Raw genomic sequence first — 72,089 nt, 5'->3', positions numbered from 1 at the left:
GTGGGGAGGTATCAGGAGATGAGGTCAGAGATGTATGGAGAGGACAGGTTGTGGACTGGGGGTTACATGTAAGAAGGTATCAGGAGATGTGGTCAGAGATGTATGGAGAGGACAGGTTGTGGACTGGAGATGACATGTGGGGAGGTATCAGGAGATGAGGTCAGAGGTGTATGGAGAGGACAGGTTGTAGACTGGAGTTGACATGTGGGGAGGTATCGGGAGATGAGTTTATAGATGTATGGAGAGGATAGGTTGTGGACTGGAGATGACATGTGGGGAGGTATCAGGAGATGAGGTCAGAGGTGTATGGAGAGGACAGGTTGTAGACTGGAGTTGACATGTGGGGAGGTATCGGGAGATGAGTTTAGAGATGTATGGAGAGGACAGGTTGGGTTGTAGCCTGGAGGTTACACGTAAGGAGGTATCAGGAGATGAGGTCAGAGATGTATGGAGAGGACAGGCTGTTGACTGGAGGTCACATGTGGGGAGGTATCAGAAAATTAGGTCAAAGATGTATGGAGAGGACAGGTTGTGGACTGGATTTCACATGTGGAGAAGTATCAGGAGATTAGGTCGGAGATGTATGGACTGGACAGGTTGTGAACAGTCTTGCATATCATTTTTAGTATTTCAATCTGAATTCGCTGGGCATTATGTTGCCAGTGATGGGGAGTGGCAGAGGGGAGATGTGTTTTAACCAGGCAGCAGAGTTGAGGATTGATTGGAGGGACCCAAGAGCGAGATGGGAGGCATCAGAGGAGGTTGCAGTAGTTCAGGCAGAAGATCATGAGGCCATTTCATAGTGCTCTGTGTATGGCCTCAGTGCTCCAGACTAAAAAAAAAATACCTAGGAGCCATTGACTCCAAATTGAAAAATTTAGGAACACATATAATTACATATACATATAATTAAAATAAAAAATAAAATAAAAAAAGACTTGGAGGAGAAGGTGAGACGCAGGGCACAGTAATGAGCAGCATACTGCCTTCCAGCACTAGGAAACATAAGGAGAATAAAGCATCACATACCTCTTACATCCAGTGACATCTGTCATGTAGACCTTCTCTTTCCTCATCTTCTCCATCTGACCCAGACCGCTATGACAAATTCTTTCAGTCGTGTCTTGTCTCTGCAGAGTTTGTTATACAGACATGTTAGATTTATTAATTTTTCCATCAATCTCCACACATTTTCAACACAAACTCCCCATTCTGGTGTCCCGACAATGTCATCCTTCTGCCACTCCCAATACTGTGGCCACTGTGTCCCCAAATACTATACTGCTGAGAAGATAGTGACCCTAGTAGAAATAGTGTCCCTACAGTTCCAGGCCAATTATAATGCCCCCTAGAGTGTCCCCCAGTAATAATAATGTCCGCTAAAATTCTCCCAGTATTAATTAAAAACCCTACATTGTGCTCCAGGTAATAATGCCTCTATAGTGTCCACAAAAATAATGTCCTCTAATATGCCCCTGTAATAGAAATGCCCCTACAATGCCTTCAGCGTTAACATCCACTATTTTACCCCCAGTAAAAATGCCATTATAGTGGCGCCAGTATTATAATGCCCCCAGTAATGCCCAATATAGTGCTCTCATAATGCCACCTGAAGTCCCCAGTGCCACCAGTAATGGCCCTTATACTGTTCCCTGTATTTAAAATTCCTCTAGAGTGCCCCAATAATTCTGGCTCTTATGTTCCCCATAGTGTCCCCCAAGTATTAATGTCCTTCACAGTGCCCCTCCAATAGTAACGTCCAGTGGAGGGCTGGCAGCCTTAGCCCTGGGGGGCAAATCCAGTCAAGTGGCCCATTTTTAGCCCCACCCATTATTAAAAGCCCCTCCTACCTATAATAGGCCACTCCCAATAAACACTGTACAGCTGAAATTCTATAGTTGCGGCCTGTCTCTACACATCATATGGAGGGGGGGGGGGGGGGCCCGTCCTGGCTGCACTGCCTGCTTCACATTATACAACAAACAGCCGGCTACAGCCAGGAAGCTCCTCCGCTCTCCTCCCTCCCCAGATCCTGCTCAAGGCTTGTGGTTTCCCCCACCATCTGCCACCCGCCCGTGGCCTGCTGCCCCCCTTGACCATCCTCACCCAGCTCTGAATCCTCCTTCTGCAAATGGCAGGGAAAGGAGCCGGAGCATCTCCTCTCCTACATAGCGCCCCCTACCTCTTACATCCAGTGATGTCACCTTTGTTGTAGACGTTCTCTTTCTTTATCTTCTCCATTCAGACCAGACCGCCATGATGATTTTTCAGCCATTTCCCGTCTCTGCAGAGATTGACAAACAGACATTAGTTTCCCACATTTCCATCATCTTCACATCTTCTGAACACCCTTTCCTGCTACCCCCAATACTGTGACCGCTGTGCCCCCAATACTACACTGCAGAAACAGTCCCCCTGGAAATACTGCTACCACACAGATAGTGCCCCCAATACTGTGCCCGCTGTGCCCCCAATACTATACTGCAGAAACAGTCCCCCTGGAAATACTACTACCACACAGATAGTGCCCCCAATACTGTGCCCGCTGTGCCCCCAATACTATACTGCAGAAACAGTACCCCTGGAAATACTACTGCCACACAGATAGTGCCCCCTCAACAATTATTGGCACACAGTGCTCTAAAAAATAACTGCGCTCAGACACTAATAGTATAAAGATAATGTCCCCCAAAAATAATTGTGCTAAGCTGATACTATGCCAGGGTGCCCCCCAAAGTAACAGGGCTCCCCAACATCCCACCAATAGAAATAATTATCTGCCAGAGCACACTTAGTAGTAATAATGCCCCTATAGTGCCCATACTAGTAATCATGTTCCTCATAGCCCCCCAGTAGTAGTAAAGCTCCCCATAATACCCCCTAGTAGTACTAATTTTCCCTATAATATGACAGTACATGAAATACCCCCGCTTAGTGCCCGCCGTTAAGCTAATGTCCCCATAATGTATGCCAGTATAAAATACCCCTATATAGTGCCCCAGTAAATGCCCTCATAGTGCTTCTCTCCCCCTTCCCCATAGTGTCCCCCATAATATGCCAGTAAAAAAATGCCCCTTCTTAGTGCCCCAGCAGATGCCCCTATAGTGCTCCTCTCCCTCATAATGTGCCAGTAAAAAATGCCCCTTCTTAGTGCCACCATATGCCCCAATAGTGCTCCACTCCCCCATAGTGCCCCCAAATAATCCCCAATAGTGCCGCTCTCTCCTATAGTGCCTCCCATAATGTGCCAGTAAAAAATGCCCCCTTAGTGCCACCAAATGCCATAGTGCCCCCATAATGTGCCAAAAAAGGCCCCTTTAGAGCCCCCACTTCCCCATAGTGCCCCCAAATAATGCCCCTTTAGTGACACCAGATACCCCATAGTGCCGCTCTCCCCTATAGTGCCCCCCATAATGTCCCAATAATAAAAAAAAAGCCCCTTTAGAGCCCCCAGATACCCCCATAGTGCTCCTCTCCCCCATGGTGCCCCCCCCTTTATGTGCCAGTAAGAAATGCCCCCATAGTGCCCCCCCCCCAAAATGGGCAAGAAATAAATGCCCCCAGAATGCCACCCAAAAAAAATGGGGCTGTAAGAAATGCCAGCCCCCCTCCATAGTGCCAGCTCCCCCCATAGTGCCAGCTCCCCCCATAGTGCCAGCTCCCCCCCCCCCCCCATAGTGCCAGCTCCCCCAGCAAAGAAAAAAAACCCAAAAAACACTAATACCTCCATCAGCAGCGATGCGATGCAAGCCTCTTCCGGCCTGTGTCCCGCGCTGTGTGCTGCCCGGCTCAGGCGTCGCGATGATAATGACGCCATCGCGCTGCCTGAGCCGGCCTCTGATGGCACTAATGCCTGCAGCCTATCAGAAGAACAGGGGAGGGAGACGCCTCTCCCTCCCCCGCCGCAGCACAGCCATCTGTATCGCTGTCCTTAGAACGGCGATACAGATGAATATGTAGATGAACGCTTCCACAATGGAAGCACTCATCTCCTACTGCCCGCCGCCACCCCCGCCGCAATTACATCCAGGGCCGCACCGCCTGTGGTGATCAGCTTTGTCACTGGTTACCAAGACGTGACATTGCGCCGTCCCTGGGAGCACGTACGGTCAGGTTGGCACAGTTTATACAGGCACAGGGAGGCATGAGGAGTGAATGAGGGTGGGCCGCGATACCTCCGGTGTGACTCCACATTTGCTCACAACCCTGACAGCTGAGAGAGCCCTTTCACTGCCCAGCCAGCCGGTTAGACTGCCACCAGTTCCTCGTTAGATATAAACCCGGTCCGCTAGCGGGATTATATCGGGTCAGAAACCAACCCCAACTAGCGTATAACTAGGCCGAAACACGGACGTGGGGATTCGTGATCAAGATACAAGAACAGCACAAGATTAAATTATATATTTCATTGCCTGAAGGGCGCACTAGACATAACACTATATACACACAGAAGATATACAATGGTCGGGCGTGCAAATACAGATGACGTGGTACAAACAGGGTGGATGAGTAGTCCTTTGTGTTAGGATGATGAGTAGCGTAAATATTCGAATCGTGAATTTTAATCACGAATATCGCCACTTTGAGAATTTGCGAAGATTTAGAATATAGTGATATATATTTGTATTGACGAATATTCTAGATGTCTTTTTTCATCAGTAACCTCCCTTCTTGCTTGTGGACCAATGAGAAGGCTGCAATGTCTTTGTCTGAGCTTAGCAACATCCCTAGCAACCAATAGGAAAGTTGCCGACCCCTTACTATATAAGAACCTCCTCGGCAGCCATTTTCTACAGTGTTTTGCAGATCTGAGAGAGAGCAGTGACATTGCTGTGCTCTACTGTGTAATTACATTAGATAGATAGTTAGTTAGTTAGTTAGATAGCTTATATATATATAATACAGATAGTCAGTGTAGGTTAGATAGTGATATAGTGGAGCTGATAGGTTCTGCTGTCCATACATACATGCTACAGACATAGTGCTGTGATGTCACAATAATACTTAGTGCACCAATCACTAATAAGTAGTCAGACCTGCTAAAATGTTAAATTGCACGTATTGCGCCAAAATATGCGCATCATTAATTGCAATTTTTGCGCAATCGCGAATATATAGGAGCACTCTATCTGCATATAAAGCTATTGTAATGTTCTGCCGTGCCGACCATTTTCTCCAGTCTCGGGAAACTTCTAGCAGCTTGAAAAAATGTAGCAAAAGTGACCCACGCCTGTATTGCGCGCATAATACGCGCCTATTACATTGCCGATTTTCGCAATCAAGAAAATAATGGTGAATTCTCGAATTTGTGAATTTATGACGAATATTCGCCCAAATATTTGTGAAAATATTGCAAATTCAAATATTGCCCCTGCCGCTCATCACTAATAATGAGTTATTGGTTGCTATAATCCTTAGCTGTAGTCACATGGGAGGCAGTGAGGACAGAGAGTTCCCAGGTCTCTCCAAACACGTTACACAACGTGACCCCCCTTCAGAGAAAGACCCTGGCCGGCACGGGTCTTTTCACCTTTAGTTGGCCACTCCCTTCCCTCCCCCTGGGAGGACCCCATTTCCCCTTTGTCCGGTGCGGCAGCTGAGAATCCGAAAACCCATTATGGGTCATAACTCCCCACCAGGAGATGGTTCTGGCAGCAACGTATCCGACTGGGTTCCGGCTACAAGTGGAGACCAAACATGGCGCTGTTATTATGTTCCTACTGGTAGACCTCTGTATCTCCCCTTCCTGGCATCCTACCTCCAAACGACGACCAGGGGCTTGTCCGTCTTGGTCCCAGCATTTCAGATATGTAACCAGTTTATTTCTGGGATGGACGGGCAATTCATAATACCTTATGAACTCCTGGTTCCATGATGGATTATTTTGTGATGTTGACCAACTCAGCCCCCCCCCCTTACTGGCATTCATCCTGCCAGAGAAGTTGAGTTGCCAGTGTGGCTGAGTGGGGTGTTGTCATGGTCTTACCTGCTTGCTGCTCTCCTTCGTTTGACATGTGCTGGCGGCCATCTTGGGTCCTGGGTTTCTTGTAGCCTTCCACCCTGCGGCTCCTCCTTCCCCTGGGAGGAGCTGGATGCCTAGCTCATATATATAGGAGGTCTGTGGCTTCAGTTCCTTGCTTGGTCCTCTTGTGTTCACATGCTTCTAAGACTGCTGCTGCTTCTGGTTCCTGATCCTGGCTTCGTCTGACTACCCTGCTGGTTCCTGATCCTGGCTTCGTCTGACTACCCTGCTGGTTCCTGATCCTGGCTTCGTCTGACTACCCTGCTGGTTCCTGATCCTGGCTTCGTCTGACTACCCTTCTGGTTCCTGACCTCTGGCTTCGCAAAGACTCTGCTCGGTTTCACCATCCGTTTGGACTTTTGCTTTACAGCTTTATTTTCAATAAAGCCTTCTATTTTCACTTATCTCTTGTTGTACGTCTGGTTCATGGTTCCGTGACATTAGGACCAAGCCATGAATTCTGACGGTACAGGGCCATCCTCGCTACCCACGCTGGTTGCCAGACTTGATCAGCAGGATCACCTGTTGGGTCGGTTCGCTGTGGCGTTGCAAACCCTGCTTGAACGCACGGCTCATTTCGCTCCCGTTGCCGATGGGTCGGTTGTCGCTCCTGGGCTCGCTCCTACTGCCGCTCCGGTTGTTGCGCCAGAGTCTACCCCGACACCTGTTGTTGCGCCTGCGGTGTTTCGGGGTATGACCGGTTCTGCCCCTCTTCCACGGCGCTTTGGGGGAGAGCCAACTCAGTGCCGAGGTTTCCTTAACCAGGTGGGCATTTATTTCGAGTTGCTGCCACATGCCTTTCCTACTGAGAGATCAAAGGTGGGCTTCTTGATCTCGCTGCTCTCGGACAAGGCCTTGGCCTGGGCCAGCCCTTTATGGGAGAACAACAATCCGGTGGTTGCCGAGTTTTCCGGTTTTGTTGCTTCTCTTCGGAAGGTATTCGATGTGCCGGCTCGTGCTGCCTCTGCTGCGAAGCTCCTTATGTCCATCAGACAGGGTTCACGATCCGTAGCTGAATACGCCATTGAGTTTCGTACCCTGGCAGCAGAGGTGGGCTGGAATAATGAGGCTCTGGTCGCTGCTTTCTCTCATGGTCTCTCGGATGCCTTGAAGGATGAGGTTGCAGCTAAGGACCTACCAGTTGAGCTCGAGTCTCTTATTTCTTTCCTGATTTTGATTGACACCAGACTCAGGGAGAGACCTTCCTTTAAGGAGAACCTGCGGAGGCCTTCTAACAGATTGGTGCCTACGTTTGCTGTCCCACCCGTGCCTCCCTCTCCTCCCACGCCTCCTGGGGATGACTTGTCTGGGGGTGAACCCATGCAGCTGGGGTTTGCTCGCCTGTCCGAGGGGGAGAGGGCACTCCGGAGACGCGAGGGCCGATGCATGTACTGTGGTCTCGGTGGGCATTTTCGGTTGGCATGTCCGAACCGTCCGGGAAACGCTCGTACCCTGAGATCCTGTCGGGGGCAGATCTTGGGTGGAGTCTCCTCGTCCCCGGTTTCCCGTGTTGACAAACCACTGATCACTGTTGTCCTCTCCTGGGTCGGGGGCTCGGTGACGACCCAGGCGTTGGTGGACTCTGGTGCTGGTGGTTTGTTCATTGATAGTGTGTTCGCTGCCGCCAATTCCATTCCTCTGCAGGCTCGAGGTTCCCCACTGGCTCTTGAGGCGATAGACGGCAGACCCCTTCTGCCGCCACACGTGACTCATGAGACCCTTCCAGTGGGGATAGCCATTGGTGCCGTTCACAGAGAGTCGGTCTGCCTCCAGGTTATTTCGTCTCCACACTACTCGGTGGTCTTGGGGTACCCCTGGCTCCAGAAGCATAATCCGACTTTCGATTGGAGATCGGTCGAGATCCTCTCGTGGTCACCGCAGTGTGGGGCTAGTTGCATCCATGGGTCTGTCAAGTTGCTGTGTACTTCCTCGGACTCTCTGTTGCCTCCTGAATACGAGGAGTACCGGGATGTATTCGATAAGGTGCGCGCGGTTGCCCTACCTCCGCACCGCCCATACGATTGTGCCATAGAGTTACAATCTGGTGCCGTTCCTCCTCGTGGCAAAGTCTATCCACTGTCGGTAGCGGAGAATGAGGCCATGGAGGAGTACGTGAGGGAGGCGCTTTCACGCGGACACATTCGCAAATCTTCGTCCCCGGCAGGGGCTGGATTTTTCTTTGTGAAAAAGAAGGGCGGTGAGTTGAGGCCTTGCATCGATTACAGGGGTCTCAATCGCATCACGATCAAGAACGCTTACCCGATACCCTTGATTTCCGAGCTGTTCGATCGCCTTAAAGGGGCCACGGTCTTTACCAAACTCGACCTGAGGGCGGCATATAACCTGGTAAGGATCAAGGCGGGCGATGAGTGGAAGACCGCGTTTAACACCAGGACCGGTCATTACGAATCCTTGGTTATGCCCTTTGGGTTGTGCAATGCGCCCGCAGTCTTTCAGGAATTCATCAACGATGTTTTCCGTGACCTGTTGCAGCAGTGTGTGGTAGTCTATTTGGATGACATCTTGGTATATTCTGAATCCATGGAGGCCCACATTCTGGATGTCAGACGAGTGTTGCAACGGTTACGAGAGAACAAGCTGTTCGGTAAGCTTGAGAAATGCGAATTTCACCGATCCCAGGTAACCTTCTTAGGTTACATCATTTCCGCTGAGGGGTTCTCCATGGATCCTGAGAAGGTTTCGGCTGTCTTACAGTGGCCCCAGCCCAGTGGTCTTCGTTCCCTGCAGCGCTTTTTGGGCTTCGCCAATTATTATCGGAAGTTCATCAGGGACTTTTCCATGCTGGCCAAGCCTCTCACGGATCTGACCAGGAAGGGCAGTAATTCCCAGGTCTGGCCGCTCGAGGCCATCCGAGCTTTTGAGGCCCTAAAGTCCGCCTTTGTGTCGGCTCCGATTCTGTCGCATCCCAACCCTGGGTTGCCCTTTGTCCTCGAGGTGGACGCGTCTGAGACGGGAGTAGGCGCCCTTCTGTCTCAGCGTAGAACACCAGAGGGTCCTCTGCTTCCTTGTGGGTTTTACTCCCGGAAACTGTCTTCCGCGGAGTGCAACTATCAGATTGGTGACAGGGAGTTATTGGCCATCGTGCAGGCCCTTAAAGAATGGAGGCACTTGCTCGAGGGTTCGGTGGTTCCGGTTCTCATCCTGACGGACCACAAGAATCTGACCTACCTTTCTGAGGCCAAGAGATTGACACCACGTCAGGCCAGATGGGCTCTGTTCTTGTCACGTTTTAATTACGTGGTCTCCTACCTACCCGGTTCCAAGAACATCAGGGCGGATGCCTTATCACGGCAGTACTCCGAGCTGTCCAGGGAGGAGTCGATTCCGACTTCGGTCATACCTCCGAATCAGATCCTGGCCGCCATTCGCACCAGCCTGACCTCTCCCCTGGGTGAGCAGATTTTGGCGGCTCAATCTGGTGCTCCCTCTGGGAGACCCAACGGCAGATGTTTTGTGCCTGAGGAGTTGCGCACTCGGTTGTTGCGAACCTACCATAACTCCAAGACCGCGGGGCATCCTGGAAAGAATCAGCTGTCCTGGGCTGTTTCACGTCTGTTCTGGTGGCCTTCCCTACGTTCCGACATCGCCGCATATGTAGCGGCATGCTCCGTTTGTGCCCAGAGTAAGTCCCCTCGGCACCTTCCGTTGGGCCTTCTGCAACCCATAGCCACCGGGGAGCGCCCATGGTCACACCTGGGGATGGATTTCATTGTGGACCTCCCTGCATCCCGAGGCCATACGGTCATTCTCATGATTGTGGATCGGTTTTCCAAAATGTGCCACTGTGTTCCTCTCAAGAAGTTACCCTCTGCACAAGAGTTGGCCACGATTTTTGCCAGGGAGGTCTTCCGGTTGCACGGTTTGCCTAAGGAGATTGTGTCGGATCGGGGGAGTCAGTTTGTGTCCAGGTTCTGGCGCGCCTTTTGCTCCCAGTTGGGGATTCATCTCTCCTTCTCCTCGGCCTACCACCCTCAGTCCAATGGGGCCGCAGAACGATCCAATCAGGCCTTGGAGCAATTCCTTCGTTGCTATGTCTCCGATCACCAAGACAATTGGGTTGACCTCCTGCCTTGGGCTGAGTTTGCCAGGAACACGGCGGTGAACTCTTCCTCTGGGACGTCTCCCTTCATGGCCAATTATGGGTTCCAACCTGCCGTGTTACCGGAGGTATTCTCTCCCCAGGATATTCCGGCTGTGGAGGATCACCTTTCCGCCCTACGTGCTTCTTGGGTACAGATCCAGAAGTCCCTTGAGGTCTCTGCGCAGCGCCAGAGATTCCAGGCTGATCGCAGACGAGCGCCTGCTCCTTCCTACCAGGTCGGAGACCGTGTATGGTTGTCCACCCGCAACCTCAACCTTCGAGTGCCCACTCCCAAGCTGGCGCCTCGCTTTGTTGGTCCCTTCCGAGTGCTTCGCAGGGTAAACCCGGTAGCCTATGCCCTTGCGCTTCCTCCTGGCATGCGGATCTCCAACGTGTTTCATGTCTCCCTGTTGAAGCCACTGGTGTGTAATCGTTTCACTTCCTCGGTTCCTCGGCCTCGTCCGGTCCAAGTGGGCAATCGTGAGGAATATGAGGTGAGCAATATCCTGGACTCACGCCTGGTCCGCGGTCGGTTGCAGTTTTTGGTCCATTGGCGTGGTTATGGTCCAGAGGAGCGTTCCTGGGTTCCCTCCGCAGATGTCCATGCTCCTGCCTTGCTCCGAGCCTTCCACGCACGCTTCCCTCAGAAACCGTTTTGTGCTCCGCGGAGGAGGGGCCCTTGAGGGGGAGGTACTGTCATGGTCTTACCTGCTTGCTGCTCTCCTTCGTTTGACATGTGCTGGCGGCCATCTTGGGTCCTGGGTTTCTTGTAGCCTTCCACCCTGCGGCTCCTCCTTCCCCTGGGAGGAGCTGGATGCCTAGCTCATATATATAGGAGGTCTGTGGCTTCAGTTCCTTGCTTGGTCCTCTTGTGTTCACATGCTTCTAAGACTGCTGCTGCTTCTGGTTCCTGATCCTGGCTTCGTCTGACTACCCTGCTGGTTCCTGATCCTGGCTTCGTCTGACTACCCTGCTGGTTCCTGATCCTGGCTTCGTCTGACTACCCTGCTGGTTCCTGATCCTGGCTTCGTCTGACTACCCTTCTGGTTCCTGACCTCTGGCTTCGCAAAGACTCTGCTCGGTTTCACCATCCGTTTGGACTTTTGCTTTACAGCTTTATTTTCAATAAAGCCTTCTATTTTCACTTATCTCTTGTTGTACGTCTGGTTCATGGTTCCGTGACAGGTGTGAAAGATAAACATGTGGAGCACTTTGAAGCAGGACCACCCTGTGGAGTTTGATTTCCTATGCCCACTCCTGGAGCAAATGGCCGGAATTAAATAACTCCCCATTCCTCACATCCCTCCAATAGCAATTCCCCCCACAGAGCCCCTCCAGTATTAATGTTCCCTACAGTGCCCCTCCAATAGTAATTTCCCCCGACTGCGCCTCTCCAGTAGTAATGTCCCCCACAGTAATGAACCTCAAAGTGCTCTCCTTCTCGCTCCTCAGTGGTATCCCCCACATTTCCCCCCCAGTAATGTCCCTCATAGTTCTCACCCCCCCATGAGTAATGTCCCCCAAAGTGCCCCTTCAGTATTATGTCCCACAATGCCCGCCTACAGTGCGCTCCATCCTGTCAGTAATGTCCCCCAAGTGGGCATTGAAAAAAAGGCAAAAAAAAACTAATATTCAGCCGTATCCCATGTTCACCAGCATACAAGATGCAAACTCTTCTGGTCTACGGCCTGGGATGGTGGGACGCAGGCAGGCAAACGCAAAGTCATCACTTCACTGTCCCCTGGCACATGAGGGCACAATGACATCATGCATGCCTATGTGGGTATTTACTAGTTCATAGGGTTCAGGCCTACTAACCCTGAGGCCTATGAGGATGATCTGCGGGGCAGGGAACTATCGGCTCCCGTGTCTAGCCGCAGTATTCAGCTGCAGAGAGGCGGTGGTGGGTCTAGTCACAAACCCTGCTTCTCTTCTCCGGGGGCCCAGACACTTCAGACTTTTTCTACTCCTGTGCGGCAGTCCCAGCAGGAAGCAGCTTGCTTCTTGCCCATAAGGCCTCTTCCCTCTGCCCATAAGGCATGCCTCAGCTCTTATAGGGCCAGCACGTGCCCCCTAATTCACACCTTCCAGTGGCGGATTATCTTTGGGTGCCTAAGAAATAGGTTGTCTAGCTTGCTAATTCCTGCAAAGGTATTATGCATTCTTATGTCCATGTACTGATATCTGGATATTGATCCCTCTCTGCTTGTTGACCTGACCTGTGCCTGACCACCATATTGACCATTCGCTGCTTGACCTGACCTGACCTCCTTATTGACCCTTTGATGCAAGCCCTTACCTCCATATTAACCCTTCGCTGCTTGACTTGACCTGTGCCTGACCTCCGTATTGACCCTTCGCTGCCTGCCCTGAACTGTGCCTGACCTCCATATTGACCCTTCGTGGCTTGACCTGACCTAGACCCTTCACTGCCAGCCCTGACCTTGCACCGTTTCTCAGATTGCTCTTACTTTGCCTGCCCTGACCTTCAGCCTGTTTCTGACTACGGTTCAGCCTGATCTCTTGGTGTCTTGGTGAATCAGCTGTCAATCACAAAGAGACTACTCCATGAGGTAACGGCCTGGTGGCTCCCCTGCAGCGAAGTCCAGATCTCTGTACAAGAGTTAAAGGGTGCATACCAGGGAACCACCAAGGTAACGGTGTTCTGCCCAGCAGTCTTCAGAATCATTACAGATCATGTCTGCCTCAGTTTTGGTATTTTTGTAGTGATTAGTGTGGTTATAGCACCATCTAGAGGTGTTAAGTTGTAATACACTTTGTTTTTCTTGTTACAAAGACTGCTGCATTGTGGGTGGTGCAAAGCATTGTGGGATAGTGGGCCTGGTCCCTTGCTACCGTCGAATCCTGATCCTTGTGAAGTACTATTAGCTCTTTTAGATATAAGGAGACTTGGAAGTGTAAGCAACTAGCACCGATAAAAGAAGACTCGCCTACAGTCTGCTTAGTTTCCAAGAAAAATCTGTGTCTCTGTTAACATGTCTCAAACCTTTTAATGGGCTAACCCCACCCTCCATGGCACATGGCCGCCCAATAACATTACAGATAGGCAGGTACAATCCACCTTATGCCTTATCCAATAGGAATACATTTCAGAACTGGAAGGGACATATTTGGACACTTCCTGAGGGTGCCGGTGGGTGGAGCTCAAACATGCTCATGTGGCCTGCTGATCACAATCCACCACCACTCCCAGGACATGTGCAAATGCCTCCAAATGAATCAGCCTGCCCTTAAACGGATATTGCCTTCTAATCGGACAATATTCATTTAGTCCAGTCCAAGTCTCCCACCGGCCCAAAGTGAACCTCTGTTAGACATGGTTCCGAAAGGGGAGATCAGTCCCTGAGGAAGGTCTTTTAAAACAGGTCGACCAAGAAAGGTGATATAGCATTCACATGGACACCAATCCCACCAACCAATGTTTAGCAGCATGTTGGGGCCCCCATGGTTCAGTGAGACCGGCATCAGTGTGCTATACCCCACCGTTGCTGATGAGGACCCGCTGGCAGCTCTCACTAAGAACATTGCTCTCAGAGCCAGCAGCCATTAGATCCCCCTCAAACCAACGGTGGCGGCGTTCACATGGGGGAGTAGAAACCCGAGTGCTGATCTATAGAATTTCCATGGTACCGTCCTGACCCGATCACGCTCTCTTATAACCGTAATCCGGTCAGACTTTACACAGGGAGGCATATACAAAATAAACCTACATAACATTCCTAAGCTAAAGAGAAAGTCCACCATAGTCATCCTATGCTAATAAAAATTTCCACGACAGAGTACAAAGCATCCTGGGAAAGAGAAGTCTCCAGTCACCAGGGCACATCAGCACAGCTGTCCTTCTGCATATATCCTTCTTAAACTTCACCATCCTTGTAAAAGCATATCTGGTGAGAGATCTACCTTTGTTTCAGGGATATTATGTTATGCAGAGCTGTCCAGCTAGTAGTTATAACTGTTACTCAGGGAGTTGTTACTACTGTTAGATAGACACGTAATCTTATGTATAGGCAGCCATTTTACCATGTGCTTCAGTGTTAATGCAAATGGTATAGTACATGCTATCTATACTTTATACTTATATATGTTATTAAGTATTCTTGTAGTTGTAACAAACAATCCTGTAGTATTCGACTCGAGCGCCAGGTGTGAAGGCGTCTCACTAAATGATGTCTTACTGTCTGGTCCAGACCTCAACCACAGACTTCTGGAGGTACTTCTACGCTTCCGCAGAGATTTCATAGCATTTATGGCTGACATATAGAGTTGCAAGAAAAAGTATGTGAACTCTTTGGAATGATATGGATTTCTGCACAAATTGGTCATAAAATGTGATCTGATCTTCATCTAAGTCACAACAATAGACAATCACAGTCTGCTTAAACTAATAACACACAAAGAATTAAATGTTACCATGTTTTTATTGAACACACCATGTAAACATTCACACTGTAGGTGGTAAAAGTATGTGAACCCTTGGATTTAATAACTGGTTGAACCTCCTTTGGCAGCAATAACTTCAACCAAACGTTTCCTGTAGTTGCAGATCAGACGTGCACAACGGTCAGGAGTAATTCTTGACCATTCCTCTTTACAGAACTGTTTCAGTTCAGCAATATTCTTGGGATGTCTGGTGTGAATCGCTTTCTTGAGGTTATGCCACAGCATCTCAATCGGGTTGAGGTCAGGACTCTGACTGGGCCACTCCAGAAGGCGGATTTTCTTCTGTTTAAGCCATTCTGTTGTTGATTTACTTCTATGCTTTGGGTCGTTGTCCTGTTGCAACACCCATCTTCTGTTGAGCTTCAGCTGGTGGAAAGATGGCCTTAAGTTCTCCTGCAAAATGTCTTGATAAACTTGGGAATTAATTTTTCCTCCGATGATAGCAATCTGTCCAGGCCCTGACGCAGCAAAGCAGCCCCAAACCATGATGCCCCCACCACCATACTTCACAATTGGGATGAGGTTTTGATGTTGGTGTGCTGTGCCTCTTTTTCCGTCACACATAGTTCTGTGTGTTTCTTCCAAACAACTCAACTTTGGTTTCATGTGTCCACAGAATATTTTGCCAGTACTGCTGTGGAACATCCAGGTGCTCTTGTGCAAACTGTAAAAGTGCAGCAATGTTTTTTTTGGACAGCAGTGGCTTCCTCTGTGGTATACTCCCATGAAATCCATTCTTGTTTAGTGTTTTACGTGTCGTAGATTCGCTAACAGGGATGTTAGCATATGCCAGAGACTTTTGTAAGTCTTTAGTTGACACTCTAGGATTCTTCTTCACCTCATTGAGCAGTTTGCATTGTGCTCTTGCAGTCATCTTTACAGGACGGCCACTCCTAGGGAGAGTAGCGACAATTTGTCTTACCATGGACTGATGAACAGCAAGGCTTTTGGAGATACTTTTATAACCCTTTCAAGCTTTATGCAAGTCAACAATTCTTAATCGTAGGTCTTCTGAGAGCTCTTTTGTGCGAGGCTCATTCACATCAGGCAATGCTTCTTGTGAAAAGCAAACCCAGAACTGGTGTGTGTTTTTTATAGGGCAGGGCATCTGTAACCAACACCTCCAATCTCATCTCATTGATTGGACTCCAGTTGGCTGACACCTCACTCCAATTAGCTCTTGGAGATGTCATTAGTCTACGAGTTCACATACTTTTTCCACCTGCACTGTGAATGTTTACATGGTGTGTTCAATAAAAACATGGTAACATTTAATTCTTTGTGTGTTATTAGTTTAAGCAGACTGTGATTGTCTATTGTTGTGACTTAGATGAAGATCAGATCACATTTTATGACCAATTTGTGCAGAAATCCATATTATTCCAAAGGGTTCACATACTTTTTCTTGCAACTGTAGTTCATATAGCTCAGTCTTACAAATTGACATTACCTATGAGCCAGAAGCCCTGCAAAGGTTGTCATCACTGCAAACACGCCTTTACCGCTCCTAATCTGGAAAGGTCCAAGAGTATAATAATTCACACTGTACACAACAAATGTTATGCTAAGGAAATAAACTACCTTAGCAAAGGTCAAACAGTCTCCAAGGATAGCGCTTTGATGAAGCTTGATCCCACCATTGACCAAAATGGGTTGCTACGAATGAGGGACTTAGTGGTGGCGTCAGTTTGACGCCAGACGGGGAGTGTTCTGCCCAGCAGAGTTCAGAATCATTACAGATCACGTCTGCCTTTGGTATTTATGTAGTGATTAGTGTGGTTATAGCACCATCTAGTGGTGTTAAGTTGTAATACACTTTGTTTTTCTTGTTACAAAGACTACTGCATTGTGGGTGGTGCGGAGCATTGTGGGAGTGCAAAGCATCCTGGGAAAGAGACACATCAGCAGAGCTGTCCTTCTGCATATATCCTTCTTAAACTCCACCATCCTTGTAAAAGCATATCTGGTGAGAGATCTACCTTTGTTTCAGAGACATTATGTTCAGCTAGTTATAACTGTTACTCAGGGAGTTGTTACTACTGTTAGATGTTAGACATGTAATCCTATGTATAGGCAGCCATTTTACCATGTGCTTCAGTGTTGATGCAAATCTTATAGTACATGCTATCTATACTTTATACATGTTATTTGTATTCTTGTAGTTTTACCGCACACTTGTACAATCTCTCCCGCCATTATTAGCGATAGGTCTGGTTATGTACATATATAGTCTCAGTACAAGTACCGCATACACGTGGCACTGCTCAATACACACTACAATGGACGGTTACCAGTAGCACTGTTAGATATGCACTGTATCTTTCAATATGTGAGCTAATCTCGTTAAAAAAAAACAGAACCTATAAGATGACGTCAGGGAATGACGTCATAACGAGCTGCCCTCTTCATCCACGAGCTGGTGACGTATCAGTACATTGCAGCTTAAACTGTATTGCCGCACTGTCCTCTGGGTGGCGCTGTGCGAGCACACTGATGCCGTCACGTGACCGTGGCCTACTGACCAATCAAGCTCACAGCTTCACCATGTGAAGCAAAAAAAAGTGGGCGGGAAATTGAACTAATTTACATAAACAGCTGGGACCAATATGAAACCAGCAGGTGGCAAAGGCTCTCAGCGTCTGCAGCCAATAGGAATGTCAGAGGGCGGAGTCCTGAATAGCGCTCCACCAATCACTGCGCAGAGATGAGGCGCTGTCAATCATCTCCAAGGAGTTTCGCTGATACTAACGAAATGAAAGTGGAAAAAAGCTAAAGAAGGTGTGATCGTGACGTCATTTTACTGACCAATCAGCGCTCCACACGCTATCGCAAGCTTGTCCGTGATTGGTGGGCGAGGTGAACCCGGATGTGTCTCGTGGAATGGTTGTCATTTGCGTACGGCAGACATCCGGAAGCGGAAGTGCTGGCCTGTCTGTGTGTACAGGGGATGTGCGGTACTGTGGGGTGACAGAGCTGAGCTGCAGGTACAGTGTGGGCTGCGTGTGGACGAGGGGGGCACGTGATGTGTCTGCTGCTGTGTCCTCATCTTGTAGCTGTGGTATTCCGTTCTTTCAGGTCTACTCTAGTCACTGCCAAAGCTGCAGTCACTGTTTTGCCTGGTTCAGTGTCTGTATAGAGTATGCTGTGCTGTGGTGCAATGTGGGAGCTGTGGAGTGTCCCCCCCCCCAGCTGCAGCGCAGGGTAGCACTCCGCCCCCCACAATGCAGTGCATGGTCCCCATGGTCCCCCGGTGTGATGGCGGTAGGTGACATTGTCTGTGTCCCCCCCCAGGTGCAGCAGAGCGAGGACTGAGACACCCCGGCGGCGCTCCCCCCCCCTCCGGCAGACATGGACAGAGCGCGGAGCGGTATCAGCGGGGTCCTGTCCTCCCTTTCCCTACTCTGCGTCATCCTGGACCTGCATCTGGACGGTAAGGCCTCACCTGCCCCTTATACCCGAACCTGAGGCCCCATGAAAACTCCTCCTGCCCTGTCACAATGCTTGGATTGAAATAACCCTCCGTATCCTGCTTGATGGTGATTTCTCCCTGTGACAGGGCAGGAGGAGTTGTCATGGGGGCTCCTGTGTTCCTTGCTGAGGCTGCAGCGCCCTCTGGTGGTCACTTCTGCCTCTGACAGGGCAGGAGGAGTTGTCATGGGGGCTCATGTGTTCCTTGCTGAGGCTGCAGCGCCCTCTGGTGGTCACTTCTCCCTGTGACAGGTCAGGAGGAGTTGTCATGGGGGCTCCTGTGTTCCTTGCTGTAGATGCAGCGCCCCTGTGGTCACTTCTCCCTGTGACAGGGCAGGAGCAGTTGTCATGGGGGCTCCTGTGTTCCCTGCTGTGGATGCAGCGCCCCTGGTGGTCACTTCTCCCTGTGACAGGGCAGGAGGAGTTGTCATGGGGGCTCCTGTGTTCCCTGCTGTGGATGCAGCGCCCCTGGTGGTCACTTCTCCCTGTGACAGGTCAGGAGGAGTTGTCATGGGGGCTCCTGTGTTCCTTGCTGAGGCTACAGCGCCCTCTGGTGGTCACTTCTGCCTGTGACAGGGCAGGAGGAGTTGTCATGGGGGCTCCTGTGTTCCTTGCTGAGGCTACAGCGCCCCTGGTGGTCACTTTTCCCTGTGACAGGGCAGGAGGAATTGTCATGGGGGCTCCTGTGTTCCTTGCTGAGGCTGCAGCGCCCTCTGGTGGTCACTTCTCCCTGTGACAGGTCAGGAGGAGTTGTCATGGGGGCTCCTGTGTTCCTTGCTGAGGCTATAGCCCCTCTGGTGGTCACTTCTGCCTGTGACAGGGCAGGAGGAGTTGTCATGGGGGCTCCTGTGTTCCTTGCTGTGGCTGCAGCGCCCTCTGGTGGTCACTTCTCCCTGTGACAGGGCAGGAGGAGTTGTCATGGGGGCTCCTGTGTTCCTTGCTGTGGCTGCAGCGCCCTCTGGTGGTCACTTCTCCCTGTGACAGGGCAGGAGGAGTTGTCATGGGGGCTCCTGTGTTCCTTGCTGAGGCTGCAGCGCCCCTGGTGGTCACTTTTCCCTGTGACAGGGCAGGAGGAATTGTCATGGGGGCTCCTGTGTTCCTTGCTGAGGCTGCAGCGCCCTCTGGTGGTCACTTCTCCCTGTGACAGGGCAGGAGCAGTTGTCATGGGGGCTCCTGTGTTCCTTGCTGAGGCTATAGCGCCCTCTGGTGGTCACTTCTCCCTGTGACAGGGCAGGAGGAGTTGTCATGGGGGCTCCTGTGTTCCTTGCTGTGGCTGCAGCGCCCTCTGGTGGTCACTTCTCCCTGTGACAGGGCAGGAGGAGTTGTCATGGGGGCTCCTGTGTTCCTTGCTGAGGCTGCAGCGCCCTCTGGTGGTCACTTCTCCTTGTGACAGGGCAGGAGGAGTTGTCATGGGGGCTCCTGTGTTCCTTGCTGAGGCTGCAGCGCCCCTGGTGGTCACTTTTCCCTGTGACAGGGCAGGAGGAATTGTCATGGGGGCTCCTGTGTTCCTTGCTGAGGCTGCAGCGCCCTCTGGTGGTCACTTCTCCCTGTGACAGGGCAGGAGGAGTTGTCATGGGGGCTCCTGTGTTCCTTGCTGAGGCTGCAGCGCCCTCTGGTGGTCACTTCTCCTTGTGACAGGGCAGGAGGAGTTGTCATGGGGGCTCCTGTGTTCCTTGCTGAGGCTGCAGCGCCCTCTGGTGGTCACTTCTCCCTGTGACAGGGCAGGAGCAGTTGTCATGGGGGCTCCTGTGTTCCTTGCTGAGGCTATAGCGCCCTCTGGTGGTCACTTCTCCCTGTGACAGGGCAGGAGGAGTTGTCATGGGGGCTCCTGTGTTCCTTGCTGAGGCTATAGCGCCCTCTGGTGGTCACTTCTCCCTGTGACAGGGCAGGAGGAGTTGTCATGGGGGCTCCTGTGTTCCTTGCTGTGGCTGCAGCGCCCTCTGGTGGTCACTTCTCCCTGTGACAGGGCAGGAGGAGTTGTCATGGGGGCTCCTGTGTTCCTTGCTGAGGCTGCAGCGCCCTCTGGTGGTCACTTCTCCTTGTGACAGGGCAGGAGGAGTTGTCATGGGGGCTCCTGTGTTCCTTGCTGAGGCTATAGCGCCCTCTGGTGGTCACTTCTCCCTGTGACAGGGCAGGAGGAGTTGTCATGGGGGCTCCTGTGTTCCTTGCTGTGGCTGCAGCGCCCTCTGGTGGTCACTTCTCCCTGTGACAGGGCAGGAGGAGTTGTCATGGGGGCTCCTGTGTTCCTTGCTGAGGCTGCAGCGCCCTCTGGTGGTCACTTCTCCTTGTGACAGGGCAGGAGGAGTTGTCATGGGGGCTCCTGTGTTCCTTGCTGAGGCTGCAGCGCCCTCTGGTGGTCACTTCTCCCTGTTAATATCTGTGTGTGCTCCCGGCAGGGTCGCTGGCTGCCGGTCAGGCCGAGGTGGAGAGTCACCTGGAGATGGGCCGCAAGCTCCTGGCTGCTGGACAACTGGCCGAGGCGCTGTCCCACTATCACTCAGCAGTGGGTGAGTAGACGGTGGTCGCAGGGCGCCACACCCTCCACGGAATTTAAAGGTACAGTCCGGTATAATAAGCCCTTGTAGTTCATTAGGAACTGGTGTAGTCTTACCCGTGATTGCACACTAGAGGGCAGCATTGCACAGCTCACTGACTGATGGCATAGCAGAGCCCACCCTGTTACCTGCACGGACGGCACGCCTAACCATTGAATTTAATGTGTTAGTCCAGACATCAGCGATTTTCCACTGACCGTGGCTCAGTGGAAAAACCACGGGACAAGCACTACTTTGGTGTAAGACGTGGACCAAACGCCCATTGAAGTCTGTGGGTCCGTGTAAACCAGTGACACAGCGATGGCTTCCGTGTTCTGTCAGTGGTTTTTCCTGGATCATTGGCTGGGGAGGCTCTGGAAGAGAATCTCCAGCCGAGCAGTGTCTGTGGAATAGAGATGACACATGAACCGCTGACCGTCACGGATGTCACCTGAGGATGGGTCTGTTCAGTTATCTTGGCCATGACCCCAGTGATCGCTGTATCATGCTTTATACTCCAGTCACTTCCAGAGCTGAGCTTAAACTTCTGGCAGTTTCGTACTCCAGTCACATTCAGTACTGTGCTCACCTTTCTTTGTGATCTTTTATCCTGTACTCCAGTCACATCCAGAGCTGCACTTACAAGTCTGCCCTGACTGCAGATCTGACATGCTGTACCATGGGTGATGGCGCTCCGCCACTGAGCCTACATTTGCCCATTGCAGCTCTGGATGTGACTGCAGCATGGGCTCAGTATCTGGACATGTCACCTGTAATAGATTATGACAGGGGGTCAGAGAAGAGCCCCGGGGGCCACCGCCCTCAGTGCCCCCCACATGACTGCATCTTTCTGTTCCAGATGGGGACCCCAAAAATTACCTGACCTATTACAAGCGAGCGACCGTCTACCTGGCCATGGGGAAATTCAAGTCAGCGCTGCCGGACCTCAGCCGGGCCATCGAGCTGAAGCCGGACTTCCTGGCCGTGAGTGCCCGCTAGTACTGCCCTCTCTGCCCGCTAGTACTGCCCCCTCTGCCCGCTAGTACTGCCCCCTCTGCCCGCTAGTACTGCCCCCTCTGCCCGCTAGTACTGCCCCCTCTGCCCGCTAGTACTGCCCCCTCTGCCCGGTTGGGCGGGGCCTGTGATTGGTTGGGGGACATTGCTGACCATGTGTATTGGGCTGCAGTTCTGCTGCCGGCCTGTGGGAGTGCTGCAGAGGCAATAGCCGGTGATCGATCTTCTTCTTGTCCTTCAGGCCAGACTCCAGCGAGGGAACATCCTTCTGAAGCAGGGGGACACACAGCAGGCCAAAGAGGACTTCCAGATCGTGGTGAGTGCGCCCCCGTCCTAATGTCACATCGTCTTCTTCTCCAGTCACTGCCAGAGCTGCAGTCACAATATGTTACATTATCTTCTCCGGTCACTACCAGAGCTGCAGTCACAATATGTTACATTACTTTCTCCGGTCACTACCAGAGCTGCAGTCACAATGTTACATTATCTTCTCCGGTCACTATCAGAGCTGCAGTCACAATATGTTACATTATCTTCTCCGGTCACTACCAGAGCTGCAGTCACAATATGTTACATTACTTTCTCCGGTCACTACCAGAGCTGCAGTCACAATATGTTACATTACCTTCTCCGGTCACTCCCAGAGCTGCAGTCACAATATGTTAAATTATCTTCTCCGGTCACTCCCAGAGCTGCAGTCACAATATGTTAAATTATCTTCTCCGGTCACTACCAGAGCTGCAGACACAATGTTACATTATCTTCTCCAGTCACTCCCAGAGCTGCAGACACAATGTTACATTATCTTCTCCAGTCACTCCCAGAGCTGCAGTCACAATATGTTACATTATCTTCTCCAGTCACTCCCAGAGCTGCAGACACAATGTTACATTATCTTCTCCAGTCACTCCCAGAGCTGCAGTTACAATTCTAATGTGACATTATCTTCTACAGTCACTCCCAAATCTGCAGACACAATTCTAATGTTACATTATCTTCTCCAGTCACTCCCAGAGCTGCAGTCACAGTTCTCCTGTATAAACCACATCTTATACTCCATTCACATCTAGAGCTGCAGTCATTTTCTTGTGTAGGAGATAACTGTAAGCACAGCCTCTCTCACAATGCCTCATATATGAGCTTGATCTCCTGAGTAAATGCAGCTTTGGATGTGGCTGGAGTATAAGACGTGATGTAGCTGATGATCAGGGCCAGATAAGTAAGTATCGGTGATGTCACCAGAGATGTTCCTAATGTCTTCCGTCTTCCTGCTGGCAGCTGGTGAGCAGCCCGTCCAATGAAGAAGCCAGGAGCCAGCTGGAGCGGGCCCAGGAGGTGGAGGTCCACAGAGAGCAGGCCTGGGGGGCCTATCACCGGGAGGACTATGTGGGGGCGGTCAGCTGGCTGGAGAAGGTGGTGGAGGTAACGTATCTCTGCGGTACTGATGACTATGACTCGGGCTCCGCCATTCCTGCTACTGGTAACACTCCAGTATCTTCCAGTTCTCCCCGTGGGATCCCAGTATCTGGAAGCTGCGCTCCGAGTGTCACCTGTTCAACGGAGATCTGACCAAGGCCATCCAGGACCTGAAGCCCACCACCAAACTGCGCAGCGACAACCGGGCTGCCTACCTCAAACTCAGCCAGCTCTACTACATCATGGGCGACCATGAGGAGAGCCTGAGGTGAGCGATGATGTCTAAGGTCCTCGTGTATAATGAAGTCATTGACTGTTATGGGTGATGTCACTTTTTTCTATGATGATGTCACATGTCCTTGTGTGTAGTGAAGGGATTCCCCTTATTATGTGATGACGTCACAAGCATCAGTGTGAGGTCGTGTCTACTGTCTGTCACATTTTTCTCTAGGATGATGTCACGCACTTCTGTATATGATGTCACCTGTGCATGGCTGTAATGATGTGATTACTGGCCTATTGTCGACATCTTGTCTTCTGTATGAAGGGTCCCCGTGTATGGATGGAGCTGCTGGGAGACGTCAGCACTGTTTACAAACCCTTCTTATATATATACTGTGTGTGTGTGTGTATATATACTGTGTGTGTGTGTATATATACTGTGTGTGTGTGTGTGTGTGTATATATACTGTGTGTGTGTGTGTGTGTGTATATATACTGTGTGTGTGTGTGTATATATACTGTGTGTGTGTATATATACTGTGTGTGTGTGTGTGTGTGTGTATATATACTGTGTGTGTGTGTGTGTGTGTATATATACTGTGTGTGTGTGTGTATATATACTGTGTGTGTGTGTGTGTGTATATACTGTGTGTGTGTGTGTATATATACTGTGTGTGTGTGTGTATATATACTGTGTGTGTGTGTGTGTATATATACTGTGTGTGTGTGTGTGTATATACTGTGTGTGTGTGTGTGTATATATACTGTGTGTGTGTGTGTATATATACTGTGTGTGTATATATACTGTGTGTGTATATATACTGTGTGTGTATATATACTGTGTGTGTATATATACTGTGTGTGTGTATATATACTGTGTGTGTATATATACTGTGTGTGTATATATACTGTGTGTGTATGTATATATACTGTGTGTGTGTATATATACTGTGTGTGTGTGTGTGTATACTGTGTGTGTGTATATATACTGTGTGTGTGTGTGTGTATATATACTGTGTGTGTGTGTGTGTGTATATATACTGTGTGTGTGTGTGTGTGTATATATACTGTGTGTGTGTGTGTATATATACTGTGTGTGTGTGTGTGTATATATACTGTGTGTGTATATATACTGTGTGTGTATATATACTGTGTGTGTATATATACTGTGTGTGTATATATACTGTGTGTGTATATATACTGTGTGTGTGTATATATACTGTGTGTGTATATATACTGTGTGTGTATATATACTGTGTGTGTGTGTATATATACTGTGTGTGTGTATATATACTGTGTGTGTGTGTGTGTATACTGTGTGTGTGTATATATACTGTGTGTGTGTGTGTGTATATATACTGTGTGTGTGTGTGTGTGTATATATACTGTGTGTGTGTGTGTGTGTGTGTATATATACTGTGTGTGTGTGTGTATATATACTGTGTGTGTGTGTATATATACTGTGTGTGTGTATATATACTGTGTGTGTGTGTGTATATATACTGTGTGTGTGTGTGTGTATATATACTGTGTGTGTGTGTGTGTGTGTGTATATATACTGTGTGTGTGTGTGTATATATACTGTGTGTGTGTGTATATATACTGTGTGTGTGTGTGTATATATACTGTGTGTGTGTGTATATATACTGTGTGTGTATATATACTGTGTGTGTATATATACTGTGTGTGTGTGTGTGTGTGTGTGTGTGTATATATACTGTGTGTGTGTGTATATATACTGTGTGTGTGTGTGTATATATACTGTGTGTGTGTGTGTGTATATATACTGTGTGTGTGTGTGTGTGTATATATACTGTGTGTGTGTGTGTGTGTATATATACTGTGTGTGTGTGTGTGTATATATACTGTGTGTGTGTATATATACTGTGTGTGTGTGTGTGTGTATATATACTGTGTGTGTGTGTGTGTGTATATATACTGTGTGTGTGTGTGTATATATACTGTGTGTGTGTGTGTGTATATATACTGTGTGTGTGTGTATATATACTGTGTGTGTGTGTATATATACTGTGTGTGTGTGTGTATATATACTGTGTGTGTGTGTGTGTATATATACTGTGTGTGTGTGTGTATATATACTGTGTGTGTATATATACTGTGTGTGTATATATACTGTGTGTGTGTATATATACTGTGTGTGTATATATACTGTGTGTGTGTGTATATATACTGTGTGTGTGTATATATACTGTGTGTGTGTGTATATATACTGTGTGTGTGTATATATACTGTGTGTGTGTGTGTGTATATATACTGTGTGTGTGTGTGTATATATACTGTGTGTGTGTGTGTGTGTATATATACTGTGTGTGTGTGTATATATACTGTGTGTGTGTATATATACTGTGTGTGTGTGTATATATACTGTGTGTGTGTGTGTGTATATATACTGTGTGTGTGTGTGTATATATACTGTGTGTGTGTGTGTGTATATATACTGTGTGTGTGTGTGTATATATACTGTGTGTGTGTATATATACTGTGTGTGTGTGTGTATATATACTGTGTGTGTGTGTGTATATATACTGTGTGTGTGTGTGTGTATATATACTGTGTGTGTGTGTGTGTGTATATATACTGTGTGTGTGTGTGTGTATATATACTGTGTGTGTGTGTGTGTATATATACTGTGTGTGTGTGTGTGTATATATACTGTGTGTGTGTGTGTGTATATATACTGTGTGTGTGTGTGTGTATATATACTGTGTGTGTGTATATATACTGTGTGTGTGTGTGTGTATATATACTGTGTGTGTGTGTGTGTATATATACTGTGTGTGTGTGTGTGTATATATACTGTGTGTGTGTGTGTGTATATATACTGTGTGTGTGTGTGTGTATATATACTGTGTGTGTGTGTGTGTATATATACTGTGTGTGTGTGTGTGTGTATATATACTGTGTGTGTGTGTGTGTGTATATATAGTGTGTGTGTGTGTGTGTGTATATATACTGTGTGTGTGTGTGTGTGTATATATACTGTGTGTGTGTGTGTATATATACTGTGTGTGTGTGTGTATATATACTGTGTGTGTGTGTATATATACTGTGTGTGTGTGTATATATACTGTGTGTGTATATATACTGTGTGTGTATATATACTGTGTGTGTGTGTGTGTATATATATACTGTGTGTGTGTATATATACTGTGTGTGTGTGTGTGTGTATATATACTGTGTGTGTGTGTATATATACTGTGTGTGTGTGTATATATACTGTGTGTGTGTGTGTGTATATATACTGTGTGTGTGTGTGTGTATATATACTGTGTGTGTGTGTGTGTATATATACTGTGTGTGTGTGTGTGTATATATACTGTGTGTGTGTGTGTGTATATATACTGTGTGTGTGTGTGTGTATATATACTGTGTGTGTGTGTGTGTATATATACTGTGTGTGTGTGTGTATATATACTGTGTGTGTGTGTGTATATATACTGTGTGTGTGTATATATACTGTGTGTGTGTGTGTGTATATATACTGTGTGTGTGTGTATATATACTGTGTGTGTATATATACTGTGTGTGTGTGTGTGTGTGTGTGTGTGTGTGTGTATATATACTGTGTGTGTGTATATATACTGTGTGTGTGTGTGTATATATACTGTGTGTGTGTATATATACTGTGTGTGTGTGTGTATATATACTGTGTGTGTGTGTATATATACTGTGTGTGTGTGTATATATACTGTGTGTGTGTGTGTGTGTGTATATATACTGTGTGTGTGTGTGTGTATATATACTGTGTGTGTGTGTGTGTATATATACTGTGTGTGTGTGTATATATACTGTGTGTGTGTGTATATATACTGTGTGTGTGTGTGTATATATACTGTGTGTGTGTGTATATATACTGTGTGTGTATATATACTGTGTGTGTATATATACACTGTGTGTGTGTGTGTATATATACTGTGTGTGTGTATATATACTGTGTGTGTGTATATATACTGTGTGTGTGTGTGTATATATACTGTGTGTGTGTGTGTATATATACTGTGTGTGTGTGTGTATATATACTGTGTGTGTGTGTGTATATATACTGTGTGTGTGTGTGTATATATACTGTGTGTGTGTGTGTATATATACTGTGTGTGTGTGTGTATATATACTGTGTGTGTGTGTGTATATACTGTGTGTGTGTGTGTGTGTATATATACTGTGTGTGTGTGTATATATACTGTGTGTGTGTATATATACTGTGTGTGTGTGTGTGTATATATACTGTGTGTGTGTGTATATATACTGTGTGTGTGTGTGTGTGTGTGTGTGTATATATACTGTGTGTGTGTGTGTGTATATATACTGTGTGTGTGTATATATACTGTGTGTGTGTGTGTATATATACTGTGTGTGTGTGTGTATATATACTGTGTGTGTGTGTGTATATATACTGTGTGTGTGTGTGTGTATATATACTGTGTGTGTGTGTGTGTATATATACTGTGTGTGTGTGTGTGTATATATACTGTGTGTGTGTGTGTGTATATATACTGTGTGTGTGTGTGTATATATACTGTGTGTGTGTGTGTATATATACTGTGTGTGTGTGTATATATACTGTGTGTGTGTGTGTATATATACTGTGTGTGTGTGTATATACTGTGTGTGTGTGTGTGTATATACTGTGTGTGTGTGTGTATATATACTGTGTGTGTATATATACTGTGTGTGTGTGTGTGTGTATATATACTGTGTGTGTGTGTGTGTGTATATATACTGTGTGTGTGTGTGTGTATATATACTGTGTGTGTGTATATATACTGTGTGTGTGTGTATATATACTGTGTGTGTGTGTGTATATACTGTGTGTGTGTATATATACTGTGTGTGTGTGTATATATACTGTGTGTGTGTGTGTGTATATATACTATGTGTGTGTGTGTGTGTATATATACTGTGTGTGTGTGTGTGTATATATATATATACTGTGTGTGTGTGTGTATATATACTGTGTGTGTGTGTATATATACTGTGTGTGTGTATATATACTGTGTGTGTGTGTGTGTGTATATATACTGTGTGTGTGTGTGTGTGTATATATACTGTGTGTGTGTGTGTGTGTATATATACTGTGTGTGTGTGTGTATATATACTGTGTGTGTGTGTGTGTGTATATATACTGTGTGTGTGTGTGTATATACTGTGTGTGTGTGTGTGTATATACTGTGTGTGTGTGTGTGTATATATACTGTGTGTGTGTGTGTGTGTATATATACTGTGTGTGTGTGTATATATATACTGTGTGTGTGTGTGTATATATACTGTGTGTGTGTATATATATATACTGTGTGTGTGTATATATACTGTGTGTGTGTGTATATATACTGTGTGTGTGTGTATATATACTGTGTGTGTGTGTATATATACTGTGTGTGTGTGTATATATACTGTGTGTGTGTGTATATATACTGTGTGTGTATATATACTGTGTGTGTGTATATATACTGTGTGTGTGTATATATACTGTGTGTGTGTATATATACTGTGTGTGTGTGTATATATACTGTGTGTGTGTATATATACTGTGTGTGTGTGTATATATACTGTGTGTATATATATATATACTGTGTGTGTGTGTGTGTATATATACTGTGTGTGTGTGTATATATATATATACTGTGTGTGTGTGTGTGTGTATATATACTGTGTGTGTGTGTGTGTATATATACTGTGTGTGTGTATATATACTGTGTGTGTGTATATATACTGTGTGTGTGTGTGTATATATACTGTGTGTGTGTGTATATATACTGTGTGTGTGTGTGTGTATATATACTGTGTGTGTGTGTATATATACTGTGTGTGTGTGTGTGTGTGTGTATATATACTGTGTGTGTGTGTATATATACTGTGTGTGTGTGTGTGTATATATACTGTGTGTGTGTGTGTGTATATATACTGTGTGTGTGTGTGTGTATATATACTGTGTGTGTGTGTGTGTATATATACTGTGTGTGTGTGTGTATATATACTGTGTGTGTGTATATATACTGTGTGTGTGTATATATACTGTGTGTGTGTGTATATATACTGTGTGTGTGTATATATACTGTGTGTGTGTATATATACTGTGTGTGTGTGTGTATATATACTGTGTGTGTGTATATATACTGTGTGTGTGTGTGTATATATACTGTGTGTGTGTGTATATATACTGTGTGTGTGTGTGTGTATATATACTGTGTGTGTGTGTGTGTATATATACTGTGTGTGTGTGTATATATACTGTGTGTGTGTGTGTGTATATATACTGTGTGTGTGTGTGTGTATATATACTGTGTGTGTGTGTGTGTGTATATATACTGTGTGTGTGTGTGTATATATACTGTGTGTGTGTGTGTATATATACTGTGTGTGTGTGTATATATACTGTGTGTGTGTGTGTATATATACTGTGTGTGTGTGTGTGTATATATACTGTGTGTGTGTATATATACTGTGTGTGTGTATACTCTGTGTGTGTGTATATATACTGTGTGTGTATATATACTGTGTGTGTGTGTATATATACTGTGTGTGTGTATATATACTGTGTGTGTGTGTGTGTGTATATATACTGTGTGTGTGTGTGTATATATACTGTGTGTGTGTATACTCTGTGTGTGTGTGTGTGTGTGTGTGTATATATACTGTATATGGATGGAGCTGCTGGGAGACGTCAGGACTGTTTACAAACCCTTGTTATAGATAAGAGACTAGCAGAAGCAGCGGCGGACTGACAACTCATGGGGCCCCCGGGCAATAGGAGATTATGGGGCCACTGTGTCCCGCCCACCCTCAAGTCACACCCACACACAGCCCCACCCACACATTGCACCGCCCACATCACCTACACTTGGTACAGAATTTCTCTTTACCATCCCCCCACCTTCTCCAACCACCCAGCACCCACATAAAACAAGTAATATATATAATACAGCTCACAGTGACTTACTGTCAGTACTTACAGTTCTGAAGACTCCAGCGGCTCAGGATCAGTGATCTGGGCTGGACGTGGGCCCCGCTCTGCAGGAAGGAGACCTAGAAGACGCACCTTGGTTTTAGAGGGGGACAATAAGAAAAAAATATTTTTAATTACACCTCAGGTCAGACCTCAGCTGGGAGCCCCAATCAGACCTCAGATGAGAGCCCCAATCAGACCTCAGATGAGAGCCCCAATCAGACCTCAGATGAGATCCCCAATCAGACCTCAGATGAGAGCCCCAATCAGACCTCAGATGAGAGCCCCAATCAGACCTCAGATGAGAGCCCCAATCAGACCTCAGATGAGAGCCCCAATCAGACCTCAGATGAGATCCCCAATCAGACCTCAGATGAGAGCCCCAATCAGACCTCAGATGAGAGCCCCAATCAGACCTCAGCTGAGAGCCCCAATCAGACCTCAGATGAGAGCCCCAATCAGACCTCAGCTGGGAGCCCCAATCAGACCTCAGCTGGGAGCCCCAATCAGACCTCAGCTGGGAGCCCCAATCAGACCTCAGCTGAGAGCCCCAATCAGACCTCAGCTGAGAGCCCCAATCAGACCCCCAATGTAAATAAGACCTCAGATGAGAGCCCCATCCCTCTCATCAGCCCCCATTATCAGCCTTATGCCTCTCAGACCCCAGATATGTGGCCCCTCAAATTAGTTATGCCCACAGCCCCCTCACAGTAGTTGTTGCCCCCAGTCTGCAGCTTTATAAAAAAAAAAAAAACAACCCAAAAAAGCCACCTGCTTACCTTCTTTCCTGATGACGCGCTCCCACACTCACATCGCACTGCTGGCTGTGCTGGAGGCCGATTCATGGGCCAGCAGTGCGATGTGCGGCCAGCAGGGGGAGCGCTCAGAAGAACAGTGGAGCAGGGAAAGGAAAGCGCTCCCTGCATCGCTATGGAAACAACAGCCCGGCAGTGACAAGAACTGCCGGGTGCCTCTGTGCCAACACCCCCCCCTCCTCGCCTCATATTATACATGTTTGAGGAGCGCTCTGACGGGAACCGGCATGGTCACTGTACTTCATGCCTGCCCCCGTCAGAGCGCTGAGTGCAAAAGACGGCCCTGACGGGGCCCCCTAGTGGCCCCCTAGTGGCCGCAGGCCCTCAGTCCATGCCCAAGTGGTCATCTACTTCATTTAATGTTTGTTTGTTGTTAAAAGATATAGAAAGTACCACTATAAGGCTCCATTCACACGTCCGTGGTGTGTTGTGGACCTGCAAATTGCGGATCCACAACACACCCGCCCGTCACCCCTATAGAAATGCCTATTCTCGTCCGCAAGCTGCAGACAAGAATAGGACATGTTCTATTTTTTGCGGAGCCGCGGACCTGAAGATTGGGGCCGCGCTTCGCAAATGCGGATGCTGACAGCACACTGTGCGCTGTCAGCATCCATTCCGTCCCCATAGAGAATGAATGGGTCTGCACCCGTTCCACAAAATTGCAGAACGAATGCGGACCCATTTGCGGACGTGTGAATGGAGCCTAACCGTGACATCTACAGTACCCCGCCCCCTTAACAGTGACCTCCACAGCAGCTTCCCCTTTAACAGTGACCTCCACAGTGCCCGCCCCTTTAACAGTGACCTCCATAGCAGCTGCCCCTTTAATATTGGCCCCTGCCCCCTTAACATTGACCTCCACAGTGCCCGCCCCTTTAACAGTGACCTCCACAGCAGCTGCCCCTTTAAGGCCAGGCCTACATGACGACATGTGTCGCGCAACAATTCTTATAATGACAGGCTATGGTGTCGCACTGCGACATACTGTGACGCGACAGTCGCAAAAAAAACCATCCAGACTGGACGCACGTAGCAGTGTAGTTGTGCCCTATGTGTTGTGTGACTTATTGTCGTCGTGTAGCCCTTACCTAAAGCTGACCTACAGCAGTGGAGAAAAATGGCTGGGTTGTTATGGAAACCTGGAGTAAAACTGTGTGTATGTGGAGGCTAAGAGTCTGCGAGCTTCTATTGGCTGATAAGGGACATGTGACCATGTGCATGGCAGTTGGGGGCTTGTATTGGCTAATGCGGGTCATTTTTTGGGAATATCTTATGAACGGTACGTCCTAGAGGTACGTCCTCAGCTGAGACCAGGTCTAAAACCTTCCCGGACGCCTGATGTACAGTGCCTTACAGAAGTATTCACCCCCCTGTGACTTTTTCCGTATTTTGGTGCCTCACAACCTGGAAATAAGATGTTTGTTTGAGGATTTGCATCATGTAATGTACAGAACCTGCTGACAACTGAGAAGAGGGTTGTTTTTTTTTTTTTTATTATTATTTTTTTTTTATTGTGAAACAAACAACAAATAGGACAAAATAACAGAAGAGGTCAATGTGCAGAACTATTCACCCCCTGAAGTCAGTACTTTGTAGAGCCACCTTTTGCGGAAATCACAGCTCCAAGTCTCTTTGGAGAAGTCTCTATGAGCAGTCGCCACATCTGACCGCTGGGGTTGTTGCCCATTCCTCCTTGCAGAACTGCTCCGGCTCCTTCAGGTCGGATGTTTGTGCTTGTGAACAGCAATCTTTACGTCTGATCACAGATTTTCTATTGGATTGAGATCTGGACTGTGACTCGGCCATTCCAACACATTTACATGTTTCCCCTTAAACCAGTCAAGTGTTGCTTTAGCCGTGTGTTTGGGGGCATTTGTCCTGCTGGAAGGTGAACCTCCGTCCTAGCCTCAAATCACGCACAGAGTGGGACAGGTTCTGCTCAAGAATATCCCTGTATTTAGCACCGTCCATCTTTCCCTCCACTCTGACCAGTTTCCCATCCCCCCCCCCAGCACGATGCTGCCACCACCATGTCTCACTGTGGGGATGGTGTTCTTTGGGTGATGTGAGGTGATGGGTTTGCGCCAGACATAGCGTTTTCTTTGATGGCCGAAAAGTTCCATTTTAGTCTCATCAGACTAGAGCACCTTCCTCCATACATTTTGGGAGTCTCCCACAGGCCTTTTCGCAAACTCACAACGCGCCTTTTTGTTTTTAGCTGAAAGTAATGGCTTTATTCTGGCCACGCTGCCATAAAGCCCAACTCTATGGAGCGTACGGCTTATTGTCGTCCTATGTACAGATACTCCAGTCTCTGCTGTGGACTCTGCAGCTCCTCCAGGGTTACCTTAGGTCTCTGTGCTGCCTCTATGATTAATGCCCTCCTTGCCCGGTCCGTGAGTTTTGGTGGGCGGCCGTCTCTTGGCAGGTTTGCTGTTGTGCCATGTCCTTTCCATTTGGTTATGATAGATTTGATAATGCTCCTGGGGATCCTCAAAGATTTGGATATTTTTTTTATAACCTAACCCTGAGTTGTCCTTCTCAACAACATTGTCCCTTACTTGTTTGGAGAGCTCCTCGGTCTTCATGGCAGTGTTTGGTTAGTGACGCCTCTTGCTTAGGTGTTGCAGCCTCTGGTGTGTATATGTAATGACAGATCATGTGACACTTAGATTGCAGACAGGTGACATCATTTCACTAATTATCTGACTTCTGAAGGTAACTGGTTGCACCAGAGCTTTTTATGGGCTTCCTAACAGAGGGGTGGATACATACGCACAGGACAGTGTTCTGTTTTCTATTTCTAAAATATATAATAAAACTATGTATGAAAGTATACGTCCCTAGTAATCAAACAGAACAAATATTGAAGAGGGACGTTAAAAGGGCAAAAATAATAAAAGGTTTATTAGTGCTACAGGGATGGGGGTGAATGCCTACATTAATCATGAGACATAGTAACAAATCCGTCTAACCAGCTAGTACAACCAAAATATTGTTATTCAGGAACCAACCAGACCAGGGTTAATTGGAGGATCACTGTATAGTAGTTAGCGGATAGACGGACTAATATGTTAAAAAATATATATAAATCCACTGCATAGAAACCATTTGTGGTCTATTGAGATTCATGGGGAATGTCACTCAGTGGTAACCTATGCAGACGGACTATGGACAAAATGGTATGGTCACTGAGTTGGTCAAAGTGTGGATGACCTATATAACCATCAGGACCCTACCACATATAGCGCACATCTACCACTAACCAGAGACAGTGGTATCGCTGGGCAGTAAGGGATAGTATGAGGAGCAGTAGTATGTAATACCGTGCCTCCCAATACCTATCTCCGATGTGGAAGTGTATAATCACAGGTGAGAGGCTATTGCTGCCAAGGCGCATGCAGCAAACCGCCCACCCGTGCGAACTGAGCTACGGCTCGGAGCTGTTGCCGTCGGAGTATATGCAGCAAACAACCCGCCCGTATGTGTTGAACTACGGCTCAACGCGTTTCCATGCACTTCATCAGTGCATTTCTTCAGGAGCCAGCGTATCTATAACACATTCGCCTGCCTGAGCCGATACCCTAGTGTGGGAAACGGCGAATAATATGAGGCTAAGTATAGAGTGCCGCCGAGTCCTAGTGTAGATCTCGGTGCACTGTTTTTAACAAACAAAGTCTCGGCATTGTAATGGCCGCAGAGCGGCCACGCCAACACCGTGATTTAAAGGGGCAGTATCCCGCCCCCTGGACACACCTCCTGCCGGCAGCCAATCCACCGCAAGGGTATGCATAATGGGTTGGTTGACTGACAACAACGGAGGAATAAGGATGTGTCCAGGGGGTCAGCGCACAAGCGCTGCAAGGTAAAAATATAAACGGGAAGATCAACGGCGACTTTATATATATGACGAGGTGGCAATGTATAATTTGCAAAACGGTGATCACAAAATAATCAGTAAATAGGTACAGCACTATTAAGAGGGTAGATATATAAAACAAATAGCCACATATGACCTGAGGTGACATATATGTATTGGACAATTAGCCCTATAAGATTGCATATATCACTCATCAAGTTCAAAATGAATAAATATGCATATATACTTGTCACAAAAAATAGCGGATTACAACTCCACTGGTACAGTATGTCCACAGTGAATAATTAAGTAAAATAGTACAACATCCACTATAACTAATACAAATCACAATGACTATTTGTGAAAAAGGTCTAAACAGGAGTAACCATAGCATAAAATTCACAGGAGGACAAAGAATGATCACAGTAAACCACAATGGAGCCCAGAACTATTATAAAAATGGGACAAAGGAAATTGCATCATTTAACCCATTGGGTTTAGTGGTCCCCAGTCTAAAGATCCATTGAGCCTCCTTTTGTAGGAGGATACGATCTAAATCTCCTCCTCGCGGAGTTCTCTTGACCATATCAATGCCCTGAAATTTAATGACTGAAGCCTGGCCACTGTGGAACTCATCCACATGACGAGCGATAGGAGTATCTTGAGAGTTGTTAATATCTGATACGTGTTCCCCAATCCGCCGTCTAAGCTCGCGTATCGTTTTACCGACATATTTTACGCCACATCTGCAAGTCATTAAATAGACCACACCGGTGGATTTACAATTCACAAAGGGTCTAATGAAATATGTTCTGTCAGAGGTAGAGCTGGTGAATGATTTGTTTTTATTGATGTAACCACAGAACTTGCAATTTCCACATGGGAAAGTACCTGAGATGGATTTATGTAGCCAGGTATGTTGTCTGGGACTCTGGTACAAGCTATGAACCAAGATATCCCGCAAGTTCTGACTCCGGCGGAAAGTAATTGCTGGTTTCTCAGGAATAAGATGGCCTATATCCGAGTCAGATCTAAGAATATCCCAGTATTCCGTTAATACATGACGTACTTGGTCATGTGCACCATCAAACGTTCCAATGATCCGCACATCATCACCCCCTTGCAGTTTTTGTTTTGGGGATAATAGCGAATCCCTATTGAGGCTCAAAGAATGTTGATAGGCCTGTTTGAGTAAGTAGAGCGGATATCCTCGAGATCGAAATCTGTCACGAAGGTCACCCGCAGCCTTTCTGAAATCAGTCAGCTGGGAACAATTCCTACGGGCTCTCAAATATTGCCCCTTAGGAATGCCTCTCTTCAGTGCCTTCGGGTGCCCACTTTCCCATCTTAATAGACTGTTCGTGGCAGTAGATTTTCTATACATACTGGTCACTATGTCACCAGTGGTATTGAGTGCAATGGTTAGATCCAAAAATGAGATCTGCCTCTCATTGATCTCTGAGGTGAAAAATAGACCCAACTCATTGGTATTCAACACCGCCACAAAGTCATGGAACAAACTGGTGCTGGCCCCCCACAGGATCAGCACATCATCGATGTATCTAATCCATAGGGGGACAGCACCAGTAAATTGCTCCATATCCTCTGAGAAAACCAGTTCTCTTTCCCACCAGCCCAGGAAGAGATTCGCAAAAGTAGGGGCACAAGGACTGCCCATAGCGACTCCCCTGAGCTGGTGGAAAATCTTGCCATCAAATAAAAACACATTGCGTGTTAAAATGAATTCCAAAAGCTCCATGATGAATGCATTATGCCCCCTTAGATGTTCGCCCCTTTGTTGCAGAAATGAGAGGACCGCTCTACATCCAAGATGGTGAGGAATGGAACTGTAGAGGGCCTCTACATCTAGGCTGGCTAGCTGTGTACCTTTTTCACAGTGGATGCCATTTAACCTAGCCAGCACATCCATCGTATCTCTCACATAGGAAGGCAGGCTGGTAACAAATGGTCTCAGAATGGCATCCACATATGTACTGATGTTCGCAGTAAGGCTGCCAGTGCCAGACACAATTGGCCTACCTTTCAGGGGATCATATCCCTTGTGAACTTTTGGTAGGCTATAAAAAGTAGCCAAAACTGGATAGTCAGGGAGCATGAAGGCAAATTCGGCTTGATCAATGAATTTGTTACCCAAAGCCCTCAATAAGATTTCACGTAACTCAAGTCTGAAAACCATTGTCGGGTCAGAGGGGAGTTTTCTATATGTGGAGACATCATTGAGAATATTCAAACACATCTCATGGTATTTCTCATGACCTAACACCACTATATTTCTAAGCAATAGTTTTATTTATATATATTTTTCTCATTTCACTTCACCGACTTAGACTATTGTGTTCTGATCCATCAGATAGAATTCAGATTAACAAAACATTGAGCTTGAGGCTGTAATGTAACAAAATACGAAAAAAGTCAGGGGGGGGTGAATACTTTTGCAAGGCACTGTACCTGTGTGCCAAGTTTGGTGAAGATAGGTTCAGTCATTTGGTCGCACATAAAGAACAGACATAATACTTGTGTCCTGTAATGGAAGATGAGTGACTTGATGGATCAGGGTCTCTCCAGAGATAGCCGCTGTCTCTCCTGCAGTTATACGGGGATTAGACTTCCAGTCACAGGGAATAGGGAATAGGTTAATGTATCTTACATTTCCCATTACAGGACACAAGAAGGACGGGCTCATAGTCAGCACATTATCATTGAAGAAATATTTACCTATTGACTCATCATCGCTGTGGATTTATAGATTTACATATTGCCGCTATAAGAACTATAGAAGGAGGAGGAGGAGGACGGGTTCTTTTTATATTTCTGTATTTAAAGGAGGGTCCGGTATTAATCGGTTGTGTAAGCCTATTTATGTAATCCGTTATCAGATAGTAATCCCGGTGTAGAGTATTAATGACTGATATTTGTATCACCATTCTTTAATGGTCATTCTTAGACGGCTAGGGGCCTACATTGGGTTATTACTTGGGGTTTTTATTTAAACTATTTTTATCAAATAAAACGCTCCATTGATTAAAATAATAGAGACTACATTTCCAGGCCACACTAGAGGACGGAGTACCTGCCATTAAAATAATTCCTATTACTTCAGATATATATTCGGCAGTGGGTGCCCCGAGGACAGTGCACCTTACTCCAGAGCCGAGGCAGGTTGAGCCACTGTATTAATATACTAGCACACTGTGATGTCATATGTCTCTGTGTGATGTCACATGTCTCTATATATCGCCTACCCCTTTATGTGATGATGTCACCTGCCTCTGTGTAATGTCACATGTCTCTATATATCACCTACCCCTTTATCTGATGATGTCACCTGCCTCTATGTGATGTCACATGTCGCTATATATCACCTACCCCTTTATCTGATGATGTCACCTGCCTCTGTGTAATGTCACATGTCTCTATATATCACCTACCCCTTTATGTGATGATGTCACCTGCCTCTGTGTGATGTCACATGTCTCTATATATCGCCTACCCCTTTATCTGATGATGTCACCTGCCTCTGTGTGATGTCACATGTCTCTATATATCACCTACCCCTTTATCTGATGATGTCACCTGCCTCTGTGTGATGTCACATGTCTCTTTATATCACCTACCCCTTTATGTGATGATGTCACTGCCTCTGTGTGATGTCACATGTCTCTATATAACCTACCCCTTTATGTGATGATGTCACCTGCCTCTGTGTGATGTCACATGTCTCTATATATCACCTACCCCTTTATGTGATGATGTCACCTGCCTCTGTGTGATGTCACATGTCTCTATATATAACCTACCCCTTTATGTGATGATGTCACCTGCCTCTGTGTGATGTCACATGTCTCTATATATAACCTACCCCTTTATCTGATGATGTCACCTGCCTCTATGTGATGTCACATGTCGCTATATATCACCTACCCCTTTATCTGATGATGTCACCTGCCTCTGTGTGATGTCACATGTCTCTATATATCGCCTACCCCTTTATCTGATGATGTCACCTGCCTCTGTGTGATGTCACATGTCTCTATATATCACCTACCCCTTTATCTGATGATGTCACCTGCCTCTGTGTGATGTCACATGTCTCTATATATCGCCTACCCCTTTATCTGATGATGTCACCTGCCTCTGTGTGATGTCACATGTCTCTATATATCCCCTACCCCTTTATCTGATGATGTCACCTGCCTCTGTGTGATGTCACATGTCTCTATATATCACCTACCCCTTTATGTGATGATGTCACCTGCCTCTGTGTGATGTCACATGTCTCTATATATCACCTTCCCCTTTATGTGATGATGTCACATGTCTCTATATATCACCTTCCCCTTTTTGTGATGATGTCACATGTCTCTATATATCACCTACCCCTTTATGTGATGATGTCACCTGCCTCTGTGTGATGTCACATGTCTCTATATATCACCTTCCCCTTTTTGTGATGATGTCACATGTCTCTATATATCACCTACCCCTTTATGTGATGATGTCACCTGCCTCTGTGTGATGTCACATGTCTCTATATATCACCTTCCCCTTTATGTGATGATGTCACCTGCCTCTGTGTGATGTCACATGTCTCTATATATCACCTTCCCCTTTATGTGATGATGTCACATGTCTCTATATATCACCTTCCCCTTTTTGTGATGATGTCACATGTCTCTATATATCACCTACCCCTTTATGTGATGATGTCACCTGCCTCTGTGTGATGTCACATGTCTCTATATATCACCTTCCCCTTTTTGTGATGATGTCACATGTCTCTATATATCACCTACCCCTTTATGTGATGATGTCACCTGCCTCTGTGTGATGTCACATGTCTCTATATATATCACCTTCCCCTTTATGTGATGATGTCACCTGCCTCTGTGTGATGTCACATGTCTCTATATATCACCTTCCCCTTTATGTGATGATGTCACATGTCTCTATATATCACCTTCCCCTTTTTGTGATGATGTCACATGTCTCTATATATCACCTACCCCTTTATGTGATGATGTCACCTGCCTCTCTGTTTGTTGACCTGTACTATAATGGACGGGTGACCCCAGGACATGGTGATGCTGTGGTCATAGACATGGATGTTGGGAGTTGTCCCCTTCGGCTCACAGTGTGCTCTGTCGTCTGCAGTCAGATCCGGGAATGTCTGAAGCTGGATCAGGACGACAAAGATTGTCACATCCATTATAAACAAGTGAAGAAGCTGTCCAGACAACTGGAGTCCGCCGAGGAACTGATCCGAGGGCAGAGGTAAGCGCCCAGTAATACTGGGGCTCTGAGCTCTGTGTACTGGTTACATAGGGGGCTCTGAGCTCTGTGTACTGGTTACATGGGGGGGGGGGGGGCGGCTCTGTGTACTGGTTACATGGGGGGCTCTGTGTACTGGTTACATGGGGGGGCTCTGTATACTGGTTACATGGGGGGCTCTGTATACTGGCTACATGGGGGGGCTCTGTATACTGGTTACATGGGGGGCTCTGTATACTGGTTACATGGGGGGGCTCTGTATACTGGCTACATGGGGGGGCTCTGTATACTGGTTACATGGGGGGGCTCTGTATACTGGTTACATGGGGGGGCTCTGTATACTGGTTACATGGGGGGGCTCTGTATACTGGTTACATGGGGGGGCTCTGTATACTGGTTACATGGGGGGGCTCTGTATACTGGCTACATGGGGGGGCACTGTATACTGGTTACATGGGGGGGCACTGTATACTGGTTACATGGGGGGCACTGTATACTGGTTACATGGGGGGGCACTGTATACTGGTTACATGGGGGGCACTGTATACTGGTTACATGGGGGGGGCTCTGTATACTGGTTACATGGGGGGGGCTCTGTATACTGGTTACATGGGGGGGCTCTGTATACTGGTTACATGGGGGGGCTCTGTATACTGGTTACATGGGGGGGCTCTGTATACTGGTTACATGGGGGGGGCTCTGTATACTGGTTACATGGAGGGCACTGGGCTCTGTATACTGGTTACAGGGGTGCACTGTATACTGGTTACAGGGGTGCACTGTATACTGGTTACATGGGGGGCACTGTATACTGGTTACATGGGGGGCTCTGTATACTGGTTACATGGGGGGGCTCTGTATACTGGTTACATGGGGGGGCTCTGTATACTGGTTACATGGGGGGGCTCTGTATACTGGTTACATGGGGGGGGGCTCTGTATACTGGTTACATGGAGGGCACTGGGCTCTGTATACTGGTTACAGGGGTGCACTGTATACTGGTTACAGGGGTGCACTGTATACTGGTTACATGGGGGGCTCTGTATACTGGTTACATGGGGGGGCACTGTATACTGGTTACATGGGGGGGCACTGTATACTGGTTACATGGGGGGGCACTGTATACTGGTTACATGGGGGGGCACTGTATACTGGTTACATGGGGGGGCACTGTATACTGGTTACATGGGGGGCACTGTATACTGGTTACATGGGGGGGCACTGTATACTGGTTACATGGGGGGGCACTGTATACTGGTTACATGGGGGGGCTCTGTATACTGGTTACATGGGGGGGCTCTGTATACTGGTTACATGGGGGGGGCTCTGTATACTGGTTACATGGAGGGCACTGGGCTCTGTATACTGGTTACAGGGGTGCACTGTATACTGGTTACAGGGGTGCACTGTATACTGGTTACATGGGGGGGCTCTGTATACTGGTTACATGGAGGGCACTGGGCTCTGTATACTGGTTACATGGGGGGCACTGTATACTGGTTACAGGGGTGCACTGTATACTGGTTACATGGGGGGCTCTGTATACTGGTTACATGGGGGGCTCTGTATACTGGTTACATGGGGGGCTCTGTATACTGGTTACATGGGGGGCACTGTATACTGGTTACATGGGGGGCTCTGTATACTGGTTACATGGGGGGCTCTGTATACTGGTTACATGGGGGGCTCTGTATACTGGTTACATGGGGGGCTCTGTATACTGGTTACATGGGCAATGTATACTGGTTACATGGGGGGCAATGTATACTGGTTACATGGGGGGCAATGTATACTGGTTACATGGGGGGCTCTGTATACTGGTTACATGGGGGGCTCTGTATACTGGTTACATGGGGGGCACTGTATACTGGTTACATGGGGGGCTCTGTATACTGGTTACATGGGGGGCTCTGTATACTGGTTACATGGGGGGCTCTGTATACTGGTTACATGGGGGGCACTGGGCTCTGTATACTGGTTACATGGGGGGCTCTGTATACTGGTTACATGGGGGGCTCTGTATACTGGTTACATGGGGGGCACTGGGCTCTGTATACTGGTTACATGGGGGGCTCTGTGTACTGGTTACATGGGGGGCTCTGAGCTCTGTATACTGGTTACATGGGGGCGTTCCCTGGCTGCTGCCCTCCCCCCACTGTATATCCACATATTCTTTACCCTGGATGTCTTCTGCAGATATGAAGCCGCCGTGGAGAAGTTTGAAGCCGCCATGAAGACTGAGCCCGATGTGGAAATCTACAGTAAAAGAGCTAAAGAGCGGATCTGTCACTGTCTGTCCAAGGTGCGTCTACCGCTCTCCCACCCTACAGACGCCTGAATGTCTCGCCCACGTCCTTCTGATCGTGGGCGATTTAACCCTCTCCTGTTCTTGTCCTCCAGGGTCAGCACACAGAGGCGGCCATAAAGGTGTGTACAGAAGCTCTGCAGAGAGACCCCCACAGTACTCGGGTCCTGAAAGACAGGGCGGAGGTCTACATCCTGAATGAGGAGTATGACAAAGGTCCGTCCATAGACCGGGGGTCTGCACGTGCCTCCATCCGCTGCTCTCTGTTCCTCTCTGCTTCTCTTAACCTCTTCCTTCGCTTCTTTCTTCAAAGTCTTCTCCTCTATGTCCACGTTTCTCATTCCTTCCCAGACTGTCTCTTCCTGTTGGTCACCTGCTGTCACTTCTTCCATTTTCTTAGCGGTTGAAGATTTTCGGCAAGCGAAGGAACTGGATGGAGACAACGAGGAGATAAATCAGGGTCTGGAGAGAGCACAGAAGCTGCTGAAGCAATCCCAGAAAAGAGATTATTACAAAATCCTGGGAGTGAAGAGGTAACTAAGACTAAGGTTTACTGGTGACATTACCAATCACTCGCAGGGCGACATGATGACAGTATGGCTGCTCCCTTATAGAAATGCCAACAAGCAAGAAGTGATCAAAGCCTACAGGAAGCTGGCGCAGCAGTGGCATCCAGACAACTTCCAGTCAGAGGAGGAGAAGAGGGAAGCAGAGAAGAAGTTCATTGACATTGCAGCAGCCAAAGAAGTGTTAACAGACCCAGGTAATTATATGAAAAATATATAATACTGCCTCCTATGTACCAGAATATAACTACTATAATACTGCTCCTATGTACAAGAATATAACTACTATAATACTGCTCCTATGTACAAGAATATAACTACTATAATACTGCTCCTATGTACAGGAATATAACTACTATAATACTACTCCTATGTACAAGAATATAACTACTATAATACTGCTCCTATGTACAAGAATATAACTACTATAATACTGCTCCTATGTACAAGAATATAACTACTATAATACTGCTCCTATGTACAAGAATATAACTACTATAATACTGCTCCTATGTACAAGAATATAACTACTATAATACTGCTCCTATGTACAAGAATATAACTACTATAATACTGCTCCTATGTACAGGAATATAACTACTATAATACTGCTCCTATGTACAAGAATATAACTATTATAATACTGCTCCTATGTACAAGAATATAACTACTATAATACTGCTCCTATGTACAAGAATATAACTACTATAACACTGCCTCCTATGTACAAGAATATAACTACTATAATACCGCCTCATATGTACAAGAATATAACTACTATAATACTGCTCCTATGTACAAGAATATAACTACTATAATACTGCTCCTATGTACAAGAATATAACTACTATAATACTGCTCCTATGTACAGGAATATAACTACTATAATACTGCTCCCATGTACAAGAATATAACTACTATAATACTGCTCCTATGTGCAAGAATATAACTACTATAATACTGCCTCCTATGTGCAAGTATATAACTATAATACTGCTCCTATGTATAAGAATATAACTACTATAATACTGCCCCTATGTACAAGAATATAACTACTATAATACTGCCTCCTATGTACAAGAATATAACTACTATAATACTGCTCCTATGTACAAGAATATAACTACTATAATACTGCTCCTATATACAAGAATATAACTACTATAATACTGCTCCTATGTACAAGAATATAACTACTATAATACTGCTCCTATGTACAAGAATATAACTACTATAATACTGCTCCTATGTACAAGAATATAACTACTATAATACTGCCTCCTATATACAAGAATATAACTACTATAATACTACTCCTATGTACAAGAATATAACTACTATAATACTGCTCCTATGTACAAGAATATAACTACTATAATACTGCTCCTATATACAAGAATATAACTACTATAATACTGCTCCTATGTACAAGAATATAACTACTATAATACTGCTCCTATGTACAAGAATATAACTACTATAATACTGCTCCTATGTACAAGAATATAACTACTATAATACTGCTCCTATGTACAAGAATATAACTACTATAATACTTCCTCCTATGTACAAGAATATAACTACTGTAATACTGCCTCCTATGTACAAGAATATAAATACTATAATACTGCCTCCTATGTACAAGAATATAACTACTATAATACTGCTCCTATGTACAAGAATATAACTACTATAATACTGCCTCCTATGTACAAGAATATAACTACTATAATACTGCCTCCTATGTACAAGAATATAACTACTATAATACTGCCTCCTATGTACAAGAATATAACTACTATAATACTGCCTCCTATGTACAAGAATATAACTACTATAATACTGCTCCTATGTACAAGAATATAACTACTATAATACTGCTCCTATGTACAAGAATATAACTACTATAATACTGCCTCCTATGTACAAGAATATAACTACTATAATACTGCTCCTATGTACAAGAATATAACTACTATAATACTGCTCCTATGTACAAGAATATAACTACTATAATACTGCCCCTATGTACAAGAATATAACTACTATAATACTGCTCCTATGTACAAGAATATAACTACTATAATACTGCTCCTATGTACAAGAATATAACTACTATAATACTGCTTCTATGTACAAGAATATAATTACTATAATACTGCCTCCTATGTACAAGAATATAACTACTATAATACTGCCTCCTATGTACAATAATATAACTACTATAATACTGCCTCCTATGTACAAGAATATAACTACTATAATACTGCTCCTATGTACAAGAATATAACTACTATAATACTGCTCCTATGTATAAGAATATAACTACTATAATACTGCCTCCTATGTACAAGAATATAACGACTATAATACTGCCTCCTATGTACAAGAATATAACTACTATAATACTGCTCCTATGTACAAGAATATAACTACTATAATACTGCTCCTATGTGCAAGAATATAACTACTATAATACTGCTCCTATGTACAAGAATATAACTACTATAATACTGCTCCTATGTACAAGAATATAACTACTATAATACTGCTCCTATGTACAAGAATATAACTACTATAATACTGCTCCTATGTACAAGAATATAACTACTATAATACTGGTCCTATGTACAAGAATATAACTACTATAATACTGCCTCCTATGTACAAGAATATAACTACTATAATACTGCCTCCTATGTACAAGAATATAACTACTATAATACTGCCTCCTATGTACAAGAATATAACTACTATAATACTGCCTCCTATGTACAAGAATATAACTACTATAATACTGCCTCCTATGTACAAGAATATAACTACTATAATACTGCTCCTATGTACAAGAATATAACTACTATAATACTGCCTCCTATGTACAATAATATAACGACTATAATACTGCCTCCTATGTACAAGAATATAACTACTATAATACTGCTCCTATGTACAAGAATATAACTACTATAATACTGCTCCTATGTGCAAGAATATAACTACTATAATACTGCTCCTATGTACAAGAATATAACTACTATAATACTGCTCCTATGTACAAGAATATAACTACTATAATACTGCTCCTATGTACAAGAATATAACTACTATAATACTGCTCCTATGTACAAGAATATAACTACTATAATACTGGTCCTATGTACAAGAATATAACTACTATAATACTGGTCCTATGTACAAGAATATAACTACTATAATACTGCCTCCTATGTACAAGAATATAACTACTATAATACTGCCTCCTATGTACAAGAATATAACTACTATAATACTGCCTCCTATGTACAAGAATATAACTACTATAATACTGCTCCTATGTACAAGAATATAACTACTATAATACTGCCTCCTATGTACAATAATATAACTACTATAATACTGCTCCTATGTACAAGAATATAACTAATATAATACTGCTCCTATGTACAAGAATATAACTAATATAATACTGCTCCTATGTACAAGAATATAACTACTATAATACTGCTCCTATGTACAAGAATATAACTACTATAATACTGCTCCTATGTACAAGAATATAACTAATATAATACTGCTCCTATGTACAAGAATATAACTACTATAATACTGCCTCCTATGTACAAGAATATAACTACTATAATACTGCTCCTATGTACAAGAATATAACTACTATAATACTGCTCCTATGTACAAGAATATAACTAATATAATACTGCTCCTATGTACAAGAATATAACTACTATAATACTGCCTCCTATGTACAAGAATATAACTACTATAATACTGCTCCTATGTACAAGAATATAACTACTATAATACTGCTCCTATGTACAAGAATATAACTACTATAATACTGCTCCTATGTACAGGAATATAACTACTATAATACTACCTCCTATGTACAAGAATATAACTACTATAATACTGCCTCCTATGTACAAGAATATAACTACTATAATACTGCTCCCTATGTACAAGAATATAACTACTATAATACTGCTCCTATGTACAAGAATATAACTACTATAATACTGCCTCCTATGTACAAGAATATAACTACTATAATACTGCTCCTATGTACTAGAATATAACTACTATAATACTGCCTCCTATGTACAAGAATATAACTACTATAATACTGCTCCTTTGTACAAGAATATAACTACTATAATACTGCCTCCTATGTACAAGAATATAACTACTATAATACTGCTCCTATGTACAAGAATATAACTACTATAATACTGCTCCTATAGATGAGAATATTACTTGTATTTAACCCTTCCTGCTTTTTTCAGAAATGCGGCAGAAGGTGGACGCTGGAGAAGATCCGCTGGATCCTGAGAATCAGCAGGGCTCCGGACACCACCAGCAATGGCCTTTCGAATTTAACCCCTTCAGCTCAGGAAACTTTCACTTCAAATTTAACTTTAACTGAGCCCTTCGGGGTCCTGGCGGTGGCTGCTGGGAGACTGAAGCACACTCCACCTGCGGCCGTCCTGTAAGGACCTCATTCCTCATCTGGACAGTTCGTGGCCGCAGGGCTGGCATTACGTTTTTTTGCCTCCATATTCGACCTCGGTGCTGTTTACGTCTTTGGATCAAGTCGGTTGTTCCTCTTGGACATTGAGCAGAGCGGCGGCCGTTCATGGACTCAGGATGGACTGTCGGTGTGAACGGGAGCCGCTCGTGTCCTCTGGATGGTGGAGGTGTAGAGGAAACATCTGCCGGGGTGAGGGGAAGGGGGGGAGATGTATAATAAAATACCTATGATTTTAGTTTTAACGTCTTACCGCTTATTCTCACCGTGTATAGCTGTCTGCCATTTCATCGCAGCAGCACAGAGTATTTCAGAAGTATTTTTATTATTTATTTTAGTTCTGGGTGCAAAATGCATGTTTTCATTCACTTACAGCAAGCAGAGATCCTGATGAAGTGACACAAAATGCATCCTTGTACTAAGATCAAGTTTTGTTATAAAAAAAAAAAAAGAATCCCAGGCGAGCGCTTTGAAACTGTATCTTCACAGGCTCCCCCTGCTGGCCATGGCTGGTAATGTGCAGGTGGCAGTTTTATAGTGGCCTGTGTAGGACATGTATAGAGCGGCACCTGCTGACTGGTTCCCTGCAGGCCAAGTGACCGTGTGCCAGCATGTGCTGGACATTCTGTGACCCGTTTGGCTTTGTGATGTCATCACCGTCTGGATATTGTCCCATCAGAAGCCTCAGCACCATGTAGGATGGCGCTAGAGTCACACACCCAGCTTATTACATGGAGGAGAGGTGAGAGCACCCTGACGTGGCATCTGTACCCCTCATGTACAGTGGTCATCGAGCCTCACCAAAAAATATCTCCTGCTGAGCAGCATTGATGGCGGTGTATAGCGCGCAGCATCGGGGTAGGTAAACCTGGTGAGTCACCGCCGGTGTGCCGCTACCTGCTGCAGGAGCAAGTATTATACAACACTTCAGATTAGGGTGAAGTGGTCAGTGACCATCCAGACAAGGGGTCCGCAACCTTCAGCACTCCAGCTGTTGTCAAACTACAATTTCCAGCATAAGGGTTCTGAGAAGAGCAGAGCAAGTATGCATGCTGGGAGTTGTAGTTTCACAATGGTTGGAGTGCCGGAGGTTGCCTATCCCTGATCTAGAACATTAAAACCAGAAGTGGTGACAATGACTCCTTTCAGGGGTGAGATGCATTACACTTCATGTAAGGGTGAAGCGTTCTCCTTGCCTCTTTTATATAAAGATGTTCTGCAGCAGTGTCACAGGGCCCAGTGGCCATAGCCAAATAACCCTTCAAGGTGGGCGCTTAAATACGGCGATCAGTCAAAGTTAACGCCAAAAGAGGTGAAGAACATCTTGCCTGTCAGGGGTGGGATGGATGAGGTGCTAAGTGACCAGTCTCTTCCTGAAGTCATGCTGAAAAGATTAAAGCGAGCGAAGATATGAGTAGACTCAAGGGCCAAATTGTGATGGTCAAACGAGGGGTTGGAGACATCTCCAAAACATCTGGTCTTGTGCAGTGGTACCTATCAAAAGTGGTCAAAGAAGAACTTGTGATCTGGCAACAGGGTGATGGGTGCCTAAGGCTCATTGATGCGCTTGTGAGGTGAAAGCTAGCCCGCCTGCCATTACAATGCTATGTGGCACCCCAATAATAGCTCCATATAGTACCTAATGGGATTGTCACACTTAAACAACCCCTTAGGGTGAAACACCTGAGAGATCAAGTGATCGCTGAGGGTCTGGCTTCTCTAACCCCTGGTGATCAGCCGGTGGAGCTTACAGGTGGTCGCTTATTTACCCCTGCAATAAATAGGCAAATATTGGCCACCCCAAGTCCTTCAGAAGGGTCAGCTGCTCTTTACAAACCATATAGTTTGGCCTGCGTGAAATCTCCCTTATGGAAATCATCAGAATGGGGTTGTCCTGATGAGAGACCCTCGTGTAATACAACTACAGTCCTTAAGTTACACCGCCATGTAGTGAACACATAGCAGTGCCCAAACTACACTGTGTTGTGTCCAAGTGATGCAATGCAGACACCATGATGCATGTTTGCACCAAGCTTCCAGTGAGTGGGCATAAGGTGGATCTTGAGTGGTGGGAGAAGACTGGTAGCTACCCTTTAATGGGGGGTGAGAGCCCAGAACAATCTGTTTCCAACCAATTGATAGAGAAGTAGGAAAGAACTTGATACTCACTGCTGCCCTGAATGATAAGCTGCCTATTGCTTATTGTCCACTGCATATTTAAGTTGAGGAGCCTAATTGCTGTCAAGGATGTCCTTCAGTAGTCAATGGGGGGTGATCTTGAGGGTCAAGGTGAAGACTATTGCATAACAAAATCCAGTTATGTTCTACAGGTCTCATTGCAAGATCTTGGAAAGTCATCCTGGTTCTTCTATGGCTGCTGGGCAGGAGCGCTCCTATACTGGGACCCAGTGTTAAAGGTAAGGTGAAGACCACACTCCTGTTTTTAGAACCTCTATGATGGTTTATATTGTTATAACAAGAAGTTTTTGGGGACTGAGTTTGTCCTCAGTGGAATCACTGAGTAATGGACTTGCTCGGAGATCCTCTCCAATTCCTACCAAAAGGGTCTCATCTCTCCACACAGCACAAAAAATTCATTTGGGAATAGTTGGAGGTTTCTGTAACTCAACATTGTTGAAAACTTGAGTATGGAAACACCATGCAAAAAATAGCCAACCAGGAATTCATATGAAGCAACTCAAAGCTCTTACGAGTAAGGGCTACATGATACACTTGACCCCTATCAACTCGCTCTAAATGGTCCAAAAACGTAATGTGTGCCCTTAGGCCCTAAAGGGTTGTATTGTTAGGGAATATCAGAGGCTGTCAGTTAAATTGGCTGATTTTGACAAAACTAGACAATCATCTAATGTGTAAACTCAGCAGATGTTGGGAAGAAGGATTAGGCTGTTGGAATTTACCATGCCCAATACTTCTGTTCTCAGAGAAGATAAGCTGCCACCACAGGAGAGTAGCAGTGGCTTATTCCCCCTACTCCACTGCTATCACATGCACACTGGGGTGCATCTGTACTGGGGGGTTGGAAGGAATAGATTTTTGTATGGCCAGCATTAGTAAGCCAATACATACAGTGGCATGCAAAAGTGTGGACACCCCTGGTCAAACTTACGGTTACTGTGAACATTTAAGCACATTGAAGATTAAATGATTTCCAAAAGGCATAAAGTTTAAAGATAACATGTTCCTTTTATATTTTAGGCAAATACAATTTATTTTCATATTTTACATTTTCAAAATAACAAAAAAGGAAAAGGGCCAGAAGCAAAACTTTGGGCACCCTGCATGGTTAGTACCTAGTAGCACCACCTTTGAAAGGTTTCACATCTTGTAAACACTTTTTGTAGCAGCCAAGAGTCTTTCAATTCTTGTTTGAGGTATTTTCAGCCATTTATCCTGCCAAAAGTCTTCCAGTTCTGTGAGATTCCTGGGACATCTTGCATGTGCTGCTCCTTTGAGGTCTATCTGCAGATTTTCAATGATGTTCAGATCAAGGGACTGTGAGGGCCATGGTAAAACCTTCAGCTTGCACCTTTTGAGGTTGTCTATTGTGTTTAGGATTATTATCTATTTGTAGAAGCCATCCTCTTTTCAACTTCAGCTTTTTTACAGTTGGTGTTATGTTTGCTTCTAGAATTTGCTGGAATTTCATTGAATCCATTCTTCCCTCTACCCTTGAAATGTTCCCTGTGCCATTGGCTGTAACACAACCCCAAAGCATGATTGATCCACCCCAATGCTTAATGGTTGGAGGGGTGTTCTGTGCCCTTTTTTTTCTCCAAACGTACCTTTGCTCATTGTTGTCAAAGAGTTCTGTTTTAACCTCATCTATACACAGAACTTATTTCCACAATGCATCAGGTTGTTTAGATGTTCCTTTGCAAACTTCTGACGCTGAATTTTGTGGTGAGAACACAGGAGAGGTTTTCTTCTAATTACTCTTCCATTTGCATCACCTGGCCTTTCCTAAAGATGATTGTGAACAAGCCTTAACCCTAACAGGCTATTTAAGGTCTGAAACCTCGGTGAGAGTTATCTGAATGCTCAAATCTCCTTGATTCCCACATTTTTGCAAGGTACTCTTTTTTCCTTTTTGCTCCCTAAAATTGTACAAATAATACACTGATATTGCTTAAAATGTTGAAAGGTGTCTTTAATCTTAGACCTTAGGCCTTTTGGAGAACTTTTCATCTTCAACTGGCTTAAATGTTCACAGTAACATTTTGACTAAGAGTGGAAAACAATAGGGTCTATCAACAGAGTGCCCATTTCAGACTTGTCCATCACTTGGTGGGGTGTGGAAGGGCAGTGAGAATATATGCCTCATCCCACAACACTGAAACCCACAAAGGCCTCACGCTGATCTAGTGTTCTTGCATTGATTATCTGCAATTATAATTGTTTTCTGCTCCTGCCCAGTTTCCTGTGGTTTCAGGGAGGATTTTGATGACCACCAGATGAGTTCCTGGGACACAAGACCTAACATACTGAGCAGGATCATTGGTGGTGTGGATTCTTTACCCGGAGAGTGGCCCTGGATGGTCAGCCTACAGATAGATGAGGGTCACTTCTGTGGTGGCTCCATCATCAGTCACTGGTGGATACTGACTGCTGCGCACTGCATCCTGGACATCCCGTGAGTGCATCCTTCATCAGAGTGTACAGAATGTAGAAGTTTTTGAGGCTTTCCATCCCCCCGCATGGAGGTTGGTGACACAGCCTAAGGATTGTTCAATCTTTTCTTTCCAGAGTTAAAAAGTTGCAGGTCTTGGTTGGACACACAGAGCTGGAATATTGGAACGACCTTGCAAATGTTAGGAAAATCATTATACATCCTCAGTACTCGAAGACATCTGGCAATAATGACATTGCTCTGCTTCTCTTGTCGTTGTCTTTGCATTTTGACAAGAAAACCGTCCCCATCTGCCTACCGCCAGGAACCATTTACCAACCAGAAGACTGGAAAACATGCTACGTCACAGGTTGGGGGATCACAACCTCTGGTAAGACTCAAGTCAACAGTATTCTTAGGGAATCAGTGTCGGGGTACTTTCACACTAGCGTTTTTGTTTTCCGATATGGAGTTCCGTCCTAGGGGCTCAATACCGGAAAAAACCTGATCAGTTTTATCCTAATGCATTCTGAATGGAGAGCAATCCGTTCAGGATGCATCAGTTCAGTCCTTCTTATGTTTTTTGGACTGAGAAAATACTGCAGCATGCTGCAGTTTTCTGTAACGGTCACGTCCACACACACACAGGGGGAAGGATAGTGACCACTGCGCTCCACCCTCACCCCTGGCCCTGCCTACTTGCCTCACGAGTCCTGATGACAGGGGACAACTGGACGACAGTCCCTTACTTAAGATATGTGCAGGGAAGACAGACAAGACAAAATACGGAACGTGAACGGACCGGGTCAGAACCAAGAGAGCTACGCAGTACAAAGGGTTAAGCAAAGTTTGGTCAGGAGAAGTCGGGGTCAAATACCAGAAGAGTAGAGAAGTACAAGAGGAGTCCGCAAAGAGTAGTCAGGTGGGAGCCGAGGTCACAATACCAGGAGGGATGCGCAGTACAGGAGGAGCAGGCAAAGGATCGTCAGGGAACAGGATCAGGTGAGTATTCAGTAGTCCAACAAATAGCCAGGAACCTAGAATTAACAGGCAACCTGTGGCCAGCAGGCTGCCTGTATTTATAGTGGGGTCTGAGGGTCATGTGACGTGGCCAGCGTCACATGACCGACAGACAGACAAGTCGAGCACCGAGTGATCAGCTCGGCGCTCAAGGCAGACCTAGGTGCAGGGAGCCTCCCAGCTAGCAAAGCCGCCCTGGGAACGAGGCCAAACACAGATCCTCTCTCCCGAAGCTAAGCAGCAGGTCTGCGGCTGATGGGAGACCGAGTGCACCTTTGGCGCCCCGTGACATTTTCTCTCCGGCCAAAAATACTTGCCGGAATGTCGGATCCGGCATTAATTAACATTGAAGTGTATTAAGTGTTCCGGCAAAACGGATCTAGCTTTCCGGTCTGCACATGCACAGACCTTTAAAAATGAAAAAAAATTAATACCGGATCCGTTTTTCCGGATGACACTGGAGAGACTGATCCGGTATTTCAATGTATTTGTCAGACAGATCTGTGCTGTAAAAAAGTGAGACAAAGATAAATCATTTCAGAACTTTGTCCACCTTTAACCTATAAACTGTACAACTCAATTGAAAAACAAACTGAAATCTTTTAGGTGAAGGGCAAAAAATATAAAAATAAAATAATATGGTTGTATAAGTGTGCACACCCTGAAACTAATACTTTGTTGAAGCACCTTTTGATTTTATTACAGCACTCAGTCTTTTTGGGTCTGAGTCTATCAGCATGGCACATTTTGACTTTGCCCACTCTTCTTTGCAAAAACACTCCAAATCTGTCTTCACTGTGTTCCGTGGTAGATCTAATGCCTTGGAAATCCTTTGTCTCCTGACTGATACCTTTTAACAATGAGATCCCTCTGATGCTTTGGAAGCTTTTGCTGTGGGAAATTTCAGGAAAGACCAACTAGAGCAGCTGAACTTTATTTGGGGTTAGTCAGAGGCACTTTAAATGATGGCCGGTGTATGCTGACTCCTATTTAACAGGATTCTGAATGTGATTGCTTAATTCTGAACACAGCTACATCCCCTACATCATAAGAGGGTGTGCACACCTATGCAACCACATTATTTTATTTTATTTTTATTTATTTTTGTTCCCTCCACCTAAAAGATTTCAGTTTGTTTTTTAATTGAGTTGTACAGTTTATAGGTCACATTAAAAGGTGGAAAAAGTTCTGAAAATATTTATCTTTGTCTAATTTTTTTTTACAGCACAGAAACCTGACATTTTAACAGGGGTGTGTAGACTTTTTATATCCATTGTATATGTGTGTGTGTGTGTGTATATATATATATATATATATATATATATATACACTGCGTGCAGAATTATTAGGCAAATGAGTATTTTGACCACATCATCCTCTTTATGCATGTTGTCTTACTCCAAGCTGTATAGGCTCGAAAGCCTACTACCAATTAAGCATATTAGGTGATGTGCATCTCTGTAATGAGAAGGGGTGTGGTCTAATGACATCAACACCCTATATCAGGTGTGCATAATTATTAGGCAACTTCCTTTCCTTTGGCAAAATGGGTCAAAAGAAGGACTTGACAGGCTCAGAAAAGTCAAAAATAGTGAGATATCTTGCAGAGGGATGCAGCACTCTTAAAATTGCAAAGCTTCTGAATCGTGATCATCGAACAATCAAGCGTTTTATTCAAAATAGTCAACAGGGTCGCAAGAAGCGTGTGGAAAAACCAAGGCGCAAAATAACTGCCCATGAACTGAGAAAAGTCAAGCGTGCAGATGCCAAGATGCCACTTGCCACCAGTTTGGCCATATTTCAGAGCTGCAACATCACTGGAGTGCCCAAAAGCACAAGGTGTGCAATACTCAGAGACATGGCCAAGGTAAGAAAGGCTGAAAGACGACCACCACTGAACAAGACACACAAGCTGAAACGTCAAGACTGGGCCAAGAAATATCTCAAGACTGATTTTTCTAAGGTTTTATGGACTGATGAAATGAGAGTGAGTCTTGATGGGCCAGATGGATGGGCCCGTGGCTGGATTGGTAAAGGGCAGAGAGCTCCAGTCCGACTCAGACGCCAGCAAGGTGGAGGTGGAGTACTGGTTTGGGCTGGTATCATCAAAGATAAGCTTGTGGGGCCTTTTCGGGTTGAGGATGGAGTCAAGCTCAACTCCCAGTCCTACTGCCAGTTTCTGGAAGACACCTTCTTCAAGCAGTGGTACAGGAAGAAGTCTGCATCCTTCAAGAAAAACATGATTTTCATGCAGGACAATGCTCCATCACACGCGTCCAAGTACTCCACAGCGTGGCTGGCAAGAAAGGGTATAAAAGAAGAAAATCTAATGACATGGCCTCCTTGTTCACCTGATCTGAACCCCATTGAGAACCTGTGGTCCATCATCAAATGTGAGATTTACAAGGAGGGAAAACAGTACACCTCTCTGAACAGTGTCTGGGAGGCTGTGGTTGCTGCTGCACGCAATGTTGATGGTGAACAGATCAAAACACTGACAGAATCCATGGATGGCAGGCTTTTGAGTGTCTTTGCAAAGAAAGGTGGCTATATTGGTCACTGATTTGTTTTTGTTTTGTTTTTGAATGTCAGAAATGTATATTTGTGAATGTTGAGATGTTATATTGGTTTCACTGGTAAAAATAAATAATTGAAATGGGTATATATTTGTTTTTTGTTAAGTTGCCTAATAATTATGCACAGTAATAGTCACCTGCACACACAGATATCCCCTAAAATAGCTAAAACTAAAAACAAACTAAAAACTACTTCCAAAAATATTCAGCGTTGATATTAATGAGTTTTTTGGGTTCATTGAGAACATGGTTGTTGTTCAATAATAAAATTAATCCTCAAAAATACAACTTGCCTAATAATTCTGCACTCCCTGTATATATATATATATTTCCCCAGTCGTCTCCATGACAGCACAATCTGAGATTGCCTTCCTCTGATAGGACAGGAAAAAACACAGAGAGGTTAAAAACCCCACCCCCACCCCTCATCGCCAGTGTTTTTTCCTGTCCTGTCAAGGAAGGAATGCCAGAGAGGTGCTGGGAGCTCTTCTGGGTTCCCTAGCTTTTTTCTCTATGTTGCCCTGCTGTGGCATGGCATCACCTGTGGTTTCCTGCAGACCGGAGGTCAGTTCCGGGGTCCAGCTCTTCCCTCCTCCAGGCGCGGTCTGTGCCCGGGTCTTCCCTGCTCATGGAGCCCCCGGCGAAGTTCCCTTTGCGAATGCCCCAGCTGGGCTTGATGCAGCGTGGTATGGGCGGCTGGAGCGACGCTATGACGCGCTTCCCTCCAGTCGCCAGATGATGACGTCGTACGCAGGGGGCGTGGCCTACGTTGTGATGTCACGCGGGCCTTGACCGGCGCCAAATTCAATGATTTCCTGGACTGTGCCTTGCGTTCTCACCCTGCCTGCTGATGGCATTTCATGTGGACGGGAGCTGAAGAGATGAGCTCCCCTACCACCACTGGCTCGGGTCCTGAGCCCCCCACCACTCTGGGCGGTGTGAGTAGCCTGCTGGCACCTAGTCATTTTTTATGTTTTTCCCGGTGTGGTTGACCCTTTCCTCCCTTGTGTATTACAGGGAGAAAAGGAGTCTACCTCCTCTGTTAAAGCTAGGCCCAGGAGGTGTGGCGTTTGCTCTAAGCATCTTCCTTCCCCTGGGTCTAAGCCGCTATGTGAGGATTGCACCTCTGCTATTGTGAAGTCGGAGTCATCCAGTCTTATGGAGGAGATTAAGATGCTAGTCAGAGTGGAGGTCCAGTCAGCTCTGGCCTCTAGGGACCCTCCTGCCTCCCCTAGACCCCAGCCTCACCACGGTAACAGACCGTCCTCTTCCAGAGATCCCAACTACTCTGGTAGTGACCTCAACTCAGTTAACCCTGACCTATCGGACACTGAGACTCTTCCTAGATCCCTAGAATCGGAGGAAAATAGCGAATATAGGAGGTTCCTCTTCAACCCAGAGGACATTGAAGAATTAATCAGAACCATCTGAGCCACTATAAGAATGGAGGCCCCTAAAAAATCTAAGTCAGTCCAAGAGGAGATTTTTGGGTGTTTAGGAGAAAGCCACAGGTCGGTGTTCCCTGTTCCGGGTAATATCCAAAAGATGATAAGGGCTGAATGGGATAAGCCTGAGAAAGGCTCCTCTATTCCACGTGGCCTGAAAGGACAATACCCCTTTGACGAGGCGGATTGTGCTGATTGGGAAGCTGTTCCCAGGGTCGACGCCCTAGTTGCCAAGGTGGCAAAGCGTACAGTCCTACCATTCGAGGATGCTGCGCAGCTCAAGTATCCTTTAGATAGGAAAGCAGAGAGCCTTCTTAAGAAAACATGGGAGGCCACGGCTGCCCTCTTAAAGCCTGGTGTAGCGGTGACGTGTGTTGCTCGTACACTCGCCGTATGGCTAGAACAATTGGAGCACCATATAGTTAATAAGGCTCTTTGGGAGGAGATCCTGGATAGTCTTCCCCTTCTGAGGAAGGCCACCTACTTTCTCGCTGATGCCGCTGCGGAGTATGTCAGGCTATCTGCCCGGACCACGATCCTCTCGAACACTATCAGAAGGGTTCTGTGGCTAAAAGCCTGGTCCGGTGATACATCTAAAAAAACAGGCTACTATCCTTACCCTTTCACGGTCAGTACGTGTTCAGGTCCGATCTGGATAAGATCCTCGAGAATGCTACAGACCGTAAGAGGGGGTTTCCAGAGGACAAATCTAAAACTAGGAGACAGTTTTTCGGAGGCCCAGCAATATGCCAGGGCCGATAGGAGGAGATGGGGAGATCCCTCTCCTTCTACGTCAAAGCAATGACGTCATCCCGGTTGGAGGAAGGCTCAGCTCCTTTCTAAGTTCTTAGGGAGCAGATCATCAAAGATCCATATATAATCGTAAGAAATGGCTACACTATAGAATTGGATTCCCTTCCTCCACAGAGGTGTCACGGGTGAAGTTGCAGATAGCTGGAACTTATAAATAAACGACCGACTGGCTTGATCCCAAACTAAGGAGCATATAGATGAGCCCTATAAAACCCTAAGAGCTCTACCTGACTGCTAAGCACATGCAAGGGTCTCAATGGTAGACGATTGCATGCCCACGTACCTAAGACTGTGTGACACCTGAAAACCCTATAATAGTGAGGGGACACGACCACCGGCTCCCTGCACTTAATACGGACGGAGTCAGAGTCACCTAGAATCAAGCCAGCAAGGAAACGCGATAAAGGAAAAGACTTATCTGAGCAAACAGCAGCAGCCTCCAGCATTGAACACTTCATCCAGGAAGTAGTATAAACCGCAAGGTGAGGCAGTATGGGAGGGTATATAAAGGAAGACAATTAGTCTAAATAAGTGACACCTGGCAGAAGGAAAGGAGATGACAAAGTGAAACCAAAACAAAGAACGTCATACAAGAGGTAGAGAAGAACGTCTGTCAGACCTTCTCACAGAACTGGCAGTGACAGTACCCCTCCCTCTACGGGTGGACTCCGGACACTCAGAGCCCACCTTCTCAGGATGAGACCTATGGAAAGCCCTGATGAGACGAGTGGCCTTAATGTCCGCCACTGGGACCCACATCCTCTCCTCACGACCATAACCCTCCCAATGAACGAGGTACCGAAGAGAACCGCGAATAATGCGAGAATCCACAATCCTAGAGACCTGAAATTCAAGATTACCATCAACAAAAATCGGAGGAGGAGGCAAAGAGGAGGGTACAGTGGGTTCGACATTGTCGGGGGGTAATAATTCACTTAAGAATTATTAATTATGGTCATAAAAATAATTAACCATGAAAAAATACAATTTATAAAATTTGTCATAAATTCTTAAAATCATGACCTGGTGAATTGTAGACAACCTAATTGATACAATTCACATCTGAGTCCGACTATTTCCTCAGATAAATAAGTTCTTTTTGACGTGAGATGACGTCAATGATAAAATGTAGCTCTGCATTGTACAATAATACACAGGTATTATAAAAAATATGCAGATTTATTGGTTACAAGGTTATAAACATATATAAATAAATAAACACACTGATACATGCAAATGAATATATATAGCGTTAATATAAAGCATTACAAGCTTAACAATACATGTGAGTGGAAATAACTTGTCACATTATAACCAAGCTATTATTAGGTTAGGATATCAAAGTAGGAACATAAGTTATATACATTACTTCTGTTCAGAGAAAACCTCATGATATCAAGATGGGCATGTCTAATCCTAGACATCAATATAGAATGCTAAATACATTCTGCCCCCCCTAACCAACTACACATCACATGGCTTCAAGATGGGCAAATCCATTCAAGGATATAACTTAGAAGAGACAACTGTATCCTTCCGCCCCATCCTGGACTATTTTCACATATATAACTTTGGTAAGACTATTAAGACAAATAACAGGGATCTAGGATCTTAAATGTGAAGGACTTGAAACAAGTCTTTCCCGTGGGAATCCATCACTTAGCTTGGCGAAGAATGTTCTATCAAAAAAAAAAAAAATATATATATATATATATATATATAAGCAATTATTTTATGCTTTGCTAGATTATGAGTCTAGATTCTTCTGCAGGTAGAATGAAGCCTCACAATATCCTAAGACTACATCTCAATATGGAGATGATCAATTAATTTAATTATTTATTTATTCTCCAATCTAGATGGTATAATTTCACCCACACTATCAAATTAGTCTTAATAAAATGAAATATCATTTTCTGTGTCTCTTACCAAGTCCTAGTAGGAATCTCACTTCTGCTCCTAGGAAAGCTGGGTGGTCCATCATAGAACATCTCAACATGGCTTTCATCTTGATAGACCCCTCTAGAGAGCTCAACTTGTTTTCTCTTTCTCCTCCTTTTTTTTCTCCTCTTGTGTGTGGTTTATGATCACAAACTTATCAGTTAGACACACCTTCCTAGTTTGGAACTTTCCAATCATTGTCGGATGGGCGTGACCATTGATAAAAAATGTGACATCATAACCTTACCCAGAATGCACTTTTGCTACTGTTGTAATGTCACCTACTCATACCTAGGTGGCACTGCTGTGTAAGCTATTTGAATCATAGTATAAAGGGTTAACTTATGTAAGTCTGAATAAAACGCATTCTATACATTTGACCTTAGAAGCTTTAATTCAAAGCTATAGGGATTAATTCTGACATTTGTAGCAATTAGAGACAGACCTCTAGGCGTCTCTCTGAATGTTTCTCACACTGTTGATTTATGGACCATGATGAAGTGAATGGCCTTGTTTTCTCACAGAGAGATCAGTACCTCCTGTCATACCAAAGATGTGATTAATTGTTACAAAACACAGAAATATATATAATATACTGGATACATGTTGTCTTCGTAACATATAACAATATAATATAAACAAATATATATATATATATATAATATCCTACTGATTGTCTTATGCTAAGGACTAACTAAGGCTCATCAAATGAATACATACATATTATATATTTTGCTTTATTAATAAATACCTAATTGTATTGGTTATTATCACCAGCTGCATAGAGCTTATCTTTATCTACCATCATAAATCTACAAGTAGCCAAGGAGGACTCCTCTCAGACCGGTACATTAATGAGAAGAATAACACTGAAGATTAGAAACCTTTTTACACAGAAATCTTTGTGCGACCTTACTTTGGCCTACTCAAGACATACAAAATTGTAAATATAGTCGAGCATGGCTCTTGAAGGAAATTAAAATTAATCTTGACTAGAATAATTTGGATATCAATGCATTTACCTATGAAAAGGCACAACATAAGGTTTTAATAGGGACCTGTGAAAAACATTATGGATCTTCCAAGTCTGAGGAAGATCAAGACGGAAGGCAACGGGATTGATGACGGACAAGATCTTGTAAGGCCCAATAAACTTAGGACCCAACTTCCAGGAGGGAACCTTCAGTTTGATATTCTTTGTAGACAACCACACCAGATCATTCACATTCAGGTCCGGACCAGGCACACGTCTCTTATTCGCCATACGCTTATATCTCTCACTCATCCTCTTCAGATTACCCTGTATCTTTTGCCAAATAAATGACAAAGACGAGAAAAATCTCTCCTCATCAGGTAAACCAGAAGACCCCTCTCCAGAGAATGTCCCAAACTGCGGATGAAACCCATATGCACCAAAAAATGGTGACTTATCAGAGGACTCCTGGCGACGGTTATTTAAAGCAAACTCAGCAAGGGACAAAAAAGAATACCAATCCTCCAGATTCTGATTGACGCGTTCGGTCTGACCATTCGACTGCGGGTGAAAAGCAGAAGAGAACGACAACCGAACCCCCAAGCGAGAACAGAAGGCCTTCCAGAATCTGGAAACAAATTGCGTGCCCCTATCAGAAACGATGTCTGAAGGAATGCCATGCAATTTAACAATGTGATCAACAAACACTTGCGCCAGTGTCTTAGCATTGGGTAACCCAGGAAAGGGAATGAAATGCGCCATTTTGCTAAAACGGTCCACTACCACCAGAATCACAGTCTTCCCCGAGGAACGAGGCAGGTCCGTAATGAAGTCCATGGACAGATGCGTCCAAGGACGGGAAGGAATGGGTAACGGGAGGAGAGAACCCGATGGCCGTGAATGAGGGACCTTGGCACGAGCACAGGTCTCGCAGGCTGCCACAAAACCCTCAACCGTCTTACGAAGAGCCGGCCACCAGAATCTCAGAGCACTGAGATCCACTGTGGCTTTACTCCCCGGGTGCCCAGCAAGGACAGTATCGTGGTGCTCCTTAAAAACCTTGTGTCGTAAAGCGAGAGGCATAAACAACCTCCTAGGAGGACAAAGATCAGGAGCCTCTGCCTGGGCTGCCTGAACCTCTGCCTCCAAATCAGGATAAAGAGCAGAGACGACCACCCCTTCAGCCAAAATGGGACCCGGGTCTTCAAAGTTCCCCCCTCCCGGAAAACAATGTGACAGAGAATGCGCCTTCACATTTTTAACCCCAGGGCAGAACATAACAACAAAATTAAACGTAGAAAAGAACAAAGACCATCTGGCCTGTCTCGGGTTCAAAGCTTGGCGATTCCAAGTAGGCCAGATTCTTATGGGCGGGTAAACACGGTAATAGGGTGTCTGGCTCCCTCTAACCAATGGCACCATTCCTCAAAAGCTAATTTGATGGCCAACAACTCCCTATCTCCCACATCGTAATTTCTCTCTGCAGAGGAGAGTTTCCTTGAGAAAATGGCACGCGGTCGCCATTTGGCAGGAGAGGGACCCTGAGATAAGACCGCACCCACACCGACCTCAGAAGCATCCACCTCAACAATAAAAGGTAGAGAGACATGAGGTTGTACCAAAATGGGAGCGGAAGCAAAACACTCTTTAATACTAGAAAAGGCTTTAAGCGCCTCTACCGACCACGAGGAAAAATCCACCCCCTTTTTAGTCATATCAGTGAGTGGCTTAACAACAGAGGAATAATTCAAAATGAACTTTCTGTAATAATTGGCAAAACCCAAAAACCGCATCAGCGCCTTCTGATTCTCAGGAAGCTCCCAATCAAGCACAGCGCGGACCTTCTCAGGGTCCATCCGAAAACCAGAAGCGGAGAGAAGAAAAAATCTCCGGAACCGCAAACACACATTTTTCCAGTTTAGCGTACAATTTATTCTCCCGCAGAATCAGCAAGACCTGACATAGGTGGTCCCGATGAGTCTTGAAATCAGGAGAAGAAATCTAAATGTCATCTATATACACCAGTACAAATTTCCCCATTAAATGATAAAAAATGCTGTTCACAAATGTTGGAAGACGGCCGGAGCATTCATCAAACCAAAGGGCATAACCAAATTCTCAAATGACCCTCAGGGGTATTGAAGGCCGTCTTCCATTCATCCCCTTCCCTGACCCTGACTAGGTTGTATGCCCCTCTTAAATCCAACTTAGAAAAAACTTCAGCCTCAACAACCTGGTTAAACAGGTCCGGGATCAGAGGAAGCGGATATGGGGCACGAAAAAAAAAAACAGCGGCAACAGGTGACTTCGAGGGTCGGATGTGTCCCTTTCTCAGGCTCTCAGAGATATAAGTACGCATAGCGACTCTTTCAGGTTGGGAGAGATTGTATAATCGTGATTTTGGCAGCTTGGCGCCTGGGATGAGATTAATAGGGCAGTCGTACTCCCGGTGAGGGGGCAACTCCTGGACACCACTCTCGGAAAACACATCAGAAAATTCAGAGAGAAAAGATGGCACAGTCTTGGTAGAAACCTCTGAAAGAGACGTCGTGAGGCAATTCTCTCTGCAAAACTCACTCCAACCGTTTATTTGCCTTGCTTGCCAATCAATGGGGGGGTTATGTTTAGTGAGCCAGGGTAGCCCCAACACTAGAGGAGTAGGTAATCCGCTTAGGACGAAACATGACATATCCTCAACATGAGCGTCACCCACAGTCAAACGGATATTGTGAACAATGCCCTTTAACGATCTTTGAGGAAAGTGGAGCGGAATTGATAGTAAAAAACAGGTATATCCTTTTCCAAAGTGCACACCTGGAAACCATGCGTTGTTGCAAATTGATCAATGAGATTGACAGCTGCTCCACTATCTACAAAAATCTCACAAACAATGTTCTTGCTGTCTAGCGCCACCCTGGCAGGTAGGAGAAAACGCGAACTACAAGCAAAACGGCAAACCTCAATTTCGCATCAACCTTGCCAATAGTAGCAAATGGAAAGCTTTTAGAGGTTTTTTTTTTTTATTTATTTTTTTTTACCCTCAGAAAACTCTATGAATCTCCTAGAGGGCCAAACATTAGCAAATGATTTATACCCCCACAACAGAACACAAACCCTCCTCTGAGAGCTGAATCTCTATCAGAAGCAAGCAAACCCAGCTGCATGGCCTCCTCCTCAGAGGGTATTGAGAGATACTGAGACCCCTGCGCACTGAATGAGATAGCCCCACTGTCCTTGGGCTGAATATGACAGGAAAGAGTAGTCTCCTCTCTCTCTCTAAGACGCTTGTCAATACGAACAGCTAGAAACATGGCAGACTCTAACGACGCTGGTCTCTCATGAAAAGCAAATGCATCTTTCAATCTTTCCGAAAGACCATGGCAAAATTGACTTCGGAGTGCAGCATCATTCCAACCAGTATCAGCTGCCCATCTCCGAAATTCAGAACAATATATCTCTGCGGACTGTTTACCCTGGCATAAAAGACGCGGTTTAGATTCAGCCAGAGCAATACGATCCGGGGTCATCATATATCTGCCCCAGGGCTACAAAAAATTCATCCACCGATCGGAGGGGCCGTGCCCCCACCGGCAGCGAAAAGGCCCAAGACTGAGCGTTATCCCTGAGCAGCGAGATGATGATCCCCACCCTCTGCTCCTCAATCACCAGAAAGAATGGGGAAGTAGGCGAAAATGGAGTTTGCAAGCCTCTCTAAAGCGAACAAAAATTCTCACTACCCCCGGAGAACGTATCCGGAAGCGAGATCTAGGCTCGGAACAAACTCCATGAATGCCAGCAGAATCGGTCACCTGAAACTAATACACAGTTTTACGGAGATCTGCTACCTCCATGTAAAGACCTTGCATGCGGTCAATCAAGGCTGAAACCGGATCCATGCTTAAGACGGTTTAGGCGGTTTATAATGTCACGGGGTGAAGTTGCAGATAGCTGGAACGTATAAATAAAACGACCGACTGGCTTGATCCCAAACTAAGTAGCATATAGTGTGAGCCCTATAAAACCCTAAGAGCTCTCCCTGACTGCTAAGCAACATGCAAGGGTCTCAATGGTAGACGATGTCATGCCCACATAACCTAAAGACTGTGTGACACCTGAAAACCTATAATAGTGAGGGGACACGACCACCGGCTCCCCTGCACTTAATATGGACGGAGTCAGGGTCACCTAGATTCAAGCCAGCAAGGAACACAATAATGGAACAAACTTTATCTGAGCAAACAGCAGCAACAGCCTCCAGCAGTGAACACTTCATCCAGGAAGTAGTATAAACCACAAGGTGAGGCAGTATGGGAGGGAATATAAAGAAAAACAATTAGTCTAAATAAGTGACACCTGGCAGAAGGAAAGGAAATGACAAAGTGAAACCAAAACACAGAACGTCATACAAGAGGTAGAGAAGAACGTCTGTCAGACCTTCTCACAGAACTGGTGGTGACAAGAGGTTTGTTCTGACCAGGCTACCCATGGACCTCAAATCTCCCTTGTCCGAGGGCATAAGAAACCGATTATGCCTAGGGGCCATAGAGAAGGTCCCCAACGGGGAATTAGGGAGGGGCCACTACTCCCCTTTATTTCTGGTCCGGAAATCGAACGGCAATTTTCGGACCATTATAAATTTAAAACCCCTGAACAAGCATATAACTCACCACAAGTTCAGGATGGAGACCGTCAAGTCAGCGGTAAAACTCATCAAAAGAGGTGCTATGATGGCTACAATAGACCACAGGGACGCATATTTTCATATCACGATACAGGTTCTTTCCAGAAGATTCCTGAGGTTTGCGGTGAGAGCAAGGGGGGAGAGTTCAACACTTTCAGTTCAAGATGCCTTCCCGTTCGCATATTATCTGCGCCCCGCATCTTTACCAAAGCTATGGCGGAGGTCGTGGCCTCTCTGAGCAAGGACGGGATAATAATTGTCCCTACTTGGATGACCTGCTGATAATTGCGGAGACCTCGGATCCCTTCACAGGCACATTCAGGTGGTTCTCTCGCGCCTCCAGGACATAGGCTGCTAGTCAACCGGGGAAGTCCGAGCTGCTTCCAAACCATCGGAAAGTATTCCTAGGTATCCTCCTAATTCTACTCTCCAGAAATCCTTTCTCCCTCTCTAAGGTCTTGAAATTTGAAGCTAAGAATCCTTCCCTTCACAAGCAACCCTGTTGCTCAATAGACAGGCCATGGAGATGCTGGGTCAACTCACCTTCCTGCATCCCCGCGGTAGCCTGGGCTCAATTCCATATGAGACCCCTACAGAGACTTGTCCTCAAACAGTGGAACAGGTCTCACTAACCCAGGGAGCCAAAGGATGTCAGTGTCCCAGGAGGTGAAAACTTCACTTGGTTGGTGGCTCAAGACCAAGAACCTTGAAACGGGAGTTCCTTGGAGGCAGGAGAAGGTGGTTTCTCTCACAACAGACGCCAGTTACCGAGGCTGGGGAGCTCTTACGGCTTCAGAAGCTTTTCCGGGGATCTGGTCCGGAGAACAGCGGAGGATGTCTTCCAACTACAGGGAGCTTCGGGCAATATGGGAGGGCCTCAAGTCAATCCAGGTCCAAATCCGGAATCGCCACGTCCTGGTCCATTCAGACAACTCCACAGTCCACAGCCGTGGCATTTATCCAACATCAGGGAGGAACAAGACACGGTCACCTCCAGAAGCTCTCAAACCAGATCTTCCTTTGGGCAGAAAGGAATCTAAAATCCCTGGCGGCAGTACATCTGAAGGGTTCCCTGAATCTCCAGGCGGATTACCTCAGTCGGCGAAGTCTGGATCCAGGCGAATGGTCCTTGTCCCAGTCTGCTTTCCAAAGATTCCGGGATTGTTGGGGGAATCCCGTCCTAGACCTGTTCGCCTCAGGGAAGAATCACAAGTTTCAGAATTACTTTTCTCTCAATCCAAGAGATCCATGTGTGGCAATAGACGCTTTCACTCAGGATTGGACGTCTGGTCTGGTCTATGCCTTCCCCCCGATACCAATGATTCCAAGGGTGCGCCAAAAGTTCCAATCCGAAAGGTGCAAGCTAATCCTGGTGGCCCCATTCTGGCCCAGAAGGGGCTGGTTCCGGCTCCTGAGGTCCCTCAGCCTGGACGATCCTATCCGGTTCCTCCCGGAGGAGAGCCTTCTGACGCAGGGTCCCATCTCTCACCCCAATTCCAACCTCTTCAAACTGGATTCTGAGCAATCCCTCCTGTTAGGATTAGGTCTGTCTGAAAGGGTGGTCGGTACTCTTACTTAGCAGAAAATCCAACACCTCTAAAGCATACCTCAAAGTCTGGAGGAAGTTCGCCTCCTGGGGAGGGGTTTAGGTTAATCAGTCCTCCCCTGATATTCCCTGATATCCTCTTATCCGGAATTCCTCCAGGATGGGTAGGATTTGGGCCTCGCTCCTAACACACTGAGAATCCAAGTGTCGGCCTTGGAAACCCTATACAATACCAGCCTTTACAAGGTCCCCTGGGTGGCGAGATTTCCGAAGGTAACAGATCGACTAAATCCCCGTATCCAGAATATGATTGCAACCCTGGAACCTGAACACCGTCCTGTCGAGTCTGTCGGATGCACCATTTGAGCCCTTCACTCCTTATCCATTAAATGGCTCCTCTGCAAGGGGTGTCTGTGAGCTCCAGGCTATGTCCATACAGGGGCCCTTCCTCAAAGTACTGGAAGATAAGATCATTTTTAAGTTAGACCCTCCTTGTTTTCTTCCCAAGGTGGTCTCTTCCTTTCATAGGTCACAAGATATAGTCATCCCATCTTTTTTTCCTAACCCTAAAGACGAGCAGGAATTTAGATTCCATAATTTAGATGTTAGGCGTACTGTGCTTCATTATTTACACGCCACAGAAGAATGGCGTATTGAGAAAAATGTATTTGTCCAGTTTGCAGGCCCAAATAAAGGTAAAAAAGCGGCAAAAAGTTCTATGTCCCGCTGGATTAGGTGTGCCATCTCCGAGGCCTATAAAGCCTCCGGTAAGGAGGCTCCTCCGTCCCTCAGAGCCCATTCAGTTAGATCGGTCTCTACTTCCTGGGCTGAGAGGGCCTCTCAATCGTTAGAACAAATTTGCAGAGCAGCCACTTGGAAGAGGGTCTCTTTCTCTCTCTTTCTCTCTCTTTCTCTCTCTCTCTCTCTTTCTCTCTCTCTTTCTCTCTCTCTCTCTTTTTCTTCTCTCTCATCTCTCTTTCTCTCTCTCTCTCTTTTTCTCTCTCTCTCTCTTTTTCTCTCTCTTTCTCTCTTTCTCTCTCTCTCAGTCTCTTTCTCTCTCTTCTCTCCTCTTCTCTCTTCTCTCTTTTCTCTCTCCTCTTCTCTCTCTCTCTCTCTCTCTCTCTTCTCTCTCTCTCTTCTCTCTCTCTCATGCTTTGGGTTGTTGTCCTGTTGCAACACCCATCTTCTGTTGAGCTTCAGCTGGTGGACAGATGGCCTTAATTCTCCTGCAAAAATGTCTTGGGAATTAATTTTTCCTTCGATGATAGCAATCCGTCCAGGCCCTGATGCAGCAAAGCAGCCCCAAACCATGATGCCCCCACCACCATACTTACAGTTGGGATGAGGTTTTGATGTTGGTGTGCTGTGCCTCTTTTTCTCCACACATAGTGTTGTGTGTTTCTTCCAAACAACTCAACTTTGGTTTCATCTGTCCACAGAATATTTTGCCAGTACTGCTGTGGAACATCCAGGTGCTCTTGTGCCAAACTGTAAATGTGCAGCAATGGTTTTTTTTGGACAGCAGTGGCTTCCTCTGGTGGTTTCCTCCCATGAAATCCATTCTTGTTTAGTGTTTACGTATCGTAGATTCGCTAACAGGGATGTGAGCATATGCCAGAGACTTTTGTAAGTCTTTAGCTGACACTCGAGGATTCTCTTCACCTCCATTGAGCAGTCCTGCGCTGTGCTCTGCAGTCATCTTTACAGACGGCCACTACTAGGGAGAGTAGCAGCAGTGCTGAACTTTCTCCATTTATAGCCAATTTGTCTTACCGTGGACTGATGAACAGCAAGGCTTTTGGAGATACTTTTATAACCCTTTCCAGCTAATGCAAGTCAACAAATTCTTAATCGTAGGTCTTCTGAAGCTCTTTTGTGCGAGGCATCATTCACATCAGGCAATGCTTCTTGTAAAAGCAAACCAGAACTGGTCTGTGTTTTTTATAGGGCAGGACAGTTGTAACCAACACCTCCAATCTCATCTCATTGATTGGACTCCAGTTGGCTGACACCTCACTCCAATTAGCTCTTGGAGATGTCATTAGTCTAGGGGTTTACATACTTTTTCCACCTGCACTGTGAATGTCTACATGGTGTGTTCAATAAAAACATGGTAACATTTAATTCTTTGTGTGTTATTAGTTTAAGCAGACTGTGATTGTCTATTGTTGTGACTTAGATGAAGATCAGATCACATTTTATGACCAATTTGTGCAGAAATCCATATAATTCCAAAGGCTTCACATACTTTTTCTTGCAACTGTGTATATATACACTCACCTAAAGAATTATTAGGAACACAATACTAATACGGTGTTGACCCCCTTTTGCCTTTAGAACTGCCTTAATTCTATGTGGCATTGATTCAACAAGGTGCTGATAGCATTCTTTAGAAATGTTGGCCCATATTGATAGGATAGCATCTTGCAGTTGATGGAGATTTGAGAGATGCACATCCAGGGCCCGAAGCTCCCCGTTCCACCACATCCCAAAGATGCTCTATGGGGTTGAGATCTGGGACTGTGGGGCCATTTTAGTACAGTGAACTCATTGTCATGTTCAAGAAACCAATTTGAAATGATTGGAGCTTTGTGACATGGTGCATTATCCTGCTGGAAGTAGCCATCAGAGGATAGATACATGTTCTCATTCTGTTTACCGCCAAATTCGGACTCTACCATTTGAATGTCTCAACAGAAATCGAGACTCATCAGACCAGGCAACATTTTTCCAGTCTTCAACAGTCCAATTTTGGTGAGCTTCGTGGCTAATTGATAGGAGCCTCTTTTTGCTATTTGTAGTGGAGATGAGGGGTACCCGGTGGGTCTTCTGCTGTTGTAGCCCTTCCGCCTCAAGGTTGTGCATGTTGTGGCTTCACAAATGCTTTGCTGCATACCTCGGTTGTAACGAGTGGTTATTTCAGTCAACGTTGCTCTTCTATCAGCTTGAATCAGTCGGCCCATTCTCCTCTGACCTCTAGCATCCACAAGGCATTTTTGCCCACAGACTGCGCATACTGGATGTTTTTCCCTTTTCACACCATTCTTTGTAAACCCTAGAAATGGGTTGGTCGTGAAAAATCCCAGTAACTGAGCAGATTGTGAAATACTCAGACCGGCCCGTCTGACACCAAACCAGCCACGCTCAAAATTGCTTAAATCACCTTTCTTTCCCATTCTGACATTCTGTTTGGAGTTCCAGGAGATTGTCTTGACCAGACCACCCCCCTAAATGCATTGAAAGCAACTGCCATGTGATTGGTTGACTAGATAATTGCATTAATGAGAAATAGACAGGTGTTCCTAATAATTCTTTAGGTGAGTGTGTGTGTGTATATATAATATATAATTTTTTTTTTTTCTCTGCTCTCTTTCCAGGCAGAGGAACTTTCCCACAGTCTTGAAGAAGGTGAAGATCTTACTGTATAGCATACGGCAATGTCTGGACTGGATGTGGTCACTGACCCAGAACATGCTGTGCGCTGGAATCTCCGAGGGAGGAAAGGACGCTTGTCAGGTCAAATATCATTGGTTGCTTTGGGTGGGATAATGGCACATGAAAGGACAACTGTACAAAAATGCAATCATTTAGTCTTGAAAATATTTAGGATTCTTTGGGGAATATCTTGCAACCAATGCCAGGCAGGGTGCTGCAAATATGTAATACAAGAAACGGGGGGCACATCAAAAATTAAGGCAAGAGTGCCGGCACTCGGTATAGAATGCACTATGTAATTCAAGGGAAAGAAAAGAATACCGAGATGGGAGCCGCACATCTAAAAAAGTATCAAATTTATTAGAACAGACACAACAAAAAATAAGTTAAAAACATTGTATACAATGGATCCGGGTCATATGAACTTAATCAATTACACATGCCCGCCGACTCACCACAAAAGTATGAGCATTCCCCCACAAATACAAATAAACACAAAGTACAAAGTGCATGTAATCCATCAACAATGAAATATTGGAAAAATATAATACTTATCATTTAGAATAGCATAGTGGGGGTATGCGTGGTGGTCAGGATACAAGCCCAACGCGTATCGCCAGGCTCTGCTGGCTTCCTCAGGTGCTGCAAAGTCAAACAAAGTTAGGAACTTCATTAAATGAGGAAGATGACAACTTTATTCCCTCACTATATTCAGCCACACATGGAATATGGCTGTGGTTTAGGATGAACAGATCATCTAATGGAAATGAATGGGCTATATTACAGAGTTACTTTGGGAAGTATTGCGCATATAGAGTGTATCAGGACCGGTCTGATTATCTTGTATGCATGTAACTGTAATAATGGGACAATGTTTAAAGGTGAGAATGTTAGGCTATGTTCACAAACATGTGGCACAAACTCCCGTAGTCTGTTCCGGCAGGAGAACAGACCACAGGAGTTTACTGTATCCAACATAGCCGGATACCTCCAGGTGCCACGGGATCACCATTGAATATGCAGCAGTATTTGTCCTGCCAAAACTCTGCATTTATGCCGGAAAGCTGCCGGATCCTCATCGAAGCCCCATATAGTCAATGAGGATCCGTCGGTGTCATGCTGGATACAGTAAACTCCAGTAGTCTGTTCCTCTGCTGAAACAGTCTACTGGTGTTTGTGGCAGAGATGTGACCCTCTCAGCTTTTAATATCTGCATTTATGACTAGCCAGTATAGTCAGTGGCATATCCGTTTGGTGCATTTTTTCTGTGATTTATATGATTGTATTTACATCCGCACAATGCTCCGTTTTGTGTAGGATGCCCTTGTGGTGCATGTGGACCGCGCCGACATCCTCCATTGTATGCATTTTTTGCTGGGGATAGTCGTTTGCTGTGGTCCACATGCGGTGGGACTGCTCCCCCAATGTAAAACACGCTACAGT

The 72,089-nt window shown here is 45.6% G+C and overlaps 1 protein-coding gene across 1 annotated transcript; it reads left to right on the top strand.

Moving 5' to 3' along the window:
- The first annotated feature begins 17,427 nt into the window (after positions 1-17,427).
- LOC120986622 (dnaJ homolog subfamily C member 3-like) lies at positions 17,428-47,831 on the top strand. Its single transcript, XM_040415282.1, has 13 exons — positions 17,428-17,572; positions 17,880-18,018; positions 20,453-20,563; positions 21,450-21,574; positions 21,846-21,920; positions 22,883-23,026; positions 23,107-23,288; positions 40,056-40,175; positions 42,369-42,474; positions 42,573-42,693; positions 42,878-43,010; positions 43,092-43,240; positions 47,345-47,831. Exons 2-13 carry the CDS (start codon positions 17,937-17,939, stop codon positions 47,482-47,484), a joined length of 1,488 nt encoding a protein of 495 aa, XP_040271216.1. The 5' UTR covers positions 17,428-17,572; positions 17,880-17,936; the 3' UTR covers positions 47,485-47,831.
- The last annotated feature ends 24,258 nt before the right edge of the window (positions 47,832-72,089 follow it).

The sequence above is a fragment of the Bufo bufo genome, chromosome 1 (assembly GCF_905171765.1).
Source record: "Bufo bufo chromosome 1, aBufBuf1.1, whole genome shotgun sequence".
Lineage (NCBI taxonomy): Eukaryota > Metazoa > Chordata > Amphibia > Anura > Bufonidae > Bufo > Bufo bufo.
Note: the sequence above shows the minus strand (reverse complement) of the source record. Positions and strands in the feature narration are given on the sequence as shown.

Bases quoted from the DNA above. Each gene is read 5' to 3' on its own strand.
- LOC120986622 (XM_040415282.1), top strand. From the start codon at position 17,937: ATGGACAGAGCGCGGAGCGGTATCAGCGGGGTCCTGTCCTCCCTTTCC. The intron at 21,575-21,845 runs GTGAGTGCCCGC...CTTGTCCTTCAG, and splicing joins TGAAGCCGGACTTCCTGGCC to GCCAGACTCCAGCGAGGGAA. The intron at 40,176-42,368 runs GTAAGCGCCCAG...TGTCTTCTGCAG, and splicing joins GAACTGATCCGAGGGCAGAG to ATATGAAGCCGCCGTGGAGA.